Source organism: Melanerpes formicivorus, unplaced genomic scaffold, assembly GCF_026170545.1.
Source record: "Melanerpes formicivorus ecotype bairdi unplaced genomic scaffold, bMelFor1.0.p_v2 SCAF_18, whole genome shotgun sequence".
NCBI classification, from domain to species: Eukaryota; Metazoa; Chordata; class Aves; order Piciformes; family Picidae; genus Melanerpes; species Melanerpes formicivorus.
Window position 1 is genome coordinate 3,237,493 of NW_027142370.1, and position 66,366 is coordinate 3,303,858.

General features: G+C 61.4%; 4 protein-coding genes across 7 annotated transcripts in view; 3 read left to right on the top strand and 1 right to left on the bottom strand.

Annotated features, from left to right (window-relative positions):
- The first annotated feature begins 7,449 nt into the window (after positions 1-7,449).
- On the top strand, positions 7,450-26,466 carry VAX2 (ventral anterior homeobox 2). The gene is given in 4 exon segments (XM_068149394.1): positions 7,450-7,895; positions 12,924-13,111; positions 25,878-26,030; positions 26,032-26,466. Coding segments are annotated over 4 exon segments (972 nt in total). The 5' UTR covers positions 7,450-7,609; the 3' UTR covers positions 26,377-26,466.
- A 3,326-nt stretch (positions 26,467-29,792) lies between these two features.
- On the top strand, positions 29,793-50,010 carry ATP6V1B1 (ATPase H+ transporting V1 subunit B1). The gene is made up of 14 exons (XM_068149393.1): positions 29,793-29,965; positions 38,703-38,758; positions 40,334-40,432; positions 41,852-41,945; positions 45,385-45,462; positions 45,734-45,873; positions 46,315-46,416; positions 46,557-46,654; positions 47,394-47,517; positions 48,083-48,233; positions 48,652-48,734; positions 48,893-48,997; positions 49,524-49,653; positions 49,745-50,010. The coding sequence occupies exons 1-14, from the start codon at positions 29,866-29,868 to the stop codon at positions 49,909-49,911; spliced, it is 1,527 nt and encodes a 508-aa protein (XP_068005494.1). The 5' UTR covers positions 29,793-29,865; the 3' UTR covers positions 49,912-50,010.
- Positions 50,011-50,742: 732 nt separating this feature from the next.
- Positions 50,743-57,535, top strand: LOC137446739 (shootin-1-like). Of its 4 annotated transcripts, none has more exons than XM_068149695.1 (16): positions 50,743-50,856; positions 51,523-51,608; positions 51,925-51,997; positions 52,226-52,320; positions 52,448-52,574; positions 53,855-53,952; positions 54,161-54,242; positions 54,455-54,549; positions 54,876-55,022; positions 55,424-55,577; positions 55,667-55,793; positions 55,873-55,922; positions 56,330-56,439; positions 56,694-56,747; positions 56,910-57,102; positions 57,318-57,535. In XM_068149695.1, exons 1-16 carry the CDS (start codon positions 50,820-50,822, stop codon positions 57,473-57,475), a joined length of 1,686 nt encoding a protein of 561 aa, XP_068005796.1. In that variant the 5' UTR covers positions 50,743-50,819; the 3' UTR covers positions 57,476-57,535. The 4 variants fall into 4 exon arrangements, with proteins under 4 accessions (XP_068005796.1, XP_068005797.1, XP_068005798.1 ...); XM_068149696.1 differs by having other exon boundaries at positions 51,928-51,997; XM_068149697.1 differs by having other exon boundaries at positions 51,931-51,997.
- Positions 57,536-62,748: 5,213 nt separating this feature from the next.
- Positions 62,749-66,366, bottom strand: part of TEX261 (testis expressed 261) — a 5,541-nt gene continuing 1,923 nt past the window's right edge. Inside the window, exons 4-6 of the mRNA XM_068149400.1 lie at positions 65,828-65,895; positions 64,625-64,727; positions 62,749-63,662 (exon numbers count right to left, since the gene is read on the bottom strand). Coding sequence (XP_068005501.1) covers positions 63,547-63,662; positions 64,625-64,727; positions 65,828-65,895 — 287 coding nt within the window. The 3' untranslated portion in view covers positions 62,749-63,546. The remainder of the gene's footprint in view (positions 63,663-64,624; positions 64,728-65,827; positions 65,896-66,366) is intronic.

The following is a 66,366-nucleotide window of genomic DNA, read 5'->3' on the forward strand; positions in this document are numbered from 1 at the left end:
GGGTTTAGGAGGCGGGACTGGGGTACACCCACCGCTTTAAGTCCCTCCCCAGGCATGCAGCAAGGGCTGGGAGCCAGCGGTTGCCTCCGGGCTCTCTGAGCTCCTTCTCCTCCTTTCCTTCTGGAGCTACGCACACACCCCCCCCCACAACACACACGCACGTTAAGCCAAATCCTCCTGTCACATGGTTTGAAGGCAGAGCAGGGGAATAAGGGCAGGTCAGAAGGTGAACTGGAGGCCGGGGATTTGCCACGGGGCGGAGGACCTGGCAGAAACGCGCCAGGCATTTCTCCTTGGATAAATTAGCGCCCGCTTGGCTCTGCTCCCCGCAGTAATCCTGGGGAGGGCTGAAATGCACCCAGCCAGGGTGAGCTGGGAGCAGAGCTGGGGCTGGGCTCGCTGCCCTCCCTCTGGGCTGCCACAGTGGCTGGCAAGCGTCAGCCTGGCTGGCCCTGGCACCTCGGCGATACCAGTGGCTCCTGCCAGGGTTTCTTCCCAGCCTGCCAGGCTCAGGGGCACTGTTTGGCTGGGAAGGAGCCCACCTGCTCCGTGTGGGCAGTGAGGGGGATGTCCCTGTGTGGGTGTGACTGTCATAGAACCATGGAGTTGTCAGGGTTAGAAGGGACCTCAAGGCTCAGCCAGTCCCAACCCCCTGCCATGGGCAGGGGCACCTCACACCACAGCAGGTTGCTCACAGCCACCTCCAGCCTGGTTGCAAACACCTCCAGGGCTGAGGCTTCCACCACCTCCCTGGGCAGCCTGTGCCAGGCTCTTGCCACCCTCATGGGGAAGAGCTTCTTCCTCACATCCAGTCTGAATCTACCCCTTTCTATGGTTTTTTCCACTCCCCCTACTCCTATCACCCCCTGATACTGTCACCCCTCCTGGATCCCAGTCCAGCTGGGTGGGCTCTGAATGTCCGTTCCAGTGGTGGGGGACGAGGGGAAGCCACTCCTGTGCACAAGAGATGTGGACCAGCACCTTGGTGCCCACGCTGTGATGGTGGTGGTCACCATCTCCCAAGATTCATCCCGAAACCCAGAGCAGTAGCAGCCAAACATCAGCTCCAGGGGTGCCCCCTGGGGCAGGGCCACCTCTCCTCCACCCCAGTGCTGGTGCTGCTCACTTCCTCCCTCCCCAAGGTTTAGCTCCCTGCGTAACATCTGCTAAGTCCATCCTGTGTCTCCCTTGCATCATCATCCTCCTCTCTTAGCTGGAGGTCACTGCTTGTGGTAGTTCCAGGCTTTGCAGATCTTGAGTAGGAAGCTGATGATAAATCCCTCTTGGGGGCAAAAAGGCAAACAAAGATCATTCTGAGAGAGGGAAGGAACTTAAACTGGTTGTGCCAAACCAATTCCTCTTCTCTCCTCACCCCTGAGCTCTGGAGAGAGTCTAATTTGCTCCTGCTTGACTTTAGTTTCATTGTTTTGGTATTCACTTCTCTCTGCTTCTTTCTTCCTCCCTTTTGCACAGGGGGGTAGGCAGAAAAGGAGCAGCTGGTAGCTTCCCCTGGTCTTTGGCTGGGGTGGGGGGATCCTTGTGCTGTTCATCAGTCGCAAACAGCTGTGCACATTGTCAGTCCTGTGTGTTTCTGTACATGTTCATTGCCTCCCCACTGCAGTTCTGCCTGTCAATAAAGCTTTCTCTTTGCTTCCAACTGGTTTGGCAAAGTTAATGTTGGGTGGGAGGGGGGGAATTTCAACCTACCACACTGCTACAGAGCTTGGTGGTCGTGGTGGGACACCTGTGTGATGCTCTTGCTTGGGTTTGAGTCAGCAGTGATAGATGGAGGAGGCTGGGTGGCCAGATTTCCCCCCCACTTCCTCTGTCCCCGTGTCACTGCACTGTTCCTGGCATGTGGCTACACCTCCTGGCTGTGGCTGTGCAGGGGGAGCTGGGTCCAGGGGGGTGGAGGGGCTGGGAGGGTGTCACTGTCCCCAGCCCTGTTGAGCCTCACAACCCCCCTACCCTGTCCTCTTAGCCCACCACAGACCATGAGAGCCAGGAGGAAGGGCTGGTCTCTGCCTTCCTGTGTCTGGGAGGGTCTTCTGGCTTCATGGAAGCCCTCCAGGAGCCCACTCCCCTTTTCTGTCTGGGGTCTCATCACCCAATAAACTCCGTGCAGTTTGGTATTATCCAGCCCATAGAGCATCCACACCCTTAGTACTGCTAGTGACACTATCAGGACCCTACTGCTCCTCCCAAGAAGTTTACTGGGGTCCCTTGCCCCCCAGTCTGCTGTGTCTGACAGGATCATCAGCTCAGCTGGGGCCACTGCAGGAACCCACACCGCCTTAATCTGACACTAACCAACTGGGACTGCCCGGGTGTCCCAGTGATGGGTGTCTGGTGGTTGAACCATGGTTTGGAGCTGATTCCCCCCACTCCTGGGAAGCAGCTGGCCCTGGGGGACAAACATAGTGGCAGTGAGACCCCAGGCAAGTGTCCGGGGGTGGGGGGGTGTGGGACGGGACTCTGGGTGTCCAGGGGGTGAGAATTTTCCATCAGAGCAGGAGCTGGGGGAAGTGGAAAGGTTAAGGGCATCAAAATGTGGTAGCAAGTCCCCAGGGCTGTGATCACACCCTCCTCCAGCAGCACCCACACCTTGTCAGACTCCTGTCACCCCAGGCAGATGATACCCAGGGCTGGGAGCAGCTGGAGGGCAGCAGGTGAGGGGGGAGCTGACACGGGAACCAGAAGGAGGAGATCCCAGGAGCAGGGATAGCAGGAAGCAGGATGCCAATGAAGGCTATTCCAGGACCGAGGATCCTGGAGGAGCAGATTCCTGCAGAGAGATCCAAGGAGCAGGGATGTCAGAAAAGATGCCAGGGGTAGGATTCCAGGATTAGGGATGTCAGTGAAGGCTGCTCCAGGAGGGGGATCTGACAAGCAGGGATGCCAAAGGGGGAGATCGCAGAAGCAGAGATGCCAGGCGGGATCCCAGAATCAAGGATGCCAGAGAAGAGGATCCTGGGAGCAGGGTCCCAGGACTGGGGATGCCAAAGAAAGAGATTCCCGGATCGGGATCCCACGTGTAGGGATGCTAGTGGAGGAGATCCAAGGAACAGGAATTCCGGAATCAGGGATGCCAGAGGAGAGGATCCCAGGAGCAGGGTCCCAGGGTGGGGGAAGGCTCGGGGGTCCCTGGTCTCCGCCGCTCCCCGTGCCGCCGTGGCCCCGCTGCTGCGGACTCGTTTGGGGTGGGCACCCCCAGGGCAGGAGGTGCTGCTGGCTGAGTCGGGGTGCTGCGGTGAAGGACTCCTCGTTCCAGGATGGCTCGGTCACTGGTGGGATGCCGGACCAGCCGTGCTGGGAGGGGCTGCGGTACCGGCCTGACCGAATTTCGTTTGATTTCCTTTGATTTCGTTTGATTTGCTTGGATCCGAGTGGGGCTGGACTAGGGGAAACGCACCCACCCGTGGGGGAGCCCGGCGGGGCTGGGGAGACCCGCGTCCTGGGGAGTAGTGTCCTCCACCCAGGGAGGGGTGTCCCAAGCCGAGGGAAGGGTGTCCCCGGGGCCACGCTGCCGTGCCCGGTACAACCGGCTCCTCTAACGAAATCGGCGTTACTGGGGCCCTGGGCGGCGGGGGACATGCCTGCGATGGGCACCCCAGAGGGGGTCCTGAACGAGGTGGGGACCCTAGGGGGTCTTCTTCGCCATCTTCTGTCCTCGAAGCAGGCGGCGCAGCCCGTGCACGGTGGCATCCTGTCCGTGCACACTTCCCCCGTGTCCGCTCACGGTGACACTAGGCATTTGGACACAGTAGATCGGGTGCTGCCACCTTGACTGCTTTAAAAAGACCCCCAAACCACCCCTAAAGCCCCTCCAAACCAGCACCCACACCAGCCCCAACTCACTGCCCAGACTAGCCCCCGAGGCAGCCCCCACACCACCCCTGAAGCACCTCCGAAGCAGCGCTCAAAGCATCCCAAAACGGCTGCCAAAACATCTCCAAACCACCCCTAAAACAGTCCCAAGCCCCTCCAAACCATCCCCAACCGGCCTCGCTCTCCCCCCAGGGGAAGGGAGTGGTGCCCGGTTATGCAGTGCCCGGTTACATGGTGCCCATACGTGGCTGCCCCATGTCCGTGCCCCCACGCCTTCCGCCCCCGCCTCCCCTTCAGCCCCTGTGAGGCCATGCACACTCACACCGGGTCCCTGCGTCCCCCCACCACGTCCCTTCGCAGCCCCTCTGTATTTTGGCACAGTCTCCCCGGGTCCCCGCACAATCCCCCCGTGATTTTGCACCCCCAGCCCCGTGTCCCTTCACAGCCCCTTCGTCTTCCTGCACAATCCCCCGTGTCCTTGTGCAATCGCCCCGTGGTTTTGCACATCTCCTCCGTCTCCCTTCACAGCTCCTCCCTGTGCCTTCACAGTCCCCCCGTGTTTTTGCAGTCTCCCCGGGGGTTTTTCCCTATAGTTGCCCTCGTGCGCCTTCACAGCCCCCCGTGATTTTATGCAGGTCCCCCCGTGTCCCTTCACAATACCCCTGTGTCCCTGCACGTCTCCCCCCGTGTTTTTACACAGGGCTCCCGCACGGTTCCCCCGTGTCCCCGTGCAGGCTCCCTGTGTTTTTGCACAGTCCCCCCGTGTTTCCCCCTCCCGCGGACATCCCACTGCTCTTCCCAGTCCAGGCCCGCAGGCCACCGGTGAGAGCCCGGAGAAACGGGGCCACACCTTGCCGAGCCGAACCGAACCGAACAGGGCCGAGCGGAACTTGGCCGAGCTGAACCGAGCCAAACCGTTCCGGCTCTCTGTAACCTTCGCGTCCCCGGGCCCGGGGAGCTCCGCTCGAACCCCTTCTCCAGGCTGTAAACCGGGAAAATGTGGGGATACCGGGGGGACGGGGAAGGGCGTTAAGCCCTATAGGGGGGTAGGGGGAAGCGGGGGAGACAGCATGGAACGCTCCGGGGGGGTGGTCAGAGGGGTCGGGGACTACAAACGGGACTAGAAACGGGACTGGACGCGGGGTCCCCGGGCCGGGCTTCCCCGGACCAGGCTGGGCTCCAAGGCCCGAGCGAGAGGGGAAAATATTGAAAATAATAACAGTAATAAAATATTAATAGTATTGAAAATAGTAATAGTAATAATAATAATAATAATAGAGGCTCTCAGAACCGTTTATGCTGCAAAAGACCTTTAAAAACATCCGAGTCCGACCGCGCGAATAATAATAACCATTAATAATGGCAACTAATAACTCTAATAACGCTAACCGCCGCAACCACAACGGTAAACACCGAGCAAAACCGACCCCCACGGCAATATTGATGATAAAAGAAGAGTAAGCGGCGTTTACAAATCATTATTTAAACAGTTGTTATTTATTAGGACAAGGCGGAGGCTGCCCCGGCCCCGCTGCGCTTCTTGGAACGGCGCTTCCCGGTATTTCCCCCCCTCTGCTTCCCCAAACCCTCCGGAGCGAATTATATTATCATTATTATTAATACCAATCACAGCGGTAACGGGAAAAATGCCGGGCAGGGAGTAGGAGCCAGAGCAGGGCGGATCGTGTCCGCCGGTTCCTGGTTTCGGCGCAGCTCCGGGAACCGGGAGCAGGGAACCAGGCTGCCGGTTACCGTCTCCAGCTCCTACCGCAGACCAGGGAACCGGGAGCAGGAAATTGGGAGCGAGGAGCCCGTTACCGTCGCCAGCCTACCCTAGACCGGGGGTATCGGGAGCAGGAAGCCGGTTACTTCCATCCCAGACCCAGTTCCATCCCTCTCCGGGCCTCGCAGGACCGAGGGTGCGGGCCGCGGCACCCGCCCTCCGCGTCCCGGTTCCCCGCTCTTCCCTGCGCTGGCTTTTTCGTTTGCCTTATTTTCTTATTTCTATTTGTTGCCTTTTGTTTTATTATTTTCCCCTTTTATTGTATTTTTTCTCTTTTTATTTTATTTTTTTTTTTTCGCTTTGATTTGATGTTTCGCTCTGATTTCCCCCGCGCTGCTCCGCTCATACCGAGACTGACGCAGACATGGGAACTCCGGGCCCACCCCAGTCCAAAGACGAATGTAGAGGCCTTTGAGCTTCTCGACCCCAAACCGGTCACCTCCTGTCTCAACCGGGGCTCTGCCCCCGGAGGAACCCGGCCAGGCCGAGACCCTTCTGGGACGGCCCAGCTCCGCCGGAGCCCGCTGCAGCCCCGGGCAGCTCCGGGCTGTAGAAGCGGCGGAGCCCGGGAAAGGGGTGTCGAGGGGTTTGGACTTCTAATGCGTCTGTCTGTCCTTTGCCCGGTTGCAGAGAGCGGCAGAAGGGAGATCCCCGAGGTGGGGATTGTTGCCCGGTTCCTCGGGCTAGGCCGGGGGAGCCGCTCGCCTCGGTCCCGGGGGATCCGTGGCTACCAGTTGCGGATGTACCGGAGCGGGTGTGTGTATGCGGGTGTGTGTGTTCGGGACTCCTCCACTGTCTCATCCCGGGGATTCGGTGGGATAACTCTGGGAGCGCTGCGGACTACTGAGCACCGCGGGGAAGAAGGACTGAACCCCCCCCACACCCCGGAGCTCCGGGGATGAGTTGCACAAAACCGGGTCAGGTTATTTCTTTATTCGTTTCCATCTCCGCAGAGGCGTGGGGTCTCCGCCGGTGACCTTCCACCGGAGAAGCAGAGAAGAAGAGGGGCCGCCGCCTCCGGCCCTGCCCGTAAGTCCCGGAGCTGGGGGACAGCGGCCAACCGAGGGGCTCTTTGTTTACCAATCGGTATCACGGACCTGGAGAGCAGGAAATTGCGTCTGTGCCGGGCCGTTAATTTAAAATCGCCGCTTTCCCACCTCCCACCAGAACCTCTCCCCGCCTCGGCGTGGGGCTCGGCCGCCCGATCCCGGCTCCCGCGGCGGGTTCTGTGGGATGTGCGGAGAAGGGCCGAACCGGAGGAATAACGACCCCGACTTCATCTCTGGGCCCACCCTCGGCTGCTTCCTCCGCAGCAATCTTCTCCTCTCCTTTGCTTCTCCTCCGCTATTCCCTCCCAACCTAAAAATCATCCCTCCCCACCTCCCGGGACTGATTTCCCCGCGCGCAGAGCAGCGAGCCCCGGGCACCGGCGGCTCCTCCGCCCGCCTCCCTGCCAGCACCGGCACGGGGTCTCCATGGAACCGCTGCGGCTGAAGTTTGCCCAGAGCGAGGTGCCGAGGAGATGGGTGGGGGGCATGGAGCGGAAGGGGGCAGAGGGACCTCAGCTGCCTGTCAAAGTTTTTAACTCCTTTTTCCACCCCCTTGGGACGCTTCGACGGGTCCCGCCGCACCCCTCTGTCCCCCCAGATCCTCTCCCCGAGCACCACCCCCAGTCGGTGTAGCGGGGAGGGGATGAGGAGGTGGCGAGGGCGGGGGGAACGGTTTAAATGCCACCCCTCGGGATGAGAGAGGGGCCGGGTGCTCTGCGGAGAGGCGGGAGAAGCGACGGGCCCCCGGAGGGTCTCCGGCCATGGGGGTGAGGTGGGGCCCGGTGCCCCCGGCTGTGCCAGGGCGCTGAGCCCCGGGGGGGCCGGGGAGGGGCGGGGAAGGGGTCTGGGGAAGGTGGTGGTGTGTGTGGGGGCTCCCCGACCCGCCCCCCCGCCCCCCCTGCCTAGTCTTGCTTCCTCTCTCCCTCTCTCCCTGTCTCTCTCCCTGCTGATGTTTGATCCCGGCGCGGCGCCCGCAGGGATGAGCGATGGAGGGGCCGAGCCTGGCAGGAGCCCCGTGCTGCTGGCCGAGCCCCTGCCCACCGGGCGAGCCCGGGAGAAGGCAGCGAGCCGGGAGGAACTGGAGAGCGTTCGGCGAGGCGGAGGAAGCAGTGGGTTCAAGGACATCCCGGGAACATCGGCTGTCAGCCCCGGTTCCTCCAAGGAGTGCGCCCCGGACAGCGAGAGCCCGGCGGGAACCGGCGAAGCGGACTATTGCCGCCGCATCCTGGTGCGAGGTACGGGCACGGTCCCCGGGCCACGGTTCCTCCGCAGGGGCATTCTCCCCACCCCGCCGGTTAGCTCCCAGCTCCGCGCCCCTCGCCCCCGGGGCCGGGGAGGGGGGCAGCGGAACAGGGCACCTTTCACACCGGCACTGCTTCTAGCGCATCCCCATCAGCTCCGGCCTTCCTCCGCTTCCCTCGGCTCCGCTCGGTACGCCGGGGACCGGGCCCGTTTCCTCAGCCCGCTCCGCCGTGGTGCTCCTGGAGCGGGGCCGTGCTTGCCCACTCCGATTTGCGGCCGAGGAGCTGGGCTCAGAGGGGCCGAGCGGAGGTCCTGGGGAGCAACCCCGGGGCTATAGATCCCCCGCACCGGCTGAGGAACGGGGAGGCGGCGGGAGACGGGGGAAAAGCATCGGCTTTGCTTTTAAACCGTTGTCGCAGGAGAAAAGCGTCATGGAGCGGCAGCGAGTTGGGGGCTATTTTTTTCTCCCCCTCTTTATAAATATCACTCGCTTGACCGGGATCGGGGAGAGGGGGGTGCACGGTGACACACCGGGAACCGGCGCATCCCTCCGGTTCAGCCCCACCGTCGGCCCGGGGCTGGCCCGTAGCGAACCCCGAAAGTTTGGGGTGCCTGGATGGGGATGAGGCGGGGACCGAGGGCTGCCCGGCTCCCGGGGCGGCAGCGCAGCTCCATCCCGGGGATGCGCTGGAGATGCTCGGCTTCCGCCGCCCAGCTCTCCGCCGCTCTCGGAGCCCGGCGAAGCTCCGCGGCCGCTCGGTCAGCAGGGCCGAGGCCGCCCGCGTCCTGCTCATTCGCCGTCACCAGAGCCTGGCACGGCTCAGCACGGCACGGTTCTGGCATCCCCAGCCCGCCCGGAGATTGCAAACAACCCCGCCATTTAGCCAAGCTTCTTTCCCGGCTGTCGCGATAGGCGCCTGTCGCCGACAGCGCGGCTGCCGCAGCTAGAATTCTCCCGGCACACCTCGGCGGACGAGCAGGCAGCGCTCGGCAGAGAGTCCCGGGGTCCCGTTCGGGGTGTCCCCGGGTCCTCGGTGGCAGTCGCAGTCCCCGCTGGGGTCAGGCCGGGGTCAGGCCTCTCCTCCGCCTAGCCTCGGTTCTACCGGGGCTGCCCCGACGGGCCCGGGGCTGGGAACGGGTGCGTGTGTGTGGGGGTCAGTCCTTCACCCCGGGTTAGGATCCCCCTATTTCTCCCGACCCGGGGGACCGGGAGCGGCCGGTCTCACCATCTTGCCGCAACCACCTCGGTGCGGACAAAATGGTGGCGGGGAGAAAACACCGCAAATAACCGGGAACGGAGCCGAAAGGGACCGGGGGGACGTGGCGGGGAGACCTCCGTGTGCCGGGCCACCGGCCTGCCTGATTCGCGGTCCAGCCCCGGCCCGGTGCCCGCTCCTGGGAAGGGCTCAGTGCCAGGCCGGGGAGCACCTCCTGGCTGTTTTTCTCCTTTTTTTTCCCTGCTTTTTTGAGTGTTTTTAACACTTTCTCTTATTTTTGTTAATGTACTTTGGAGTATTTGTGATTGCCCCCAGGCGCAGGGGTTGTCTCCCCCGCCGAGCTGCCTGCCCTGGGAGCAGGGGCTGCATCTTTCCCTTCCAGCTCTGGCTGCCGCGGTGCTGCCTTCTGCTCCAGCCCGTCCCCGCTGCTCGCCCGTGGGGTGGCTTTAGTGGTGACCGGAGCCTTACTTGTTGGTGGGAGCCAGCTGGGAAGTAGTGGTGTGCCCTGGATCCCCATCCCAGTGCTCCCCTGGGCTTAGTGTCCCTGGGAGACTCTCCAGGGACCTGCGGTGTGGGATAGAGCCTTCAGGCACTGGGGCCGGGTGACTTTGCCCGTGGAGGTGGCTCTGGCTACCTGCCTGTTCCTGTCTCCTCGAGGTGGCTGGGCTGGGTGAGTGCAGTTGGGTGTGGGCATGGCTGGGTGTGGGGTGCAAGTCGGTGTTTAGTGGGGATTAATGGGACAAGGACTCGCTGCAGGAGCCAGGTCACACTGGGGCCAGTCCTACTGGCGGTGTGGGGGCTGGAAGGGATGGGGGAAAGATTCTGGGGTGCTGCCCCATTGCCTCCCAGGAGCTGCACAGGTGGATATGGGGAGTTCTGGGGGTGACCCTGGTGCTGTTTGGGGTGCACTGAGAGAGGCTGTGGGCTGCTGTGTCCCTCAGTGTAAAGAGGGATATGGGTGCATGTGTTCAGGACTGGCAGGGTGGTTGTTCACCCCAGAAGTGTCCTGTCAGACATGTGGGTGCAAAACCCCCTCTAGGAACGGGTGTGCATGGTGTGTGCCTGATTCTGCTGCAGGTGTTGGTGTGCAGGATCTGTCCCCCTAGGCCTGCCATGCTGTGCCACAGGGTGTGAGGGCTGTAGAATAGCTGTTTGGCAGCTCGGTGCCCCAAATCTGCTGCCTGCTTGCATCCCTCCTGCTCCCCAGCCACGTCCATCCATTCTCCCTCATCATATTTAGCTACTGAGGCAGCGGGGAGATTGATCCCCTTGACACCAGACCTCTTTCAGGGGCGGATTTCAGTCTCAGAACTTGTCCTGGACATGATGCCTGGTCCCCAAGAACAGAACGTGTCCTCACAGCTCCACCAGAGAGGCCATGGGCTGCTGGAACCCCCCCAGGCAGCCTTGGCAAGACCTGGTGTTTGTTTGGCTTCTGGGATCCAATGGATGATGGGGGAAGGCTCTCAGGAGCAGGTTCCTCAGGCAGGATGGTGTTGTGCCCTTCCCAGCATAGAGGCTATGGCTGTGAGCTCCCCCAAACCAGCACAGATGGGCAGCTGGGAGGGTCTGCAGTATGCAGTAGGGTTGGGGCAAGAGGCTGGGGGTGAGGGTCTTTTTTTCTGTGCCCTCTTCCCTCCAGGGCTGTGCCCAGCCTGCTTCTCCCACTCCACGTCCCAGTTGCCAGGAGGGGGGAAGACAATAAATATAGCTGGTGGTGATGCTGGCAGCAGCGTCCGGGGCGGCGAGGGCGGAGGGGCAGAGCCCCGCAGCTGCGGCCGGGAAGCAGGAAGGTCTCTGCCGGCCGCTCCGTGCCGGCAGCTTCGGCTGTTGTTGTGTCGAGGGAGCGTGGCGCGGACGAGGGAGTGAGGACGTGGCCCGGGCACCATCCCTGCAAATGTTCTTCTCCTCACAAAATGGTTGCCAGGCTGGCATCCCGATCCCACCAGCAATGTCCCCAATCTACCTACAACCCCTTTACCAACAGCCCTGTGCCTGCCCGTGGAGTTTGGGGCCGCGGATCGGAGCCTACGCTCCCGATTTCACTGGATTCTCCCCCACTCTGGCCCTCTCCAAGCCCTCTGTGCCCTCGGTGCCCTGCTTCAGCCTGGAATAAGCTGGCCGTGCCAGGCTGGGACCTCTGCCGTGTACCACAACGTGGCGACGGGAAAATGGCTGTGGGATTGGGGTCCCTCTCACAAGCCCGTGCTTGCTCCTTGCTCCTGCCGTCCCCATGCCAGCGCTGCCATTCTCATGGGAGCTCCACCATCCTCATGCCAGCGTTGTTGTCCCCTTGCAGGCTCCCCCATCCCTGTGCCACCTCCATCATCCCCTCCCAGGCTGCTCCTTGCTGTTTCTCCCCTTTCATTTCCCCACCAGTTTTATAATCCTTTTACGCCTGAGCCAGCCACAAAGCAACTTCCCTCTCTCCAAGGCTGCTGGGGACCTCAGGTCCCTCCGGGCTGCTTGCCCAGGGTGGCTTCTGTGGCTACAGGAAAACCCACTGGGCAGAAACTGCGAGGTCTGCAGCCAGGGCTCACCCGAACCGGGCTCTCTGCTGGTTTTACTGCTGCTTAAGGGTAGGTGGAACTAGGGCCGTGGAGCACGAGGGGTTTGGGGTCTGGCAGGAACCCGGCGAGCCACTTCCAGCTCCGTTTTTAGCACATGGAGCCCGTCGTCGCTACACGGCGCAGCCCAGGGAGCTGGGACATCCCAGCACCTCGGTGCTCCGGGGGGATTTCCTGTGAGGGTTTGTCCTTTGTCAGCAGCTCCTTTAGTGCGGAAGGGGCTGAGACGGGAGCCAAACCCTCCGGCTTTTGTTTGCTGAAGTCCAGCCGTGGCCGGGGACAATTCCAGGCTCCGATAAACCGGCCGCCAGGAGCGGCTCGGGGCGGGCGGCCCCTCCGAAGCTTGTCCTTTCGTAGGAACTATTCCCACAGTGGGAATAATTTTGGAAAGGAGGCGATTGTGACAGAGAGGAATTTTTTTCTTCCCCCAAGGAAGGACCGGGGGGAAAAAAAGAGAAAATAAATCTATTTTCATTGAAAGATTTTCAACTTCTTGAATCATTTTCTGCTCCCGGCTCCCAGAAATGATCATTTCTGGGATTAGCTGCTCTGGTTTCCTGAAGGATTATTTTTTTCCCCCCTCCTTTTTATTTATCTCCTTAAAAAACAAAAATGACGAAGATTTTATTTTGTTTTGTTTTGTTTTATTTTATTTTTCACAGTTCCCTGCAGGTTTGTGAAGGGTTTAGAAAAGATCTTTATCAAGAGTTAATAAACACACCTGCAGGTTTTCCTGAAGGTTTGCTGCCATTCCCTGGAGATTTATCGGCTTGCAGCGTTTGGGGCTGGAGGGGACACCCAAACTGTGGGGTGTCACCTCTTGTAGCCATACCTTGGGGGGATTCTTAGTCGTTCCTGGAGGCACAGTGTTTTTAACTCAGCATTTCCTCCCTCGGTGATGTCTATTTTGGACCAGTTCTCCCTAGTCTCTTTCCCCCCCCAGCCCGGCTTCTCTTCCCCCCCCAGCCCGGCTTCTCTTCCCCCCCCAGCCCGGCTTCTCTTCCCCCCCCAGCCCGGCTTCTCTTCCCCCCCCCCCAGCCCGGCTTCTTTCCCCCCTCCCCCAGCCCGGCTTCTTTCCCCCCTCCCCCAGCCCGGCTTCTTTCCCCCCCCCCCCCCAGCCCGGCTTCTTTCCCTCCCCCCCAGCCCGGCTTCTTTCCCCCCCCAGCCCGGCTTCTCTTCCCCCCCCAGCCCGGCTTCTCTCATTTACTGATGGTCCTCCTCCCCATGTCCCCTCCAGATGCCAAAGGGACCATCCGGGAGATTGTGCTCCCCAAGGGTCTGGACCTGGACCGACCCAAACGGACGCGGACGTCCTTCACGGCGGAGCAGCTCTACCGCCTGGAGCTGGAGTTCCAGCGCTGCCAGTACGTGGTGGGCAGGGAGAGGACGGAGCTAGCGAGGCAACTCAACCTCTCTGAGACCCAGGTAAGGCTCCTGATGGCTTCTCTGTCGTGAAGACATCCCTGTGGCGCTGCGGCGTGGCCGTATGCCCGAGCTCGTTGTCCCGAACCTCTGCGGAGAGGTCCTGGCCGGCGTTTCAGTCAAGAGTCAGGGCTGAGCCAAACCCATGGTCCCAGTCTTGGGTGGGAAGGTCCTGGTTTGTGTTTTGGTTGGGAAGTGGGGCTGAGCCAAGCCCGTGGTCCTAAACCTGGGTGGAGGAGATGGGTGCTGGCTGGGCTGGAGGGGTCACGGCTGCTGTTTTGGAGCGGAGCGTGGCTGGGGGAAGCGTGAGCGGTGCTGCAGGCAGTGATTCTCCTTCATCTCTTTCTCTTGAGCACAAGGAGTGGTCAGTTTAGGGTTAGAAGGGGCGAGGAGCAGCCCTTAGTGGGGTGTGTAGAGCCTCCCCCCAGCTGCTCTGCCACATCCACAAGCAGCATCCCCCAGATCCCCTAAAAGCAAGGAGCAGGACGGCATCAGCGAGGACCTCAGGTCAGCACCCACAGTGCAGGGTGGACAAGCAGGGTCTGGTGCCATTGTCGGTGCTGGATGGATCCTGCATCCCAGGCTTTGCCATTGGGAAGGGATTTTGCCATTTTTCCTGGGATGAGGCTTGGTTGGGTGTGGAGAGAGAGCTGGGCTGCGCCGCTCGGAGGTTGGCGTTGATGCTTCTGCTAAGCCAAGAGGGCATCTGCTGGGGCTGTGGTGGATTCAGCCTGGGAATGGATATAATGCTGATAAGAGTAATGATAACAACAACAAAAACAACATGAAATTAATGAGGATCACAGCACAAAGCAGCATGGCTGGAACCCACCAACCCTTCCCCCCCCCAGACATCCCAGTCTGCTCCCTCTCTGGACAGTTGAAGCTGTGTTTGGAGTGAGGTAGATGGTTTCACTCCTTCAGATAGAAAACCATTTCCATTTCCCCCCAGTGTTTCATGGACCAAACGTGGCCTGGCTGCCTGCAGTGTGCTGGGGGGTGTCTGGTTTGGGGTTGTTCCCTGATGTTCTGTCACTCACAGTGTGGTGGCCGCTGTGGGGCCCTACAAGGGGGAGCAGAGCCTTGGTGCACACAAAATGGTTGTCCTTGGCTCTTCTGGTGGCCCAGCAGAGGCTTTTGGTGAAGGAGCAGCTTTGTGGCTGCGTGGCATGTGCAAGGAGGTGGTGGTGACCGTGGAGCAAGGCACAGTGATGAGCCTCATCCTGGGCTCTCCGGTCGCAGCATCACCTCCACGGAGCTTAGAGGGACATGGGTGCAGCAGGAGCTGGGGCAGAGGATGTGCTGTGTTGTGCTGTGCTGTGCTGGTGGAAGAGCTCCAGCAGGAGCTGGGGCAGAAGGCTGTGCTGTGCTGTGCTGTGCTGGTGGAAGAACTCCATCAGGAGCTGGGGCAGAAGGCTGTGCTGTGCTGTGCTGTGCTGGTGGAAGAACTCCATCAGGAGCTGGGGCAGAAGGCTGTGCTGTGCTGGTGGAAGAACTCCATCAGGAGCTGGGGCAGAAGGCTGTGCTGTGCTGTGCTGGTGGAAGAACTCCATCAGGAGCTGGGGCAGAAGGCTGTGTTGTGCTGTGCTGGTGGAAGAACTCCATCAGGAGCTGGGGCAGAGGGCTGTGCTGTGCTGTGTTGGTGGAAGAGCTCCATCAGGAGCTGGGGCAGAGGGCTGTGCTGAACAGGGTGCTGGGAGGTCTCCCCTGGGACCACCATCCTCTATCACTTGCTTGGTGCCTTCATTGCTCAGTGAGAAAATTCACACCCTGTAGGCCATGACTGTCTCTTCTCCTCTTCTCTTCTCTTTCCCACATTCTCCTTTCCCCATCTCTGTCTTTTTGAATCCCTTTCTCTGCTTTTCACAGCATTTCCAACCCTGCAGCAAACTCCCAGCTGAACCTTCCTGGCTCCCTCCCTCCCCAGCCAACACCATGAGGAGGCAATGGCAATGCCAGGCTCGGTGCCCAGCTTCCTCCTCTCATTACCGGAGTGAAGCTCCCCTCTGGTGATGGTTTCAGGCTCTCTTCACACTCAGTTCCTCGCTGGGAGGTTTTCTGGGCTGTTGCAGGAGCTGGGTGACCGCAGGGTGTTACAAGACCACTTGGATCTGGAGGCTCCATGCTCTGTGCTGGACCACTCCAGATGTGGTCTGGAGAGTGCAGAGTCCCCACCAGCCACTCCTGTCCCAACAGGCTCCTCTGTGGTCCTCAGCTCAGACTGGGACAGATCCAGCTGGCACCAACTACAATGTTGGGGGGACTTTAAGTGATTTTACTTCCCAGCATCATCCCAGGACTTAGGGCAGGTCTTGGTTTAATCACTCTGCCAACCAGCAGCACCTTGTGACTCCTTCTTGGTTGGCATTCGTGCTGTGGTCATGGTTAGGGTGATAGAACAGATCCTTTCCACCCCCTCCTTGGATGATATCCTGCTCTCAGGATTAGGAAGCCTCCTCCATGAGCACCTCCAGACTCTGCTCTCTGCTGGGACCCCAGGACACGACGGGATGCCCTCTGCGGCCCACGATGGGAGTGGGGCAGGAAGGAAGGGGCTGCTGAGGAGGGTATCTGTGTGCCTGTGGATGTTCAGAGGAGGGAAGAATGACTCATCCTGGCTCTTGTGTGAGACAGGAGTGGTGCAAAGAGCGTGATGAGATAGGAAGAGACGCGCTGGCACCACAGCTGAAGAGCTGCAGCCGAGCGGCCCCGAAAGTGGGGCTGCAGCCTGGGCTGTGCCCCTGAGAAATCCCACAGGAGCAAAGCACCATCTCCTTTAGGCTCTCCTCTGACTCCCCTGGCACCTGATCCTGGCTTTTGACAGGGCTTTGGGGTCCCTTGAAGGAGGCAGGAGGACTCCCCTCTGCGTTGTGGGGCTGGGATCTGCTCGTCTCCGTCCCCCTGTGCCCAGGGATCACCCAGGCTAGAGAGGACATTTCCCAGGGGAGAGAAGGGACATGTCCCTTGCAGTGAAGGGACATGGGGGCAGTTTCACAGCCAGGTTTGAGGATGAGGAAGGTCCTTCCAGCAGCCCAAGGTGTGGACCCCCTCCCTCCAGGGAGCCTTACACCTGTTTTGCCTTGCTGGGAGCCGCTCAAGCTCCAGCCAAACACATTTGTGGTTTTGTCTAATTAATCCCTGGACATGATTAATATTCAACGAGCCTAATTAACCTGTGGAATGTTGTCATTGATGCCTAGCAGCTGGAGATGTGGCTGCTGCACCCTAGGTGAGCTCCCAGCAGTGGAGCAGTGGAGATGTCCTGAGCCAACCCTGGCACAGCCCATCCAGCATCCATCCCTGCCCTGCTAGCCCTGCCTTGGGCTTTCTCCAGGCAGCACATCCTCCCAGGGGAAAAGTGCCCCTTCTCAGTGTCATTATGGGATGGAAAATGCAAGGCTGTGAGGCAGAAGGACCACGGGGGGATGGCAGAGGGAGGATAATTCCCACAAATCCCCTGGCAGAAGGAGGGATGGGATGGGCTGGCCCAGGGGATTTGCCTGGTCCAGGAGGCTTTGCTTTCTGGGTCAGGAGTTCAATGCCAGGCTCAGGTTCAAGTGACCTGTGCCAGCTCTTCCTGCCCTCACTGAAGTGTGGGCAGAGCAGAGGCACTTGTGTCTTCTTTTGAGGGCCAGGCACCCAGGAGGTCAGGACAGGGCTGGTGGCATCAGGTGTTCTCCATGCAGCTCCAAGCCTTGCTGGGAGGAGGTTTGTCCCCTCCCAAAGGCAGCAGCTGTGGGTGGCAGGGATGCTCCCAGTCAAGGAGGCCATGCCCAGGAGCCCTTGGAGCTGTGCACCTCTGGGAAGGAGGTGGTGCTGAGGGATGTGGTTTAGTGCTGGGTTGACAGTTGGCCTTGATGGTCTTAAAGCTCTCTTCCAACCCGAGGGATTCTGTGAAGACCCAGGTGATCTTTGGGGCTCCTTATCTCCTGTGAAACATCTCCAGACCCTTTGTAGAGAGATGCTGAGGCCTTGAGTGGAGAGAGGCCTCAGCATTATGATTTTGTTTGCCTGCTTGGATGCTGGGAAGTCCATGAGACCCCCACGGTGTTCCCCTCACCATGATGGGCTCCATCCCAGCCAGTCTGGGACAAGCTCCTGGGCTCCTACAGCTCCATCACTGCTGGAGGGCTCAGCACCCCCTGAGCTGCACAGAGCTTTCAGCACTGTGGTCCCACCAGCATGGAGCAAAACGTGTGTGAGCAGGCAGCTGAGCTAGAGGAGGGCTGGGGAGGTCTATTTATAGCTCTGCAATTAAGATGGAGCCCTTAAAAAATTAATCACACCTCGAGTCATTAACAACTATCAGTCCCTGCAGCGAGGGAGCAACACAATGGCTGGCTGGTGCCAGCAGAAGTTGTCCCCTTGCAGGGGGAGCTGCAGGAGAGCTGTGGTCACCCAGAGCTCGCCAGTGGAGGCTGTGGGCTGGGGCTCCCCCGGGGCACAAGAGGCAGGAGGCAGCACAAAGCTGCTCTGCTTGCTGCAAAGCAGCCTGCTCCTCATCCTCTGAGCCTTGGCAGTCCTTGGGGTGGGGGAAGATGGACTTCTAGAGCTGGGTTGGGAAGCCCTGTGTTAGAAGATACAGAGCCATCACCAAGGGGCTTCTTTCCTGAGGAGGCCTCCCTCCCTCCCTCCCTCCCTCCCTCCCTCCCTCCCTCTCTCCCTCTCTCCCTCTCTCCCTCTCTCCCTCCCTCCCTCCCTCCCTCCCTCCCTCCCTCTCTCCCTCTCTCCCTCTCTCCCTCTCTCCCTCTCTCCCTCTCTCCCTCTCTCCCTCTCTCCCTCTCTCCCTCTCTCCCTCTCTCCCTCTCTCCCTCTCTCCCTCTCTCCCTCTCTCCCTCTCTCCCTCTCTCCCTCTCTCCCTCTCTCCCTCCACCATGCTCAGCTGAGCAGAGGGAAATAGCCTCCAACACCTTCTGGGGTTCCTGTTGCCTTTGTACCGTGGCTGTGAGGTGCTGGGGGTGCTCACTCTGGCTGTCCCCCCACGGGAGATATTTTCTCCCCTCTGCTTGGAGAAGCTGCAGATCCCAGCTGCATGCTCCTGTCCTTCCCTCTGGGCCACTGCTGATGGAGCTTCTTCTGGCTGGGCAGCTCTGCTGGAGCAGTTGCCTTCCAGTCTGAGTCTGAGCCACCTCCTCGAGGGGCTTGCAGTGCTCCAGGGATAGCCCAGAGTGCCTGGGGACAAGTGGGATGAGGAGGCAGGTAGCTGGGGACAGCATCATATCCTACAGCTGAACACTTGGGCCCTGAGTCCTGGATGGCAATGGGGGATGTCAGCCTGAGAGCTCCCTTCCCCTCCCTTCCCCTCCCTTCCCCTCCCTTCCCCTCCCTTCCCCTCCCTTCCCCTCCCTTCCCCTCCCTTCCCCTCCCTTCCCCTCCCTTCCCCTCCCTTCCCCTCCCTTCCCCTCCCTTCCCCTCCCTTCCCCTCCCTTCCCCTCCCTTCCCCTCCCTTCCCCTCCCTTCTCCTCCCCTCATGGGATGCACATGCTGGAAGTACCTGGCTCCCCCTGGAAGGGAAGGGGAATCCTGGGTCCCATGGCAGAAGGTGGCCACTGGCGATGCCAAGGGTCACCCTGGCAGAAGCTGGGCATCTCCAGGAGCTTCTGGGTGCCCTTCCCACATGCCAGCCTGCGTGGGAACACGCCTGTGGAGTAACCCTGCTCACGTGGATGAGCTAATCCTGTGCCCTCCCCGTGGCAGGGGCACGTGGTGGGGTTCACCCTGCGGCCGCGGGGCCCTGGGCTGCTGGCAGTAAGGCTGTGTTGTAACCTGGTCCTAGGAAGTGGCAGGACCAGGCTGGCACAGCCCAGCCCTGGCCTCTCAACTGCCCCCAGATTCTCCCTTTCTTTTTGTTTTGGTGCTTTTCTGCCTCCAAGCAGGTCAGGGAGCTGGGGTGGTGAGCACTGGCGTGCTGGTGAGGGCTCGGAGGCAAGGAGAAGCTCTTGGCTGCTTGCCTGGCAGAGCTGGGGGCACCCTCTGGAGATGAGGCTCTGCTGGAGGGCTGCAGCTCCTCTGATGAACTGGATCACCCAACAGGCCTGGCTCCCAGGCTCCTCCTGGCTTGGGAGGAAACAACACCTCCACGTGGAGACCACCTGCTGGATCCTGGTGTCGGTGGGGGGGAGGTGACCACAGGCACAGCCCTGAGATTCCACCCAGTCCCCCCCACCACCCAAGCCTGCTGCCAGGGGCTGAAGTGGGCACTTTGCCGTGGGGGACACTCAGTGTTGGGTGGGTATCTCCCAGCCAGCCCAGGCAGCACTTTCTGAACCCCAAATAAATCATCCACCAGCCTCCCCCATCACCTCCAAGAAGATGGGGGATGAGGGGTTGGCTCTCCCTGATTTCCCTGTGGGATGCCCCATTCTGGAGCCAGCAGGCTGGCTGGGGGAGGGCACTTCACCCCCACCAGCCCTGCCTGCAGGGCCCAGCCCTGCTCCTTCTTCTCATCTCCACTTGCAAAGGGTGTGGGAAGCAGAAACCATCCTGACTTTTGAAGCAAAAGCAGGCTGAGGGCATGCTTCTGGCTGGAGCTCTGGGTCATCAGTGCTAGGGCAAGGGGCTGCTGCGAGGATGGGCTCCAGGCCAGGGCACAGCAAAGGTCCCAGTGGGCTGGGGATGGACTCCTGGCTGAGGACACAGCCAGGTCCCAAGGGGTTGGGGATGGGCTCCTGGCTGAGGACACAGCCAGGTCCCAAGGGGTTGGGGATGGGCTCCTGGCTGAGGACACAGCCAGGTCCCAAGGGGCTGGGGATGGGCTCCTGGCTGAGGACACAGCCAGGTCCCAGGGGGCTGGGGATGGGCTCCTGGCTGAGGACACAGCAAGCTGGGGACAGTTGCCGCCTTGGTTGTCCCGAGCAGGCTGCCCAGCCGTTGCTGGAGCGTGTGGCGTGGCTGCAGCACGGCCCCAGGCACGGCTGCCGCAGGCTGTGGCAGAGGTTTGGGGTCGGTGGCCCAGCCAGGTGCTCCCAAGGTGCAGAGGGGCTGGGGGAGATGCCAAGGGATGAGTCCATGCCCGCCTGGGACCGTGTCCCTGCCGCCCCCGTGGCCGAGGAGCGGCAGCTGCGTCCCGCCGCCGCGGTGCCGCCAGCAGCCTCGGTGCCAGGCGGCGGTGGGCAGAGAACCCACGAGGCTTACACGGCACCCACGGCCCCAGCCCCTGCTCTGGAGCCTCCAGGGCTGGTTCACGAAGGGGGAGGAGGAGGCAGGGTGGCCGGGGTGCCGTGGGGAGCCGTCACGGTGCCCGGTGCGGCGGCGGCAGGCGGCTAATGGCGATGGGAAGCTAATCCTGGAGAGCAAAATGGCCTCGGCCGGCAGCTGGGAGCAGCCCCGGATGGCAGCCTGGCGGAGGGGAGCTCGGCTGGGGACGCCTGATGGCAGCCACGGGGCAGGGCTGCCAGGCCATCCCCACCAGTAAAAGCCAGTACCAGAGCCCCCAGCCCTGCCCGGGAGGGGGCTGGCGGCTGGGGAGAGGCTTGTGCGCGTCCCACGGGAGGGTGAGGATCGTCCCCCAGCACCTCGGCTGGCCCAGGGGAGGATGGGGACTACCTGCCAGGGTCTCATCCTGGCCAGAGGAGGTTGAGGACCACCCTATAGGACCTCATCCTACTGAGGGAAGGGTAGGGACTGCCCTTCAGGACCTCATATTCCCCCAGGGGAGGATGAAGGCCATCCTCCGGCACCTCATCCCACCCAAGGGAGTATGAGGACCACCCTCTAGGGCCTCAATCCGCTGAGGGAACGATAGGGACCACCCTCTAGGGCCTCAATCCGCTGAGGGAACGATAGGGACCACCCTTTAGGACCTCAATCTGCTGAGGGAAGGATAGGGACCACCCTTCAGGACCTCATCCCCTCCAGGGCAGGATGAGGACCATCCCATTCGGTGGCCAAGCACAGAGAGGTGGAGGGACTGGGGGGTGTGGGGGAACACCTGTGTGGGTGCAAGCAGGGTTTAGTGATGTGCCCACTGCTGGTGGGCTTTGGCCTTCCCCTGGCAAGCTGGGATGGCTCAGCAGCAAGGTTCCACCTCCTCTCTGCCAGGACACTTCGGTTAGGGGCTGGATAGCACAAACAATGAGCTGAGGAGAGGGGAGGGCACCGCCTGGTGGGTGCTCCGTGGGGACCAGAGCAGGGAGGGGAATGCTTTGGGCAGTGTCCTGGGATGGATGAGTGGAGCTGGGGCAGAGTGAGATGGTTACTGGGCTGGAACTGGGCTGAAAGCCTTGTGATGTCTGAGCTGCTGAGCTCCCACCCTGCTCCTGCCCATCCCGGGATCCTCAGGGGGTCTCCTTTGGGATTAGCCTCTTGGAACTAATTTCCTTTGTAGCTCGGAGGTGCTGGGTGGAGGGCAGGGACTGGAGCAGCAGCTGGGCTCCCACTCACCACTGGTCTCATTCAGCTGCAGCAGAAGGGGCTGGAGGGGGTTCAGGTGCTCCCTGAGTTCAGGGCATAGGACACCAGCGGCCAGGCACCAAGGGTTCTGCTTCCCTCTCCCCGGGGGTGGTTTGGGAGCTGGCTGCCTGCCTCCTCCCAGCACTGGGAGGGCAACAGGCCAGGTAAGAGCTTTTTTTTGGGGGGAAGAAATTTGTCTTTAGCTGCCCCCAGCCCCTTCTGCAGCAGGCCAAGGTTGGGGGGTGTGATGCCCTCCTGCCTTGCTCCCCATCAGCAGGACCGTGGTGGGTGTCGTGGAGCCTTGAGCCCTCTCCTGTGGTGCTGGGGGGTAGGAGAGGGGGAAACAGGGTGAGAGGCTCTGTGGTGCCCCTGGGAAGGTGATAGAGGATGGAGTGAGCCTGCTTGACCTGCCTGCTGCAGGAGTTAGAGGAGTCACTTGCTTTGGAGCTCCAATGGACCTCTCTGATCAGCCTGCAGGACCTTCCTGCTTGCTCAGGCTGGTGCAGGGCGTAGAATCAGAGGATGCTTTGTGTTAAGGGACCTGTAAAGGCCATCTTAGTCCAACCCCAGCTCTCCTATGAGAACACTCTTGCTCTGCTAGCCAGCTCAGTGTGCTGCTGAGCAGGCTCCTGTCCCAGGCATGGTGCTCCACAGGTGGTTATCTGCATGCCCCCCCTGCCCAGAGCGTCTCTGCCACTTGAATCTGCCTTGCTCCAGCCCTGTGTCAAACCCTGCCTCTGCCTGCTCTGATGAGAGGTCCCCTGCTCCTCCCTGCTCCTGCAAAACAGAACTTCCAGGTCCAGAAACATCAGGGACTTCATCCCAGGGTGCCTCCAACCACTCACTCCCCTTATGGAAACAGCAGCTCTGGTCCACAGCCATTGGTTGAACCTCCAGCACCAGGAGCCCTTGGGGGCTGGACTAGATGACCTTTAAAGGTCCCTTCCAACCCAAACCATTTGATGATTCTCCAGACACTCCTCCTGCTGTCTAACTCTGCAGGTTGTGCTTTTCCTTGTGCCCTCACTTTGAGCTGTTTCTTGCCTGTGATGTCTCCCAGGGCTTTCAGAGCCATCTCCTCCACACGAGCTGCCTGCTCCCTGCCCCTCTGAGAGTCACCTTCCTTGCCTGGTGAACGCATGACCTCTCCTGTCCTGCTCTTCAGACACATCCAAGTGCATGTTGTTGTCTGTTTGTCTGCATCCAGGCCTGGCCTGGCTGGCCTCTCACGTGGCATCCTGCCTCCCACAGCCCCAGGCAGGGGACTTGCAGCTTCCAGGAGCTGTGGGATCTTCCTGGGAGTTCCCTGGAGCCGGAGGAGGCCTCTCCTCACCTCCCTGTGTCCTCCCCAGCCAGCTGTCCTGCTGTCCCCACTTCTGGCAACTGACCTTTCTCTGCATTCCCAGAGAATGGATGTTATAGGATCATAGAACTGTCAGGGCTGGAAGGGACCTCAAGGCTCAGCCAGTCCCAACCCCCTGCCATGGGCAGGGACACCTCACACCACAGCAGGTTGCTCACAGCCACCTCCAGCCTGGCTGCAAACACCTCCAGGGATGAGGCTTCCACCACCTCCCTGGGCAACCTGTGCCAGGCTCTCACCACCCTCCTGGTGTTGTCTTCTCCCCTCTGTAGTCTGGCAGGAGAGCAGGAGGTGGCTGCTGTCCTCCCACAGCTCTTCACTTACTGAGTGAGGGCTGTGCTACGCTGGAGATGTGCCCTCCAGGGGTGTGCCAGGCTAGTCTTCCCTGCCCTGTCTCCAGGCCAGACTGGAAGGGTGCCATGGCCACACCATGGGCACACAGCAGTTCACCCAGCAGCTTGGGTGATCCTGCAGAGGAAGAGAGGAAGGCAACTGGAATGGGTTGTCCAGGGAGGTGGTTGGGGCCCTGTCCCTGGAGGTGTTTAAGCCCAGGCTGGATGAGGCTGTGGCCAGGCTGATCTAGTGTGGGGTGTCCCTGCCCATGGCAGGGGGGTTGGAACTGGATGATCCTCGTGGTCCCCTCCAACCCTGACTGATCCTATGATACTATGATAACCTGATCAAAGCAGACCTTGGCAAAGAACTGGAGGTGGAGGCTGCTGGGGAGCTGTGGATGGAGATGGAGCTAAAGGGGAGCAGAGGACTTGTGGTGTGGAGAAGATTGAAGGGGAAGTGGTGGAGGACAGTGGAGCACCAAAGCTGGAGGGAAATGACTCATGGGCTTGTCAAGCACTGCATCTGGCTGAGCTTGTTTGCATCTCCAGCGGTGGGGACTCAGGGCTTGATCATAATGGAGGGTGAAAAGGACATGGATCTACTAATTAGTGACAGGCTGGATATGAACTTCAGCCATGAAGGCAGATGTGATCCTGCTGCCTGATGTGCCAGCAGGGCAGATGGGGAAGAGCTTGCCTTAGTCTACAAGGCATGAGGAGACTTATTTCTGGCCCTTCATGGCCATCCTCAGGGACATCATGCTGAGGGCTTCTGTTTGGTGGGTTTTGGAGCTCTTGCTCTCCCAGAGGAGCATTTCTGTATGGACTCAAGGGAGGACCTTCATTAAGAGGTAGATGATGATGTTGTGGGACTGCAGGAGTCCTGCTGGAGCTTTGGGGTTCTGCTCTCCCCAGGCCTTGGCAGCTCAAAGAGGTGCCCCCCCAGCACTGCTAATCCTCTCCCAGGGATGTAGGACCGTGGGAGCAGCCAGCCCTGCCCACACCCATCCTGCTGGGCAGTGTGGAGGGACCAGTGGGGGCAGTGGGGAAGGGACATCATCCCTGGGGACCTGTTTGGGCTGAGATGTAGACCCAGGAGTCCTGGTGGCAAAGAAGGATCCAGGCTCCCTGTTTGTGCTGAGGTGTGCACGAGCAGAGGATGTCCTCAAGAGCTTCCCACAGACCTTGGGAGTCCATGGGGTGTCCATGGGGTGTCCATGGGACCTTGTGGGTAAGGGAGGTGTTGTGTGGACTGGCAGTGGCCACTGGTGCCAGGGGTTTGGGCTGGGAGCTCAAGCTCGTGGTCCTGCTGCCCTCCCATCACTCAGGAACATCTCCTTGAGCATCCCCAGCCTCTGGGCAGCTTCAGCCAGATGTCATCTGCACTGTGATGCCCTGGGAAAGGGGCCAGAGGGCTGAGACCTCCTCCACCCCCACGCTCCATTAGCTCTGCACTGTGGGGGCATTGTGCTGGGGGAGGTGAGGGCTGCCCCAGCCAGCAGCTGCCCTGCCCCAGCGACCTTCTGCTGACTCCAGCTTGAGCCCTGCTGGCCCTGGAGCACACGGGGACCAAGGATGTGCCCAGGGGCTGGGGTTTGCTCCTGGGAGAGTCCTGGCCAGCTCCTGGCTCATCCTCTCCCATCTGCCATGCTCTAATCCGAGTGTCTTCCCATCCATCTCCTCCCTCACCTCCATCTCTGTCCGTCTGTCTGTCCCTCATGCCTCTCTCTGTCTCTCTCTCTGCCTCTTCTACCCCTCTGCTCTGCCAGGGTGGGACAGAAGTGGGGGCTGCCCTCCTGGGCATGGGTTTAGGGGGTGTGGGGACAGCTATGGGATGAGGACCAAGGCCATGTCCCTCCCAGCACACTTTTGGGGCAGGGAGGTCCCAGGGGGCTGCAGCCTGGACTTGATCCTTACTTTGGCCAGAGGCAGGATGGGGTGGGAGTTGTTCCCAGATGGGTTTGGGCACAGAAATGTGTCTGTGCCCAAAGATCCAGGGCCACCAGAAGCCACTCTGCCCCTTAATGTATTCCCCAAAGCCAGAGACCTTCCACCCTGCCCCACCTCATGGCCTGGTGAGGGAAGGACTGGAGATGGGGACATAAATTGGGGGTTGATGACCATCACAGAGCAGAATCCAGCAGGTCCTGTAGCTCAGCAGCCCTGGGAGAGCCAGCACTGGGCAGAGGGAGCTCACACTGGGGATCCTGCATCTGGGCTCCTCCCCTGGGGTCTCCCCCGGAGCTCCTACCCCAGCCTCTCCTTCCCAGCCTCCCACCCCTGAGATCCTGTCCCAGGGCTCTCATCCCAGGGCTCCCATTCTCACCCTCCCAGCTCCAGGCTTCCATTCCCGGATTCCCACCCCCAGGCTCACAGCTTCAGTCTCCCATGCTCCCGTTCCCATCCCCGGGCTGCCATGGCCGTGTGTCCTGGCAGCCGCAGGGGTTGCCCGGGAAGGGCAGGCGGGGGGTGGCATCTCCCGCGGGGCCGGGCCCGGCTGGGGCGTTTGTTCTAACGCCTCTCTCTCTCTCTCTCTCTCTCTCGCCTCTCTCGCTCTCTCCTGGTTCTCGTCTCTCTTATCCCGGCCACCCCGCGCTCTCTTTCCGTCCGTGCCTTTCTGTCTCCCCTCCCTCCCTCCCTCCCCCTGCTCCCTCCCCGTTTCGCTCCCACCCCACCCCAGGTCAAGGTCTGGTTCCAGAACCGCCGCACCAAGCAGAAGAAGGACCAGAGCAGGGACTCTGAGAAACGCTCCACCGCCGCCAGCTCCGAGTCCTTCGCCACCTGCAACATCCTGCGGCTGCTGGAGCAAGGGCGGCTGCTGTCCGTGCCGGCCCCCCCCCAGCCTCCTCTCCCCCACCCCCAATCCCATCACCAGCCCTACCGGCAACGCCTCCGGCTTGGCCGCTCCGGGAGCCGCATCCCCTGGGCTGGGCGGGGGGAGCAGCCCCACGGGACCGGGAGCCTTCAGCCTGCAAGTTCCTTCTCTCGCCACTTCCTCCTCCTCCTCCTCTTCCTCCTCGCCCAGGCTGCCGGCCACCCCGCTGTGCTTCGGGGGGCCGCTTCTGGGCACCCTGCACGACCTGCCGGGCACTTACGGACTGGGCACCTCTGCTTTTGAGCCTTACACGCGGCTGGAAAGGAAAGACAGTTCTCTACCCAGCAAGAAGCCGAGCCCTTAAACCGAACAGGAGCGTCAAAAGGTTTCCCCCTCCCACCATGCCCCGTGCCCCCCAGGTCCCTCCACGCCCCGCAGCGTTCGGCCAGCGGGAGGGGGAAGATGGTTTGGCGCTGCCCAGGCGCAGCCGTGGATGCCACCCTGCGGCTTCTCAGCCCAAGGCTGATGTTGGACCTGGTCGTGTCCGTTGGGGGTCCCCTGGGGGTCCCGTGTCACCGGTGCTGGCGCCGCCGGGGCCGGGTCCCTGCCTCCAGGGGTCGCCTGTTCGGGGTCTGGAAGAGGATGCTGCACGGGGTGGGAGAGGAGCAGCTCCCAGGGGGTGGAAGTTGATGGGTTGCTGATGCCCTATGAGCTTTCAGTGTCTCTTCCAGGTGGGACCACGGAGGTCTGGGCCCTCTGGACTGTCCCCCCGGGGCTCGTGGTGCTGGGGTTACTGCTGAAGCCCCAGGGAGCAGGTGGGCACCCCGAAAGGGAGAGCACAGGACAGCACTGGGCTTTGTCCCTGCCTGGCCAGGTTGCCCTTGGCCCTCAGTTTCCCTGCCTGCAAAGGGCTTTGTGTCCTGGCTGAGGTTGTCCTGGAGCACCCTGGTGACTGTGGGGTCCAGATCCATGGGATGCTTGTCCCCCCCAGACTCCTGGCCCAGAGGAGCTCAGGAGGTTATCAGTGATGCTGGTGATATCTCCAGCCACTTGCACCAGTGGTCTATGGCTACCCTGACTCATGAGACCCCCCCACAGGCTCCTCCTCACCTGCTTGTGCAGAACCAAACCACCATCCTAGACCCTGCTTTGGTGTTGTCCCACCCTGGTAAAACCCTGAGGATGCTGGAGGAGCCTCTGAGCACCCCCATGGGGACTGTGATGAGCTGGGGCCAGGCTTCCCAGCACAGAAACCTCACTGGGAGGGATGCAGACACTTAGGCCCTTGGATGGTGGGCTGGGAGTCACACTGGTGGCAGAATGACAGTGGCATTGCATGGGGTGGCCCTTGGGGGCAGGGGCAGGATGACTTCCCTGGCATCTGCTGAGGGAGGTCTGTAGTGGGCAGAGTCTGGCTGCTCCGTGGTGTGAGCATCACCTTGACAGGGTGCTCTGTGGTGACAATGCCTTGGCAGGATGCTCTGTGGTGTCACTACCTTGGCAAGGTACCCTCTGGTGGCACTACCCTGGCAGGATGCTCTGGTGACATCACCTTGGCAGGATGCTCTGGTGTCACTACCTTGGCAGGATGCTCTGGTGGCATCACCTTGGCAAGGTACCCTGTGGTGGCACTACCTTGGCAGGATGCTCTGGTGGCATCATCTTGGCAAGGTACCATGTGGTGGCATCACCTTGGCAGGATGCTCTGGTGGCACTACCTTGGCAGGATGCTCTGGTGGCATCATCTTGGCAAGGTACCATGTGGTGGCATCACCCTGGCGGGATGCTCTGGTGGCATCACCCTGGCAGGATGCTCTGGTGGCATCCCCTTGGCAGGATGCTCTGGTGGCTCACCCTGCCAAGCCGCCCTCCCTGTCAGGACATCAGCTTGTCAGGAGTGAGTGTGATGCCCTGAGCCCCCTCCCAGCACTCAGGAGCTGCCTCTCACCCCCTCCAAACCAAGGTGCTTCTGCATCCTCCTGCTTCTGTTTCCTGACTGATAACAAGCATTCCCACCGAGCCCTGAGCCCCCAGCCCCCCTCCCCACCCCCCCATGCTCCACAGGGACTGGCTCCCGAAGGGACACAGCCTCCTGCCTGCCTCTCGCTGGGACTTTGCAGGGAAGTATTTAAAATAAAGCTTTTATGGAAAGGTTTGGCTGAGTTTTTCCTTCCCCTGCCTAGGACATAGGTTACTCGTGGATGACTTCCCTGCCCTGCAGCACTTGGTGGGAGCGAGCTCTGGGAGCTCCAGAGGGGTCACAGCTGGGGAAGCTGAGGCAGGATTTCCCCAGGGCTGTGCAAAGCAGCAGGGGACAGGGGTTTGGTGCGTGGTGATGTGTCTCCCCTCCCAGCCCACCTCAGCCCACAGCTTGCTGACACCACCTCTGTACCCCTCCCTAGAGGAGGGATTTGCTGGATCCTCCCAGTGCCACAGGGTGCCTGATGGGACAACAACGCCCTCCTTTCCCCTCCTCACTTCCGTTTCCATTGCCCTTCTGCATGCCTCTCTGCTGCCAGTGAGCTGAGGTGGGCAGAGGTGGGAGAATCCCACCCTGGGGCTCGTGTGGCTGAGTTTTGCCCAGGTAAGGTTGAAGCAGGTGCTCCCTGAGGTCCCTTTCACCCGGGGGTTGATGATTCTGTGGTGGTTCAGCTTTCTGCTGCCCCTCTTCCCCACGGGAGTGGCTGGGCTGTGGGGATTCCCTGAGGCTACCAGAGCCCAGTTCTTCCCAGCCTGCTTCCACTGGGAGGAAGCTGAGTCCAGTTTGATGAAGTGACCTCCTTGCCCCCTCACAAGATGCAAACCTGGAGCATCCCAGAGAAGGCAAAGCCCAGTTTTGTTTCTGAGGGCGCTCCCCGGTGTGTTCAGAGCATCCTTGCAGGGGTCTCTCATCCTTCTGCTGCTGCCCAGGTGCCTCTGGTGGCAATCAGGGCAGGGAAATGTCCCTTTCCACGAGTTTGACCTCAAATGCTGCTGCCACAAAGGTCCCAAATCCCACCCAAAGCCACTGCTTCTCCCGAAGCTCTTCTCCCAGAGCAAACATCCCCTGTGAAGGTGTCCCTGGGGGAAGGTTTGGAAGGTCCCACGGGGCAGCCAGCAGGCCCCTGCCCATCCCCCTCCCCTCCCCTCCTGACTTGGAAGGCAAGGCAGCAATGGATGTAAAGCTTCAACGAATGATGTGGTTCCTCATGGCTTCTAATGGGTAATAAAAGTTGTGTCCTGCCTCCTCCTCCACTGCCTTCTGGAGCCTGGCTGAGCCCCCCCTCACCCCCAGCCCTCCCTGTACCATCAACCTTTACTGAGCGGCTTTGCAGGGAGGTATTTTGAAGCCACTCATAGCTCTCTCCTGACCTCCAGACGTTGTCAGAGCCCTCCCCTCGCCCAAACATGAACACTCAGGGATACCTTCATCCCACTCTACCTCACTCCATCTCCATCCTTATCCCCGTGCCCATCCCCGTGCCTATCCCTATCCCTATCCCTATCCCTATCCCTATCCCTATCCCTATCCCTATCCCTATCCCTATCCCTATCCCTATCCCTATCCCTATCCCTATCCCTATCCCTATCCCTATCCCTATCCCTCCCCCTGCGCCCCCCGCGGCGGTGCTGGGCTGCGGCGGTGCTGGGCTGCGGCGGGGCCGGTGCGGGACCGGTTCCACCGCCCCTCCCGCTGTTTACAGCCAACACGGGGCCGCGGGCGGGGCTGCCCCGACGGGCCGGGACCGGCTGCGACCGGGCCGGGGAGGTACAAAGCCCGGGACACTGCCGGTCCCACCCCGCACCCTGCGCTGCTCCAGCCCCGGCTCCAGCCCCGGCTCCAGCCCGGTCCCCTCCCGATTCCGTCCCGGCCATGGCCGCCGCGAAGGTGCAGGCAGCGGGGGGGTCCCTGGCCGCCGCCCGGGAGCAAGCCCTGGCCGTGATTCGGGACTACAGCAGCAACCCCAGGCTGAGTGAGTGGGGGATGGCAGGGACAGGGGGGTGACAGGAGAGCTGGCAGGGATGGAGGGGTTGGCACTGAGACAATCAGGGATAGAGGGGTGGCACTGGAGCTGGCAGGGACAGGGGGGTGGCACTGAGGCTGCGAAGGGCAGTAAGGTGGCAGCGAGTCTGGCAGGAATGGAGAGGTGACAGCAGGGCTGCCAGAGGTGGGTGGTGCTGGGCCTGGCTGGGCTGAGTGGGTGACACTTGGACAGGCAAGTGTGGATGGGTGACTTTCAGGCAGAGGTGAGTGGCACTGAGGATGGCAGAGGTGGCACTCTGGCAGGCAGGGACAAGTGGGTGGCAATGGGGCAGGCAGGGGTGACAAGGATGGGTAAGTGACATTGAGGACTCTTGGGGACTTGGGTGCTCTGTCTCTCAGGGACAGCTGTGGGACCGGGGGTCTCTCACCCCCAGCCAGGGTGCTGCAGGGGGTGGGGACAGTGTGTGCTGTGTCCCAAGGGGACAGGCAGAGGGACCTGTCCCTGTCCCACTGCTCTGTCGGAACCTGTGTGGACAGCCACAGTCAAGGACGTTTGCTGTGACCTTTGTCACCTCCCTCACTCTGAGCCGGGTGGCTCCGGGCTGGCACAGCCCTGGCTGCACCCTCCCAGCGCTGGCTGTGTGTGCTGTCAACAGGGCTGGGAGCAGTCACCCAGGGCTGACCTCCCCAGAGCGCCCTGGGTGGGAGTCGGGAGGGGCACTGGGTGACAGGGAAGGGGTCAGAGGGAGCCAAGGGCTTGAGGGGAGTCCCAAGGACTGGTCCTGGCAGCAAAGAGTCCCTGTGGGGTCTCAGTTTGGGGTTCTGGCAGCGTGGGATCATGGCAGTGTGGGGTCTTGGCAACGTGGGGTCCCAGCAGTGTGAGGTTCCAGCGTGGGACCTTGGCAGCAGGGGGGTCCCAGTTTGGCAGCCTGGCAGCCTGGGGTCCTGGCAGAGTGAGGTGCCAGCTTGGAGTCCTGGCAGTGTGGAGTCCCAGTGTGGGGTTCCAGCGTGAGGTCCCAGTATAGGGTCCTAGTGTGGCATCCTGGCAGCCTAGCTTCCTGGCATGGGGCCCTAGAATGGGGTCCCAGCAGCGTGGGGGCCCAGTTTTGAGCCCCATTTAGGGGTGGATGGAAGGATGGGTGGATGGATGGATGGGTGGGTGTCTGGGTGGCTGGGTGGATGAAGCAGCAGGCTGCTGGCAGCCAGCCTGGGGACCCAACATTTGTAGTGCAGGCTGGAAGGGGGAGTTTGGTGGCACAGGTCTCAGCTTCTCCTCTGCTGTGCCCTGACCAGCCCCCTCAGCTGTGATACTTGTCTCCTGGTGGCACTGTGTGCTGGGCCTGGGCATGGTGCCAGCACTGGGCTGTCCCCAAGCAGGGCACAGTGCCTCTGGGAGCTGCAGCCAGCAGGGTTTGGGGTGTGGAGTTGTTGGCTGGGGACATGGGAAGCAGGAGAGGAGGGACCAGGGAGATCCCCCAGCACTGGACACCCCAACTCATCTCTCATTGGGGCTGCTGTGGTGTGGGATCCTGAACCCCACAGTCCATCCTTCCAGGGTGACATCCTCTATCCCAGGGTCCATTCTACCAGGATAGGACTCTCCCCCCCCCCCCCCCAAACTAGGATCCTCTGCCCCACAGTCTGTCCTGCTGGGGTGACATCCATGACAGCAAACCCCCCCAGCCCCACATCTCCGTTCTGCAGCCTTTCTCCTCTCCTCTTGGGGCCATCTCCTCTTGAAAGCCCAACTGGGGCTAGGGGGGGGTCCTCAGCCCTGGTCCTCACTTGCCCACCCCCCTGGGCCAGGTTTTGTCTGCTAGAAAATGCTCCAGCAGTCTCAGCAATTTATTTTCTCCTCCTTTCTCCTCCCCTTTCTTTCTCCCCCTCCCCCCCCCCCCCCTTTTTTTTTTGCTTTTTTCCCCCCTTTTTCCCCCTTCTTTTCCTTCCTTCCTTCCTTCCTTCCTTCCTTCCTTCCTTCCTTCCTTCCTTCCTTCCTTCCTTCCTTCCTTCCTTCCTTCCTTCCTTCCTTCCTTCCTTCCTTCCTTCCTTCCTTCCTTCCTTCCTTCCTTCCTTCCTTCCTTCCTTCCTTCCTTCCTTCCTTCCTTCCTTCCTTCCTTCCTTCCTTCCTTCCTTCCTTCCTTCCTTCCTTCCTTCCTTCCTTCCTTCCTTCCTTCCTTCCTTCCTCCCTCCCTCCCTCCCTCCCTCCCTCCCTCCCTCCCTTCCCTTCCTTCCCTTCCTTCCCTTCCTCCTTCTCCTTCCCTTCACATACCTTCCTTTCTTCCTTCCTTTCTTTCTCTTTACTTTTCTTTCTTTCTCTCTCTTTCTCTCTCTTTCTCTTTCTTTCTTTTTCTCTTTCTTTCTTTCTCTTCTTTCTTTCTTTCTTTCTTTCTTTCTTTCTTTCTTTCTTCTTTCTTTCTTTCTTTCTTTCTTTCTTTCTTTCTTTCTTTCTTTCTTTCTTCTTTCTTTCTTTCTTTCTTTCTTTCTTTCTTTCTTTCTTTCTTTCTTTCTTTCTTTCTTTCTTTCTTTCTTTCTTTCTTTCTTTCTTTCTCTTTCTTTCTTTCTTTCCTTTCTTTCTTTCTTTCTTTCTTTCTTTCTTTCTTTCTTTCTTTCTTTCTTTCTTTCTTTCTTTCTTTCTTTCTTTCTTTCTTTCTTTCTTTCTTTCTTCTTTCTTTCTTTCTTTCTTTCTTTCTTTCTCTCTTCTCTCTTTCTCTCTTTCTCTCTTTCTTCCTTCTCTCTTTCTTTCTCTCTCTTTCTCTCTTTCTCCCTCTTTCTCTCTTTCTCTCTTTCTCCCTCTTTCTTTCTTCTTCCTTTCTTTTCTTTCTTTCCTTTCTTTCTTTCTTTCCTTTCTTTCTTCCTTTCCTTCCTTCCTTCCTTTCTCTTTCTTTCTTTCTTTCTTTCTTTCTTTCTTTCTTTCTTTCTTTCTTTCTTTCTTTCTTTCTTCCTTTCTTCCTTTCTTCCTTTCTTCCTTTCTTCCTTTCTTCCTTTCTTCCTTTCTTCCTTTCTTCCTTTCTTCCTTTCTTCCTTTCTTCCTTTCTTCCTTTCTTCCTTTCTTCCTTTCTTTTCTTTCTTTCCTTTCTTTCCTTCTTTCCATTCTTTCTCTTTTTTTTCCTTCCTCTTTTCTCTTTCCTGGCCCGGGGCTGGCTTGGAGGGTTCACGCTCGGCTGGCCCTGCCATTCTTTGGCCTTTCCTCCCATGACGTGCAGGTGTGTATGGGAACCCTCGGCTGGCCGGGTCCTAATTAGTGGCATAGAGTGTGACCCCCCGCCGGGCTTTTCACCGTCCCTGCCGGGCTGGGACAGGCCGGTGGGTTTGACAGCGCGGCACAAAGTGACACATGGCACAATGGGCAGGTTGGCGGAGGGGGGAAGCGGTCACTTAGGGACCGTCGGGAAACTCCCAGCCTGGAGTTTTGGGGCTGCTGCCGCCGCCGCGGCCAGCTGGTGCGGGCTGAAGCCATCAGGCTCCCGATGGGGCTCGGGGAGGTGCGTCCTGCTATACCCAGAGGAGTATAAGGTCACCAGGAGGCAGGGCTGAGTGGGGTGCTGAGGTCTGGATTCCAAGCCAGGAGCGGGGTGAGACACCTCAGGCGTTGGCATGATTCAATGTTTTGGTTAAAACCTGGGCTGGAATGGTGAGTGGCACGCAGGGAGGCTTTGGGATGTATCCAGCCTGCTCTGGGGCATCCCACGGCTGATGCTCAGCACACCCAGACCCCTCTGCCCCACGGAGTGTCTGCTGTGGGGGGCCAGGTGTGAGGCAGTGTCCCTGCAGGACACCAGAGACCCATCCTGGTACCTGGTTCAGGACCAGCCCTGGACCTGCTGAGATGTCGTCTTCAGCCTTGTGCTTGCTCTGAGCTGGAAGGCAGAGAGTGTGGGGGTTTTAGGGTGATACATCCACCACATTCCCTATCTTTGCTCCAGCTCGGCTCCTCTCCAGCTCCATCCCACCCTTCATCCAATGCATGGTGCAGAAGGTGGGAGAAGGTGTGGGGGATCCCAATGGCTGCCTGCAGGTCCCGGGTCTGTAGCTGGGGGCAGGGGATGTGCACAGCCCCTCAGGTGTGAGAAGGGATGACCATCACTTGCCAGTCATGCCAGCTGAGAGGTCAAGGTGACCGAGGTGACCATCACCCAGGAGGTGATGGCAGCTGTTTGCAGGACACCCTTCCTCATTTCCATGGAGAAGTTAATCCCCTCGGTGGGTTTTGGGTGGTTTTTGCTGGGCTCCATGCCATGGCTGCAGGAGGAGGAGGAGGCTTTATCCTTTCCCTCACCACAGCAGACAGGCAGGTCCTGGGGGACCACCGACCGGCAAACCCCTTGGAGCACTTTGGAGCAGAGCCCTAAGGGCGTGCTGGATGGGCTGGGGGAGCCGGGGGGTGATGCCGGGGCAGGGGCAGGGGGCTGGGGAGGGCAGGCGGGGTGAGTGGGAGCAATTAGCGGCGGGTGTAGCTGGGTCGGGTCCCCTTTGTCACCGGGGGCCCTTTCCCCCGCCTCGGGCCGCCGCGATGGTCAGCAGTGCGTGAGCGGCAGGGCTAACGGAGATTGCATCTGACAGCAGCTGTGAATTTGGGGGCTGGGGGTGTGGAAAGGCCAGGTTGAAAGACTTTGCTTTGCGCTTGGCCCCTCTCCCCCTGTCCCCCCGCCTCGTCTTCCCCTCCCTATTCCCCGGCCGTATCGCCCCCCTCCCCCATCCCCCTGGTGCATACCCACCGCAGCCCACCCACCCCGCTGCACCTCCCCCCGCTTGTTCATTACAGCTCAGGGTCTTAATTATTGGAATTAGTGCCTTCCGGTAGCAGGGGCTCCCCCGCCTCTGCCCCCCTCCCCATCCTCCTCCTCCTCTTCTCTTCTCTTCTCCTCCCCCTTTTCTTCCCTTCTCCTCCTCCTCCTCTTCCCTCCTTCTCCTTCTCCTTCTCCTTCTCCTTCTCCTTCTCCTTCTCCTTCTCCTTCTCCTTCTCCTTCTCCTTCTCCTTCTCCTTCTCCTTCTCCTTCTCCTTCTCCTTCTCCTTCTCCTTCTCCTTCTCCTTCTCCTTCTCCTTCTCCTTCTCCTTCTCCTTCTCCTTCTCCTTCTCCTTCTCCTCCTTCTTTCTCCCTTTATCCTTTTTCCATTCTCCTTTATTCTTCTTTATCCTCCTCCTTCTCCCTTATCCTTCTTCTTCTTCTCCTTTCTCCTTCTCTTTCTTCCTTTCTCCTTCTGTCTCCTCTTCTGGCCTGCCTCTACCCCTTTGGTGAGCTGTCCCTTGATGTTACCGTCGTAATTGCCTCCTCTATCACGACAGAGCCCTTTGCACCACAGACACAGACATGAGTGAGGGGGCTGAGGTGATGACAGGGTGGCTTTGAGCAGGGCTTGGACTGGAAGATCTCCAGAGTTCTCTGCCCACCTCCACTGTGCTGTGACTCTGAGAGAAAGCCCAAAGCATCGACTCTGGAGCTGGAGGTGATGCTGCAGGGCTGGGTGGCCAAGCCCAGGCCTTTGGGCTACTTTCTGTCCTGGAGATGCAGTCATGTTGTCACCACCCCACAACTCACCTGCAGAATAAAGTTGGGGTGGGAGAGAAAGAGGACCTGGTGACAGCAGATGGCAGAGTGGTGTGGCTGGAGAAGAGCAGCGCTGAGACTCTGTGCTGCCAGGGACCTCCACAAGACTTCCCTGCCTCAGTTTTCCCATGAGGAAGTGAGAGGAGCAGAGCTGTCCTCCACAAGTGGTGGCTGGAGGGCTGATGATGGATGGATGGGTGGATGGATAAATGGATAAATGGAGGGATGGATGGATGGATGGATGGATGGATGGATGGATGGATGGATGGATGGATGGATGGATGGATGGGTGGAGGGATGGATGGGTGCAGGGATGGGTGGAGGGATGGATTGATGCATGGATGGATGGATGGATAAATGAATGGATAAATGGATGGGTGGAGGGATGGATGTCACCACCTGGTTGTGGGGTTTCAGAGCTGTGTGGATGTGGTGCTGAGGGCCACAGTTCAGTGGTGCCCTGGCAGTGCTGAGCTAAGGGCTGGGCTTGACATGAAAGGTCTCTTCCAGCCAAAATGATTCAGTAATTCCATGGATGCATGGTCAGAGCTTGTTTGATTCTCCAGTGCCACAGCCACAGGGCTCCCTGTGGTGCTGCCTCAGGGTCTGATGCTCACAGTGGGTGCAGAGGAAGAGAAGCCAGGAGTGTCCTGATGGGCTTGGGCCAGAAATCACCATGCTGGGGAGAGAGGGATGAGCCCCATGGCCCTGTCCCATGTGAATGGCTTCCCAAGAGCTGGAGCTGCAGAGGACCACATGGGGAGAGAAGAGGCCAACCAAACCTCTTGTTGCAGGGAAGCAAGCAAGGGGCTGGTGGCTGTTTGGGGAGGAGGTGGAAGGAGAATGAAAGGGCAGAATAATCCCTTTGGGAATAAAGGAGACAAAAGGGAGGGAGGTTGGTGGCAATGGGCCAGCTCCTGACTTGCCAACCCATTTGTATATGGAAAGGCCACAAGAAAGTCTCTCTGGAACCTCCTCCAGGCTGAACACCCTCAACTCTCTCAGCCTGGCCTCACAGCAGAGGGCTTCCAGCCCTCCCAGCCTTGCTGTGGCCTCCTCTGGCCCTGCTCCAACAGGTCCCTGTCTGTGCTGAGGACTCCAGAGCTGGCCCCAGCACTGCAGGTGGGGTCTCAGCAGAGCAGTGGGGCAGAATCCCTTCCCTGTCCCTGCTGGGGCTCAGCCCAGGATGTGGTTTGGTTCTGGGCTGTGAGTGCTCGGTGCCAGCTCCTGTCCAGCTTTGCACCCACCAGCAGCCCTGAGCCCTTCTCCACAGGGTTTCTCTGCAGGGGCAAACAGGCTCTGCCCCCAGCAGTGAAGTTTTCATCACTGGTCCAGTTGGGCTACCAAGCAGCCCTGTGGGGCCAGCTCCTGGGCTGGTGCTGGTGCCAGCGGGATGCTGAGGTGCGGGGAGCCGCATCCCGCTGCCGGGGACCACCCATCCCTCTCCAGCTGGCCCAGCCTCTCCAATCCGATTAGGATCATGAGGGAATTGGAGAGCTGGGTGTGAGGAGAGAGGGCAGGGGGATGAAAGGGGTCAGGCCCGGCCGTGGCAGCCCTGCCGGCCTTTGACACATCGGCAAGAGGAGCCGGGGCTGCTCCCGGCACCTGCGCTCGCCTGGGGACCTGCTCTGCACCCTTGCTGGGCTCCAGCACCTTCCTCCTCTTGCCTACAGCCCTCCAGGACCTTCCTCCTCTTGCCTACAGCCCTCCAGGTCCTTTCTCCTCTCACTGAGCTTCTACAGCCCCCCAGGACCTTCTTCCTCTTGCTGGGCTCCTACAGCCCTCCAGGACCTTCCTCCTCTTGCCTACAGCCCTCCAGGTCCTTCCTCCTCTCACTGAGCTCCTACAACCCTCCAGGACCTTCCTTGCTGTGCTCCTACAGCTCTCCAGGTCCTTCCTCCTCTTGCCTACAGCTCTCCAGGACCTTCCTCTTGCTGGGCTCCTACAGCTCTCCAGGTCCTTCCTTCTCTTGCCTACAGCCCTCCAGAACCTTCCTCCTCTCACTGGGCTCCTCCATGGGTTCAGTCCCCATCTGTCAGCCTGGTGCTTGACATCCAGGTGCCTCCCCGTGCTCTTCACAGTCACTTTGGTGAAAGCAGATCCCCAGCACCCTCATTTCCTCACCCAAATGCTGGGCCTGTGCCAGTTCCCAGCACCCTGAAGTCTCATCCTGAACCTCAAGGTCCTCCTGGCAGCTGGGCAGAATCGGGCTGGATGCTCAGACCTTGGCAGTAGTGGCCCCCAGCAGCTCATCTTCCTGCTCAGCAGCAGCTGGGAGGGGTTGTTGATCCTCAACACATCTTCATCCTCATTGCACAGTCCCCTTGGCAGCTGGGCAGGAGGAGACTGGGTGCTCAGACCTCACCTTGGTGCTGTTGGCCTCAGAAGCTCATCCTCCTGCCCAGCAGCATCTGCCCCAGGGGACTGCCCATGCCTGAGTCTCCCTTGGGGCTGCTGTGGTGCTGAAGGCAAGGGAAGGCAGCAGGGCAGTGGCAACTGGCAGGGCTGTACCCCACACCGGGGCTGCTGCCTCTGCTTATGCTTTCTGGGGGGGTCTGTGTGTACCCAGGACAGCTGGGGCACCAAGATGGTGTCACCCAAGGCTGAGAAGTTCCCTTGGTGCTGCCTGGCAGAGTTGAGTCAGGGAAGCTGGGAATTGGGTGGGGGGGGGACACATGGCTCACCCTGAGTCCCCAGACTGCTGGCTGTGGGGGCATTCACAGTTGTGGTGGCATCCTTGGCTGTGGTGACATCCTTGGTGTGGTGGAGTCCTTGGTGTGGTGGAGTCCTTGGCTGTAGTGTTGTTCTCTAGTTGTGGTGGCATCTTCTGGCTGTGGTGACATCCCTGGTTGTGGTGGAACCCCTGGCTGTGGTGGAGTCCTTGGCTGTAGTGTTGTTCTCTAGTGGTGGCATCCCTGGTGTGGTGACACCCCTGGCTGTGGTGGCATCCCTGGCTGTGGTGGCATCCCTGGTGTGGTGGCATCCCTGGCTGTGGTGGCATCCTGCCAGTCACTCAGTGTGTAGCTGGGATGAGGACAGGGATGATGGCAGGGGTGGCACTGGGGTGGGCTGGATCCTGCCCTGGCTCTTGTGGTTTGGAGGTGGTGATGGTGGGAGTGGGGTGGGAGTGGGGTGGGAGCCTCCCCAGCTGGGGGGCTGATGGCATGTCCTTGTCCCCAGCCTACAGGACCGTGTGTGGTGTCAACGGACCCCTTGTGGTGCTGGACAACGTCAAGGTGGGAGCCTGTTGGTGGGGGCCGAGGGGACACCTGGGTGGTGGCGCTGTGGCTTGTGTGGGGACGATTCTGCTGCCCCTGCCCTGCTCTGCCAGGAAGGGAAGGTGCCATGGGCGACTGTGTCTCTTGCCCCCTGTTCCCGAGTGCCCTCTCTCCTGTTCTCTGGGCTGTTCCCTGCCCCCTCTCCTCTGTTCCCTTGCCCCGGTCCCCGGGGCTGTCCTCTCCTCTCCGGGGTCCGTCGGTCAGCTCCGAGCTCCCTCCTCTGGACACGGCCAGCAGCAGAGCCTATGTCCCTTGTCCCCTTGCCCCTCCTGTTCCTTGCTCCAGCTCCTGATCCCTGTCCCTTGTACCCCAAACCAAGCTCTGGCTTCCATGTCCTGTCCCCTGTCCCCCTGCCAGAGTTCCAGCTCCTGTCCCCTGTGCCCCAACCCTACCTCCAGCTCTTGTCCTTTGCCCCCTGTGCCTCTGCCTGAGCTTTGTCTCCTGTCCCCTGCCCCCCTGCCAGCTCTCCAGCTCCTGTCCCCTCTGCCCCTGAGAGACCTCAGGTTCCCATCCCCTGTCCTCTGTCCCCTGTGTCCCAGCCCTGCCTCCAGTTTCTGTCCCCTGTCCTCCATCCCCACGTTCAGCTCCACCCAGGAGCCTGGTGTGGGTGAGCCTGCAGCGCTGCCCCCAGCTCTGGCTGGCACTCTGGGGGCACCCAGCCCGTCCCTCCTCCTGGAGGGGTCACTTGGGTGGGCTCTGGGCATCTCAGCATCCCAGTGTGACCTTCCCCGGGGCTTTGTTGGCCGGTGGCTGGTTTCTATGGTCCCATTCACACCCAGCCTGGCAGGATGGGAATTAATCAGCTCAATTAGGGAGCCTGACCACGGCTGGTGTCCCCCTCACGCCGGTGTCCTTTATGCAAAGGGCTTTACAGAGAATTAAAGTCCAAAGTTCACAGCACTGGTGGCTGAGAGTGAGGAGGAGGAGGAAGAGAGCACAGAGTGTGCTGAGCAGCCTGAGCTGCTCTGTCTTGGAGGGGACTGACAGAAGTGGGGGTGGGGGGTGGGGGTGGTGTCTCTGAGGTGTCCCCCAAGGGATGCTGCCAGCTCCAGGGTGTTCCTGCTGGGGCTGCAGATGCTCTGGGCTGCTGGTTCTGCCTGCCTGGCATGGTGAGTGCTGCCTGTTGGCATCAGCTGCTGAATGTCCCCCTGACCCCTATGGGGTTTGGTGGCTTCAGAATCCCAGGATCACAGCATGGAAAGGGTTGGAAGGGACCTCTGGGGACCGCCCAGTCCAACCCCCCCTGCTCCAGCAGGGTCACCCAGAGCAGGTTGCCCAGGATCACAATGGCCAGGTGGGTTTGGAAGCTCTCCAGAGCAGGAGACTCCACAACCTCTCTGAGCAGCCTGCTCCAGGGCTCCAGCACCCTCACGGCAAAAGAAGCTTCTCCTTGGGGACCAGGAACCCCTTGGGCACGGAAAGGAGAAACAGAGAGACGTGGTGGGCAGGGCTGGTGGGCAGGGGCTGCTGAGGGGTGGTCTGGGGTGGCAAGAGGAGCCCTCCACCCAGCTCCCTCTGTCCCTGTCCCTCCAGTTTGCCCAGTATGCTGAGATCGTGAACTTCACGCTGCCCAACGGCAGCAGCCGCAGCGGGCAGGTGCTGGAGGTGATGGGCTCCAAAGCCATCGTCCAGGTGAGCCCAGCCGGGCGGGATGCGGTGCGAGGTGCAGCCCATGGCCTGGGGGCTCTGCCTGGGACTGCTGCCGGGCTCCGTCCCGGGGCTCTGTCCCCCTCCAGCGGTGGTAGCTGCAGCTGGCAGGAGCCTCTCAGGCTCCGGTCGCGGCTCCTGCAGGCTGCGGGACCGATGTGCTGGGACGGGCAGGGCACAGGGACGCGGTGCAGCTCCTCGCTGGTCCCCAGCCCTTCGGCTGGAGCCTAGAGAGGTGTGCCAGGCACTGGGGGGTGCGTGTGTGCAGCTGGTGCCTGCTCGGGGTGGGAATGGCTGGGTCACAACGTCAAGGTGCCAACATCTGCACAGCTTCAGCAGGGTGCAAGGGCCAGGTGTGGGCATGACCTCATCCTGGGTCTCCATCCTGCTGGCTCCATCCTTCCCTTGCCCCAGCTGCCCACCCATGTCTCCTGCCCTGTCCCCACCACGGTGAACCCCTCTGGGTGATGCTGCAGCCTCCTCAAGCCTCCCCATCCTCCACCCCCACATTCTCCCCAGCAGCCAAAAGGACTCTCTTGCCATCACCCCACGACCCCCAGCCCTCTGTGGGGCAGGCAGCAGGTTCTGGGGGTGCCCACAGCGGGCAGGGAATGCCCCAGAACCCGGGCCAGCCTTGCAGTGATGTTTCAGGGCTGTTTGGGGCTGTCCTGCCTGATTAGCTGGGGTGTCCCCCCCAACCCGAGGAGCCCTCTAATCAGCTAGCCCAGGGCTTGGGGTGGCCACATGGCTGGGCTGGGGCTGGCAAGCAGCCAAAGCTTGCTCCTCTAATGCTGCCTGGACCTCTGCAGAGCCCTTTTAATCCTATTAGGGAGTCAGCCTTGGGAGGGGAAAAAGGGAAAGAATAAAAGGGGGGGGAAAAAAGGGAAAAGGGGGGAAGAAAGGAGGGGAAAGGGGGAAAATGAGGGGGCAAAAAGGAGGCTTTTGAAGAATTTGGTTGGGGGGGACACACGGGGGTGAGCTGTGGGCACCCAGGGGCTGTGGCCATCCCCTGCCCTTGTGCCTGCTGGCATCTCCTGGCATTCCCGAGGCCCCCACCCTTCCCCCAGGGGCCACCCGGCTCTCATTAACGCAGGGAGCTGGAGGTTAATTAACACAAATGGTGTCAAATATTATAGGGATCAAAATGCCTTCGGCTGTCCTGCCCCAGGATCCCTCTGCCCAGCTCCCTGCATGGGCCAGGGCCGGCTCCCCCCGCCCCCCGCTCCCTCCCCCCTCCCAAAGCCCCCCCAGAAGGGAGTTTTCTTAACCCCGGGGTCTCCCCCCTCCTCTTTTCTCACCTCTCCCCATCAGCACCACCTCCCACCCCTCCCTCAGCCCTTCTCCTCACCCCTTAATCCCAGCTAATTGCCACCCACCTGCCTCTTGCCCCCGGGGTCTCTGCAGGTGTTCGAAGGAACATCTGGCATCGATGCCAAGAAGACCTCCTGTGAGTTCACTGGGGACATCCTGCGCACCCCAGTGTCTGAGGACATGCTGGGTAAGGCCAGCCCAGCCCTGAGGCCTGGCACAGCTCGCTGCATGGGTGACGGCACGGCCCGGTGCCGTGCCGCTGGGGGCAGGGAAGGCGCTGGCAGTTTGGGGGTGCTGGGCTCTGGATCTTAGGGGCTGAGAAGATCCATGGGGGCCTGAGAGAGATGGCAATGGTCACCCTGCTACAGGGTTAAAATATGCCCCTGGCACCACTGTGCCCAGGGAATGGTCACAGTGGTCTTGTGTTGGTGGCTGGACTCAACCTTTGCCAACTGAAACAATTCAGTGACTCCAAGCAAAAGCTCGGGGTGGCCTGGGAGAAGGGCTCCTGGGTGGAGACAAGCAACTCCACCCCATGGCTGTGCCATTACCTTGAGCTTAGCAGAGCTGGGGACTGCTCAGCATCTGTGCTGAGCCTGGAGAGATGTGACCACAAACATGGGACACCTGGAGATGTGACCACAAACAGGGGGCACCCCATGGGGACACCTGGAGATGTGACCACAAACAGGGGGCACCCATGGGGGCACCTGGAGATGTGACCACAAGCAGGGGACACCCCATGGGGGCACCTGGAGATGTGACCACAAGCAGGGGACACCCATGGGGGCACCTGGAGATGTGACCACAAGCAGGGGGCACCCCATGGGGACACCCCCCCGGGCAGAGCCATGGCAGACCCCCGTGGCCCTGAGCAGCTTCCCTTGGTGATGCTCCAGCTCAACCCTGCAGCCTCACTCCACGTTAGAGGTTCCTGGGATCCAAAGCATCCCCGGGGTGCTGGCGGGGGAGGGTCCCAGGTGACTCGGGGTCTCGGTGGAGGGACGAGGGCTGACGCACAGCATCGCTCCCCGGCCGAGTGTCTCCTGCGATCTCCTTGCCCTGGGTGCCGGCAGCGCGGGGCGCGGGCAGAGCTCTGCCCGCAAAGGGCAGCGGTAAAGGGCAGCGGCGGCTGGCAGCGGGCAGGTGTCGAGGCAGCTTCGGCAGCGAGCGCTGACGGCCGGGCAGCGGCGGCGCCCTCCAGCCTCTGCCTCTGCCGCTCCACTCCGGGGGGCAGCCTGGGCTCCTCACCCCGAGAGCGACACTGAGCGGCTGCCGTGTGTCCAGAGGAGGGCAACACAAAGCTGGGGGAGGGTCTGGAGCACAACTTGTGAGGAGCAGCTGGGGTGGTTCAGCCTGGAGAAAAGGAGGCTGAGGGAAGACCTTCTGGCTCCCTACAGCTTCCTGAAAGGGGGCTGGAGCCAGGTGGGGGTTGGTCTCTTCTTGCATAGAAAAAGAAACAGGACAAGAAGAAACAGCCTCAGTTTGCCCCAGGGGAGGTTTAGGTTGGACATGAGGAACAATTTCTTCCCCTTGAGGGTTGTCAAGGCTCGGCCCAGGCTGCCCAGGGCAGTGGTGAAGTTCCCATCCTCATCCTCATCCTCATCCTCATCCCCATCCCCATCCTCATCCTCATCCTCATCCCCATCCCTATCCCATCTCATCTCATCCCCATCCCATCCCCATCCTCGTCCCTATCCCTATCCCTATCCCATCCCATCCCCATCCCATCCCTGTCCCTATCTCTATCCCATCCCCATCCCCATCCTCATCCCCATCCCCATCCCCATCCCCATCCCCATCCCCATCCCCATCCCCATCCTCCCAGCGCTGTGGGGATGTGGTGCTGAGGGCCGTGGTTCAGTGGTGACCTGGCAGTGCTGGGCTAAGGGCTGGACTCTTAGAGGGCTTTTCCCAGCCTGAGTCTGCCTTCGCCTCGGGCTGGGATTGCCCAGGTGCTGTGCTGCGTGGCCCTGCCCTCCCCTGTGCCATCCCTGCCCTCCCCTGTGCCGCCCCTGCCCTCCCCTGTGCCATCCCTGCCCTCCCCTGTGCCATCCCTGCCCTCCCCTGTGCCGGCCCTGCCCTCCCCTGTGCCATCCCTGCCCTCCCCTGTGCCGCCCCTGCCCTCCCCTGTGCCATCCCTGCCCTCCCCTGTGCTGCCCCTGCCCTCCCCTGTGCTGCCCCTACCCTCCCCTGTGCCATCCCTGCCCTCCCCTGTGCTGCCCCTGCCCTCCCCTGTGCTGCCCCTGCCCTCCCCTGTGCCATCCCTGCCCTCCCCTGTGCCATCCCTGCCCTCCCCTGTGCTGCCCCTACCCTCCCCTGTGCCATCCCTGCCCTCCCCTGTGCTGCCCCTGCCCTCCCCTGTGCTGCCCCTGCCCTCCCCTGTGCCATCCCTGCCCTCCCCTGTGCCATCCCTGCCCTCCCCTGTGCCGCCCCTGCCCTCCCCTGTGCTGTCCCTGCCCTCCCCTGTGCTGCCTCCACCCCCCCCTGTGCTGCCCCTGCCCTCCCCTGTGCTGCCCCTGCCCCCCCCTGTGCGGCCCCCGCCCCCCCCCTGTGCTGCCCCTGCCCTCCCCTGCGCCGCCCCTGCCCTCCCCTGTGCTGCCCCTGCCCTCCCCTGTGCTGCCCCTGCCCTCCCCTGTGCTGTCCCTGCCCTCCCCTGTGCTGCCTCCACCCCCCCCTGTGCTGCCCCTGCCCTCCCCTGTGCTGCCCCTGCCCCCCCCTGTGCGGCCCCCGCCCCCCCCCTGTGCTGCCCCTGCCCTCCCCTGCGCCGCCCCTGCCCTCCCCTGTGCTGCCCCTGCCCTCCCCTGTGCTGCCCCTGCCCTCCCCTGTTCTGCCCCTGCCCTCCCCTGTGCTGCCCCTGCCCTCCCCTGTTCTGCCCCTGCCCTCCCCTGTGCCGCCCCTGCCCTCCCCTGCGCCGCCCCTGCCCTCCCCTGCGCCGCTCCTGCCCTCCCCTGTGCTGCCCCTGCCCTCCCCTGCGCCGCCCCTGCCCTCCCCTGTTCTGCCCCTGCCCTCCCCTGTTCTGCCCCTGCCCTCCCCTGCGCCGCTCGCTCTCGGTGCCCGGCGGAGCAGCGAGCCGTGGGTGCCCGGCGAGCTCCAAGGCTGCTGACCTTTCATGGTCTGTGCTCCCGAGCCCCAGCCCTGCCGTCACCCTGATCTGCTCTGACAAGGCCAATGTGTCCCCAGCCCCAGCAGGGACCGGGAGGGGGTCCCACAGGGGTGACAGCGGCAGGGGGGAGCGCTGGGGGCGGGGGCACAGCAGCCTCACCGCTATCGATCCCACGGCTCGGAGGTGATCGATGGGAGGCTGAGCAGGACTGGTGATGCTCTGAGAGCCTTGGCCTGTCCCCCCCGGGGCGGCTAGGGGAGGGTTCCTGATGTCACCTCACCTGCACAGGAGCCAGGGAATCCACAGGGGAGGTGGAGGAGGGTGGCACGGGGAGGCCTTTGAAGACCTGGTTCCGTGTGCTGGCATCTTCCTGCCCCAGGGTTGTGGTGTCCCCCAGCCCATGGGTGCCAGACCTGCTGCCCATGGCATGCCCTGGCATGTCCTGTGGCAGCCACGGGTGCCTGGCTTGCCCTACCCAGTGGCTGCCCTCAGCAGAGGACCAGCAGCTCTTCCCTTGCAGGTCGAGTCTTCAACGGCTCTGCCAAACCCATCGACAGTGGCCCCCGGGTGATGGCTGAGGACTTCCTGGACATTAATGGTGATGTCTCTGGGCACAGCATGGCTTTGCCAGCTCCTTTTGCCAGCCATGGGGGATGTTGGAGGGTGCCAGGGACAACCTGGGGCTATCTGTCCCCATTGGGGTGCCCTGGGAGGAGGTGTGGGTGAAGGGCTGCTGCTGGGTGTCTGCACCTGAGAAGGTTGCTGGGCCAAGACCTCCCTTAGATCCAGAAGCCCATGCCCAACTTGGGGGGTGATTCCTCTGCTGCGGGGTGCCCCATGGCTGCCTTGTTTCCCTTGTCATGCCCCAGGCCAGCCCATCAACCCCCACAGCCGCATCTACCCCGAGGAGATGATCCAGACTGGGATCTCCCCCATCGATGTGATGAACAGCATTGCCCGGGGCCAGAAGATCCCAATCTTCTCTGCTGCCGGCCTGCCCCACAATGAGGTGGGTCCCTGGGGGCTTCTGAGCCCCTGGCATAGCCCTGGCAGCAGCAGGAGGAGGATGGAGAAGGGATTTGGGAGGCTTGGAGCCCATCTCCTGCATCTCTCCTCCTCTCCCTCCTGTGCTCTGTCTCCTTGGCTCACCTTGATCGGTCAGAGCCACATGTTGGGGTGGCTGTTGTGTTCCCCAGCACCTCACAGCCACCCCAGGAGACCATTGGCCTTCTTGGGCATGAGGGCACGTTGCTGGCTCGTGGGGGACTTGCCCACCAGCACTCAGAGCTGCTTGCCAGCAGGCCAGCTCCTCACCTGCACTGGTGCAGGCTCCCCTCTGTCCTACCTCCACCGCCTTTGCCTCTCTGCCCATCCTTGTCCCAGGGGGGTTGTGGTCCCTCTCGGAGGGCTCTTGGCCCCACGGTGCCCACCTGTCCCTGTGCCACTGCAGATTGCTGCACAGATCTGCAGGCAGGCTGGGCTGGTCAAGAAGTCCAAGGATGTGGTGGACTACCACGAGGACAACTTCGCCATCGTCTTCGCCGCCATGGGGGTGAGGCAGCGCCGGGCGGCAAACCTCTGACGAGAAGCCCAGCCTGGGCTCCCAGGACGTGCAGGCAGCCTCCTGCGCTGCCTGAGCTGTGCTGGGCAAGAGGAGCTGCTGCTGAGCGTGGCTCCTCCTGCCCCGGGCAGGTGAACATGGAGACAGCTCGCTTCTTCAAGTCAGACTTCGAGCAGAACGGCTCCATGGAGAACGTCTGCCTCTTCCTCAACCTGGCCAACGACCCCACGTGAGGCTCCCTGCTCTGCCCCCTCCCACGCTCTCCTCCTGCTGCTCTTCCTCCTCTCTCCTCCTCCTTTCTCCTGCTTCTCTTCCTCCTCTCTCCTCCTCCTTTCCCCTCCTTCTCTTTCTCCTTCTCCTTTCTTCTCTGTTCTTCTCCTTGTTTCTTCACCTTCTTTCTTCTCTTTTCTTCTCCTTCCTTCCTTCCTTCCTTCCTTCCTTCCTTCCTTCCTTCCTTCCTTCCTTCCTTCCTTCCTTCCTTCCTTCCTTCCTTCCTTCCTTCCTTCCTTCCTTCCTTCCTTCCTTCCTTCCTTCCTTCCTTCCTTCCTTCCTTCCTTCCTTCCTTCCTTCCTTCCTTCCTTCCTCCCTTCCTCCCTTCCTCCCTTCCTCCCTCCCTCCCTCCCTCCCTCCCTCCCTCCTCCTTTCTCTGCCTTCTTTCTTTTCCTTTCTCCTTCTTTCTTCTCCTTCTCCTTTCTTCTCCTTTCTTCCCCTTCTCCTTTTTTTCTCCATTCTTCTCCATCTCCTTTCTCCTTTCTTCACTGAGGACCTGATCCATCTCATGTGGACCAAGGTGCAGCGACTGATGCTGGGTCCCCATCCCTGCCTGCAGCAGCAGAGAGCCAAGGCCCTGGGTGGGCAGTGGGTGCCTCTCTCCATCACCAGCCCAGGGAGGCTGCGATCTGGGGTGTGCAGGGAGGCTGTGTGATGGACCTGGGATCCGGGGGGTGCTGACCTTGTCCCCCTGGCAGGATTGAGAGGATCATAACCCCCCGCCTGGCCCTGACCACGGCTGAGTTCCTGGCCTACCAGTGCGAGAAGCACGTGCTGGTGATCCTGACCGACATGAGCTCCTACGCCGAGGCCCTGCGGGAGGTCAGCTGTGCCCACAGGGCTCTGCCCTGAGCCCCTCCATCCTCCCAGGGTGCCATGGGACGAGGTTGGGGTGCCCAGAACGCTCAGAGTGCCTGGGATGCCTGGGGTGCTTGTGGTGCCCAGGGTGCCCAGGATGCCTGGGGTGCTTGTGGTGCCCAGGGTGCCCAGGATGCCTGGGGTGCTTGTGGTGCCCAGGGTGCCCAGGATGCCTGGGGTGCTTGGGGTGCTTGGGGTGTTCAGAGCTCTTGGAAAGCTCACAGTACCCAGGGTGCCCAGGACACCTGGCATGCTCTCAGGATGCCAAGGTGCTTGGGGCTCCCAAGGCACTTGGGGTGCTTTAGGTGCTCAGTGTGCTTGGGATGCCTGGGGTGCCCTGGGTACTTGGGATGCTTATGGTACCCAAAGTGCCCAGGGTGCCTGGGGTGCCCTGGGTTCTCGAGGTACCTTGGGTGCCTGCTGCCCCCAGGGTGCTTGGGGTGTTTGGGATGCCTGGGGTGCTCGGGGGTGCTTGGGGTGCCTGACCCCCCCTGCAGCACTGGTGCCACCCCGGCCCCTGGTGCCGCAGGTCTCGGCAGCCAGGGAGGAGGTGCCCGGCCGCCGCGGCTTCCCCGGCTACATGTACACAGACCTGGCCACCATCTACGAGCGAGCAGGGCGTGTGGAGGGCAGGAACGGCTCCATCACCCAGATCCCCATCCTCACCATGCCCAACGACGGTCAGCAGCGCTGGGGGCGGGGGCGGGGGAGGGCCCCTGCAGGCTGTGTGGTGCCAGCGCCGTGCGGGGGGCTGGGAAACGCCAAACGGGTTTGGTTTGCCCCCTTTGGAGAGCTTGTCAGGGGAGGGCGGTTTCCTGGGGTGCTTTTAGGGCTGTTTTCCTCCCCAAGGCATTCCTCTGGCCGCCCCCCAGCTCAAAGTGAAGGGCTTCAGCCACAGGATGTGTTGGAGTGGGGGTGTTCAGATTTGGGTGCCCCTGGGGTGCAGTTCCCTGCCTGGTGACCTTCAGCTGGTGCAGTGTCCCCGGGGCTGTGCTGCTCTGGCCACGCTGTGCCAGGGGGCATGGCTATGCCCTGTGCCCAGCCAAGCAGCCAGGCTTGCTTTTGGGGTTCAGAGCAGCCTGCCCTTCCCCACCCCAGACATCACCCACCCCATCCCTGACCTGACTGGCTTCATCACCGAGGGGCAGATCTACGTCGACCGGCAGCTGCACAACAGGCAGGTTGGTTCCTGTGCCCCTTCCTGCCCTCGTGGGATGCAGCTGGCACTGCCAGCCCCACCAGCACCCTGTGGGGCTGGGATCTGGCCTGGAGCACCGGGCTGAGGGGTGCTGAGGGCAGGGGGGTTGCTCAGAGCGAGGGGGTGGCTCTCTCCCTGCAGATCTATCCCCCCATCAACGTGCTGCCCTCCCTCTCCCGCCTGATGAAGTCGGCCATCGGGGAGGGCATGACCAGGAAGGACCATGGGGATGTCTCCAACCAGCTGGTAAGGGCTGGGAGGGAGGAGGATGTAGAACAAGAGGCAATGGCCTCAAGCTGTCACTGGGCAGGTTTAGACTGGACAGGAGGAAACATCCACCAAGAGTGGTCAGAGCTTGGAATGTGCTGCCCAGGGAGGTGGTGGAGTCCCCGAGCCTGGAGGGGTTTGAAGGTGCTTGGGGCTATGGTTTAGGGGTGACCCTTGCAGAGCAGGATCAGTGGCTGGGCTTGGTGACCCTGAGGGTCTTCCCCAGCCTGAATGTTTCTGTGACTCGGTGGTGGTGGTGATCTGGGGGAGGAGGGGGGTGTCATTTCTCCCTTCAAAGCTCTTCTGCTCCTGTGTGGGGCTGAGCCAGTGGATCAGGAGCTCGTTTTGGTCAGAAAAAAAAGCCTCTAAGATCATCAGGTCCAAGAATTAACCCAGGGCTGCTAGGGCACCCCCAGCAGCACAGCACCACGGCTTTGAATGGCCTCCAGGGCTGGAGGGGGCTCAGCTGGGTGCTGCCCTCCCCCTGCCCACCTTGCCCCCGCAGTACGCCTGCTATGCCATCGGGAAGGACGTGCAGGCCATGAAGGCAGTGGTGGGGGAGGAGGCGCTCTCGGCGGATGACCTGCTCTACCTGGAGTTCCTGCACAAGTTCGAGAAGCAATTCATCACCCAGGGTGAGCCGGGGGCGCCCTGGCGCTGGGCAGGGGGGTTTCAGGGCTGGCCTGCCCCCCAGCATCGCTCCTCTCTCCTGCCCCCTCCTGCCAGGCCCCTACGAGAACAGAACCATCTTCGAGTCGCTGGACATCGGCTGGCAGCTGCTGCGCATCTTCCCCAAGCAGATGCTGAAGCGCATCCCCGAGGGCATCCTGGCCGAGTTCTACCCGCGGGAGGCCAAGGGGCAGGGCCAGGAGCCAGCCAGCACAGCCCTCTGACAGCTCAGACCATCGCACGGCGCCGCGGGCCCTGCCCTGGGCTTAGCTGCTGGGAGAGAGCCGCGGGGAGCCTCAATAAAACCGCCGTGGTCACCCAAAGCCCTCTGTGCTCCTGTGGCCATTCCCTTCCCTCACCTGCTCCCTGCAGGGCTGGTCCCATCCCCCTGCCCCGGCCCAGGCTGCCTGACGCGGGCAAGAGCTCCTCCTTGAGCAGGGAGATGCCCAGCCCCCTGCTGACCTGGCTGCTCCTCCAGCCACAGCCTTTCCTTCGCTGTAAGATCCCCTGGGAGGTCTAAAGGCCATGGCAGGGGCGGGGGGCTGGTGGTGTTGCTAGGTGGGGAAGGACCTGAGCATCTCCCTGGGTCTAAGCCCCTCACTCCAAGGACAGTGAGGTGCTGGAGTGTGTCCAGGGAAGGGTAGAGAAGCTGGGGCAGGGTGTGGGGCACAGATCTTGTGAGGAGCAGCTGAGGGAGCTGGGGCTGCTCAGCCTGGAGAAGAGGAGGCTGAGGGGAGACCTCCTGGCTCTCTACAGCTCCCTGAAGGGAGGCTGCAGCCAGCTGGGGCTTGGTCTCTTCTCCCAGGGAACAAGAAACAGGACAAGAGGAAACAGCCCCAAGATGCCCCAGGGGAGGTTTAGGCTGGACATGAGGAGCAATTCCTTCCCTAAAAGGCTTCCTGCAGCCCAAAGGTTTCTGTGGAGCTGTGATTCTGAAGCCTCTCACAGGGTGAATTTCAGTTCCCTCTCAAGCCCCATGGCAGGGCCAGCCCCAGGGTGCTCAGCCCCCACCGTGGTGGGGCCCTTGCACTTTCACTTCCCTGTGGTGGGTGGGGAGGATGAGGCAAGCACCAGGGAGGGGGACAGACTCCTCAGCAAGCTGAGGGTGCTGGGTGCCACCAGCCCCATCGCCATGGCCTGGGCTGGGGACGGTGGTGGGCAGCTCACAGGTAAGGCCCTGGGCTTGGAGGGCTCATATGTGCTTGAGTGTCCTCTGTGACCATCACTGTGACCCCTGGGTGCTGGGGGGGGGGGGGAAGCTGGTTTGCTGAGGGGGGAACTAGCCCAGAACTGGGCTTTGAGGGGGGTCCTGGCATGGGGGGGGGTCCTATCATGGAGGTCTCAGGATGGAGGTGCAGGGTCTCCCTAGAAGCAGGTTACATTTGTGTGGGGATTGAGGTCCCAAAGTGTATTCCCTGTTGGATCAAGTGGGAAAGGTCAAGGCAGGTGTTGGATTCCCCTCTGGGAGCTGCCCCGGGGGGAGCTGGCTCAGCAGCTGCCCCTCCAAGCCCTCCTTGCCCTGGAAGGACCCCGTGGACAAAGCAGCTTCCTGGTCCTGAGCACTGGTGCCACCAATGACTGTCCCCAGGGCCACACTCCCCGGGACATGTCTGTGTGCACTCACTGGGGTCTGACACCCCCAGCCCAGTCACCCCAGCGGCGTGGCAGGGAAGCCCAGAGGTGCTGGGGGCTCTCCAGACCCCCAGGGGCCCCCACAGCGGCGGGCACCAGCTGAGCTCCCCGGGGGGAGCATCGGGAGGCTGGGAGAAGCTAAGGGCTTGGAGCATCTCCCGGGCTCCTGCCTGCACTGGTGACCTCCTGTGGTGCTTCTGGAGCCTTGGCAGCCATCCTGGAGTCAGGAAGCAGTGAGGAGGAAGAAGAGGAGGAGGAGGATGGTGATGAAGAGGCAGTGCTGGTGCAGGTACCACTCACCAGCTCATCTTCTGGGCCCTTTCTCCCTGCTGCCCATGTCCCTGGGGGGTGCTCCCACAGCCTCCCCCCACCCATGGCCATCTCTGTGCCATGCTGCTGCTCCCCAGGGGGTCGTGGGCACAGCAGCATTGTGCCAAGGCAGCGCTGTGCCAAGGCAATGCCAGGCCATCACGGTGCCATGCTCAGGCAGGGCTGTGCCCATGCAATATCAGTGCAGTGCCTTGCCCGTGCCATGCCAAAGCAGTGCTGTGCCAGTGCTGTGCCAGGCCAGCGCTGTGCCCATGCAGTGCCACATCTGTGCCCAGCAGCAGCAGCAGCAGCCAGCCCTTGCCCAGGAGGTGGGCAACGCAGAGGAGAGACTGGCTGAGCTTGAGCAAGGTGAGCCCTGGCCCTCCCCAAGGTCACCTCCTGGGGACCCCCTGGCTGGAGCTGGTGGTGGTGGCATCAGGGGGGTGGTTGGCTGGGTGCAGAGTTGAGTGCCAGGAGGTCCTGGGTGGCCTGGCAGGGCTTGCAGGGGGTGACTGCAGGCAGGGTGCCCACCGAGACCCCCCCCATCCAGCAGCAAGGGCTGGGTGGGCACTTGAGCCTGTCCCTGGGCACTGCCAGCATCGCAGGCACTGCTGGCTGAGCTCTCAGCCCTGGAGACTGAGTGTGAGGTGGAGAGGACCTGCCGGCAGCGAGCCGAGGCCTATGCAGCACAGGTAGGGGGGGGAACCCCCCGTCTGCAGCCCCTGGCAGCTGGTGCAGGGGTGCCAGTGCACCCCCCCGGCGCAGCCGGGCCAGGCGCTGCCGTGGCAGCTGGGCAGAGAAGTCTCCATCCCTCCCCAGGTGAAGCAGGAGAACCGGCAGCTGAAGCGGCTCAGCCTGGCCCCCACCGACCCCCTGCTCCTAGCCACGGAGGTGACCCCCGAGGAGGACCTGGACCCTGCCCAGCACTACGGACAGCAGCTCCGGGGTGAGCTCCGGGGGCAGGTCCCAGACCGGCCCCATGCAGAAACGCTGGAGCCAAAGGCAGAGCTCAGCCCCTGCCCCAGCCCAGCTCCCCGAATCCAGCCTGGCACTGCAGCTCTGGGCCGGGACGTGGGGCAGGGGGGGCACAGCGAGGTGGGCTGAGGGCTGGCTGAAGGACAGAGCTCAGAGGGCTGTGCTCGGTGGTGCAGTCTGGTCGGAGGTCGAAGCAGTAGAGGCTGAGCAGCAGGGCGAGGAATGCTCTCTGCTTCCACTCTGCCCTGCTGGGGCCACGGCTGGAGGACTGGGTCCAGGTCTGGGCTCCCCGGTTCAGGAGGGACAGGGAACTGCTGGAGAGAGTCCAGGGGAGGCTGCAGAGATGCTGAGGGGCCTGGAGCAGCTCTGTGAGGATCAGAGGCTGAGAGCCCTGGGGCTGAGAGCCTGGAGCAGAGCAGCCCCAGAGGGGAGCTGATCAGTGCTCAGCTACAGGGTGGGGGTCAGGAGAATAGCAGCAGCCTCTTTCCAGTGGTGCCCAGGGACAGGACAAGGGACAATGAGCACAAACTGCAACCCAGGAGGTTCCACCTGAACAGGAAGAGAAACCTCTTTGGTGTGAGGCTGCTGGAGCCCTGTCTCAGCCTGCCCAGAGAGGCTGTGGAGTCTCCCTCTGTGGAGATCTCCCAGCCCCCCCTGGCCATTGTGCTCCTGGGCAAGCTGCTGTGGGTGCCCTGCTGGAGCAGGGCTTGGACCAAATGACCTCCAGAGGTCCCTTCCAGCCCCCCCTGCCCCTCCCCGCTGGGATTTGGGGACTCTCTGAGCAGAACTCAGTATCTGAGGCAAACAGAAAGGTGAAATGAAAGCTCTGCTGCCTGCACTTCCTCCTTTCCCATCCTGCTTTCCCATGCCAGCAGTTTGGGCTGAGGAGCTGGGAGGGCTGCACCCCTGGAAGGGGGATGGACCCCTCAGGGGATGCCCCACTCCAGCCAGGCCTAGGTGCTGCTGTGACTCTGCCCAAGGGAGATGCTCAGCAGCAGCCTGGGGCCAGGAGGTTGCTGAGCATGGCCCCTGGGGTGTGCTGGGCTGCTGTTCCACCCCATGGCCACGCTGGTGTCCCCTGGGGCCCCCCTCTCAGAACCAGCCTTCAGCAGGGTCGCTGGTGGCACGGCCAGGACAGGCCTGAGCTGGGGAGAGGGCTGCTGCAGCCCCACCAGCCTGCTCCTCAGGGAGGGTTGTGCTCCCCTTTCCCACTCCTCCATTCCCACCTCCCACTCCCCTCTTGGCTCCCAGATCTGCAGGAGAAGATCTCCTGGCTGCTGGCCCAGCGGAAGGACCTCACAGCCCAGGTGCAGGAGCTGCAGAGGCACAACCAGGACCTGCAGGACCAGGTACCCCCTGGAGCCTCCACTTCATCACCCTCCTTGTTCCCCTCCTTCACTGGCTCTTGCTCATCCTTGCTGCTCTTCCATGAGCTCAGGACAGGCTTTGGGGGACAGCCCCTCCTTCTTCAGCCCCTCACCATCCCCTTGATGTCCAGAGGGGATGGGGTGGGCACGGTAGGAGCCCTGGGCTGAGCTGGGGCTTGTCCTGCTGCAGCTGGAGAAGGGGCAGGAGGAGCGGCAGCAGCTGCTGGCAGCCCTGGGCACCAGCCAGAGGGCACTCAAGTCCTTCAAGAGAGGTGAGTTGGGGGCTAGGTCTCCGTGGCCATGTCCCCTCCATGCCACACTGCACGCTGGCAGCTCCCCAGTGCCCCCCAGTCTGGTGAGCCAAAGGCTGTGGTGCAGCACTGGGAGCTGCAGCTGGGACGTGGCTGTCCTCACCGTGGGAGGTGGCTGTGCAGGCACCCCTGAGCTGCTGCCAGCCCTGCTGAGCCCCTTCTGTCTCTGGCAGTGTCCCAGATTGTCACCCAGGACTACTGTGAGGCCATGCAGCAGCTGGAGCTGGAGCAGGACCTGCGCCTGCAGGCCGAAGCCTTCGCCCATGAGGTGTGGATGGGGGCTGGGCTGGATGGGTGCCCAGCAGGGTGGCAGGTGCCCAATCCCTGGCACTGTTCCAGCTGTGGGGCTCTGAGCAACCTGCCCTGTTCACTGCAGATGGGTTGGACTGGATGACCTTCACAGGTCCCTTCCAACCCAAGGCATGCCTTGATCCTACCATTCTCATCCCACCTCTGCCTCTTCCTTGATCCCAAGAGCATGAGGGTGCTCCTGGGCCCCTGCTGTGGCCCTCTGGGCTGTGGCTGGGTGGGTTCCTTCCCAGGGGCAAGCACAGGGGCTCAGTCCCTGCCTGAGCACCCCATCCCCGTGGGCAGATGCTGGTCCAGAAGCAGGAGGCCAACAGGCAGAGCACAATCCTGCTGCAGAGCGCGGGGCCCAGCGCCCAGCTGCTGGCAGCTCTGCAGGAGGTGGGACGCCTGAGCCAGGCACTGCAGAAGGCCAGGCAGGAGCAGCAGCAGCAGGTGAGGAACTATCCAAACAGATGAGAGGTGTGGTGGTGGGGACCAGGGCTGGGTCACATCGGGGCCCTGGCATTGGTGGGGTCCTCTCCTGGGTTGGGAATAGGGTGTGAGCCTTTCACCACCCTCTCCATGTCCATCCCATGCCCTGTGCCAGGCATGGAGAGGTTCTTCCTCCATGGATTTCCACTATCATGCTCTGGAGGGGGTCCCACAACTGGGCTACCCCGTGGTGGGAGTCCCCACACTGGCCCAGCACCCCCCAACCCACCAGGCTGCCATCATCCAGCCAAGAACCGCCCTCAAATTAGCTCGAAGGAGCAGGCAAACCCCTGGCAGGGATGGCATGGGGGTGCCCAGCTCCTGGGCTGCAGCCAGCTCTGCCAGCCCTCCCATTCCCACAGGTGAAGGAGCTGGAGGAGCAGCTGAGGATGCGCCCGGAGCAGGGGGAGCTGGATTCGGCCCGAGCTGCCCTGGCTGCAGCAGAGGATGAGAAGCTGCAGCTGAAGCAGCAGCTGCAGGAGGCTGGAAAGAGGCTGCTGGGGCTGCAGGAGGAAGGTGGGTGCCCTGGCACCTCTCCAGCCTGGGCAGAGCCCGGGGTGGGCTCGAGGTGCCAAGGCCACCAGCTCCAGCACTGCCTGTTGCAGTGGGGCTGCTGCGGGAGAAGCTGAGCCAGAAGGCACCAGGGCAGAGCCAGGCCCCTGAGCCAGCCGTGCCCACACCACCACCTCCACCGCCACCACTGCCACCACCCACACCTGCTGCCCCTGTGGAGTAAGTGGCAGTAGCCAGGGGTGCCCCAGGGGTGCAGCTTGGCCAGGCTCTCACCCTCTCGCTCCCCTCTCCCTTGCAGCCCTCTTGCCGCCATCAGGCAGAGGAAGGGGCTGGCAAAGCGGCAGCACAGTGAGTCCCCCTCCACCCTTCCCCCTCCCCTCCCTCCCCCCGGGGGGTTCTGGTGCCACAAGAGGTCCCCTGGCAGTGCCATGGGCATGGCAGAGTCCTCAGGGCAGAAGTTTGCTACACTGCACTGGTTCTAGCATCTTCTGCCCATCCCAGTGGTGGGCTAAGATCTCATGGTAGGGTGAGGGGCACCCTGCCGGCCCCCCACCCCCACAGAGGGGGGTGCTCAGGGTCCCAGCACCCCTGTCCTTGTCCAGCATGTGTGGGGCATGAGCTCCTGGCAGGGTGGCACCTGGCCGTGGGTCGTGGGAGGGACCCTGGGCGTTGAGGGGGGCTGCAGGAAGGTGGCAGGTCCCTGCTTGAGCCCTGTGATGAGTGTGTGGGGTCTCAGCACGCTGCTCCCTGCACAGCCAAGGCAGAAGCTGAGGCTGCCAAGGCCCAAGCTGTGCAGGAGATGATGGAGCGGATAAAGAATGGAGTGGTCCTGAGGCCCACCAAGGAGCAGCTGCCCCTGGACCAGGTAGGCAGCAGCCTGAGCCCAGCCAGGGAGGTGGCTGGGGACCCATCCCTGGGGAGGTGCAAAGGGAGGCTCTGCAGGGCTCTGGGCAACCTGATCTGGTTGAGGATGTCCCTGCTGGCTGCGGGGGGGTTGGACTGGATGAGCTCTGCAGGTCCCTTCCAGCCCAGTCTGTGATTCCGTGAACGCTCCTGGGAAGCCCCAGGACCTGGGAGACCAGCAGGGTGCAGCCACATCTCATCCCTCCTGTCCCACAGGCTCTGGAGGCTGGCAAGCGAAGGAGCACAGTGCTGGAGCTGCAGAACATCCTGGTGAGCATCCTGGTGCCCGGGCGGGGGGCAGCGGGGGGCGCGGAGCTGCTCTCCCCAGCTGCTGCCATCCTGCTTGGAGCTCCGCCGGGGCTGTCCCGGCTGGCCCCGGAGCGGGGCGCTGCAGCTGGGTGCGACCCATGGGCCTCTGGTGGTGCTGTCCAGGGTGCCATGAGGAGGGCGAGCAGGAGGGCGAGCGGGCGGCGGAGCAGCCTGAAGGGCAGGGACCGGCAGCTGGAGTCCATCCTGCAGCGGCGCCGCCGGGCGGTCGATGCAGCGCTGCCCACCCTGCCGCCCACCCCCAGGCCCCCCCAGCAGGACCAGGAGGGCGCTGGGGCTGCGAGGAGCCCGGATCCTGGTATGGAGCGGGGGCTTGGGGCGGGGGTTGGGGCCGGGTGGCCTCTCCGGAGTGACAGTGTGCCCCACGGGTGTCCCTCCGCGGTCCCAGCATGAGCCTGACTGATGCTCTGAGGTCCCAGCGACAGGGACAAGTCGCCGGGTGCTGGCACGGGCCCCCACAGGCTCTGCTCTTGCTCTCCCCCCACACCTGTCTGTCTGTCTGCCTCTCCCCAGGGGACACCAGCACAGCTCCAGGCAGTGGGGACGTGGTCCCGTTCAGAGCCCGGCTGTCAGGTGGGCTCCCCAGGAGCCGGCCCCTTACCCGCTTGTCCAGGGGCCAAGAGGAGCTGGGGTGCCCCCGGTGCCCCCCTTCACCCACAGGGCCACAGTGAGGGGGGACATGGAGCTGTCACCCTCCTTTCCCAGCAGTGCTGTGATTAAAGTGAGGTGGCACCAGGTCCCTGTGGTCCTTGGAGAGACAAGTGCCAGCCGGGGGGGTGGCAGTGGGGCCGGGATGGGACCGGACCCACCGCAGCCTGGTCCTGGTGAGAGACCCAGGGGGACACTCATCCTCCTGCCACCTGGCGGGTTGCCTGGCAGCTGGGCAGGGACACAAGGAACATGGAGATGTTGGGGTGTGTGTCCCCCACTGTCACAGCCTGAAGTCTCCACGTCTGGGGAGGTAAAAGTCACCCAGAGCCCCAGGCAAAGGGACGTGGGCTTGTGCTAGGGAGGAACGAGCTGCACTGCCCCATGTTCACCTCATGCCACCCCAGCCCCACCTGTGGGGATGCCCAGCCATGGCATGGGCACCTGCTGCATGCCAGTGGGGCTGGCTGGGGTGGGTGAGACACTTCTAGGTGCCAGTGGAGCCCATGGGAAAGCTCTGAGCTTCATCTGGTAGCAGGACTGAGACCACAAGCCCCTGCCTGGGGCTCCACCACTGCCCTGGGCAGCATGGGCCAGGATTTGACAACCCTCAAGGGGAAGAAATTGTTCCTCATGTCCAACTTAAACCTCCCCTGTGTGCAACTTGAGGCCATTCCCTCTTGTCCTGACACATGGGAGAAGAGAACAAGCCCCAGCTGGCTCCAACCTCCTTGCAGGGAGTTGTTGAGAGTGAAAAGGTCTCTCCTCAGCCTCCTTTCCTCCAGGCTGAACCACCCCAGCTCCCTCAGCTGCTCCTCCCCAGCTCTGTGCTCCAGACCCTTCAGCAGCTTTGTTGCCCTTCTCTGGGCACACTCCAGCTCCTCAATGTCCTTCTTGGAGTGAGGGACCCAAACCTGAGCCCAGGCTTCAAGGTGCAGCCTCACCAGTGCTGAGCACAGGGGCACAATCCCTGCCCTGCTCCTGCTGGCCACACAACGGCTGATCCAGGCCAGGATTCTGGTGGCCTTCTTGGCCACCTGGGCACACTGCTGGCTCATCTTCAGCCACTGCCAATCAACTCCCCCAGGTCCTTTTCCACCAGGCACTTTCCAGCCACTCCACCCCCAGGCTGGAGCATTCCTGGGGTTGTTGTGACCGAGGTGCAGGACCTGGCACTTGGCACTTGAACCTCATCCCACTGATCCCACAGGATGCAGGCAGGGCCCAGGGTGTCCCCAAGGGCAGGGCACTGTGTTACCCCACTCCATCCCTGCTCTATTCTCTCTCCTCTCCAAAGCACAGGCAACTGGAACTGAAATATTTAAGGCAAGGAGCTCCTTGTACTCATTACCCAGAGCCTCTCATCCTGGCCTCTCGATTCTCCAGACACCTGAGGGCTGCCATGTGGAAAGCAGACAAGGAAAGGCTGCTGGTGAGCTGGGCCAGCTCACCAAGGCTGAAGGCTGAACGTCAGCTCGTTCAGCACAGCCTCTTGCTGGCAAAGGGAGGCAAACCCCACAGGGAATGCAGGGCTGGGGTCAGCTTGACCAGTTCAGGAAGCCCAGAGAGGCTGGAGCCACCCTGCCCCAGCTGCCCCACTTTTCCTTTGTCAAAAACACCTTAAAACCCAGCTCTGGGGGCACTTCCCAGCAGAAAGGACCCTAAACAGGCTTCTGGGGCAACTCCCACCAGAATTCCCATCAGAAGGGCCCCAAACCCAGCTTCTGGGGCAACTCCCACCAGAATTCCCATCAGAAGGGCCCCAAACCCAGCTTCTGGGGCAATTCCCACCAGAATTCCCATCAGAAGGGCCCCAATCCCAGCTTCTGGGGCCATTCCCATCAGAAAGGAACCTAAATAACCTTCTGGGGCCATTCCCATCAGAATTCCCATCTTGAGTGACCCCCAAGCAGCTTTCTTTGGCTGCGGTCCCACCTGGCCCTGGCCTTTGGCTGCCGCTGGGGAGGGGAGGATGGGGGCTGGCGGCCCTGCGCCGAGCTGGGCTCCTGCCGGCAGCCTGCCCTTTCCCTCCGCCCGCTCCGTATCGAGTGCATTCCCCTCGGCTGAGCGCTGCCCATGCGGATCGATGCCGGGCTCGGCTCCCGCGGGACGGCAGAGCCGCGGCCGCCGCCGAGCTGCCAGGCAAGGCGGGCGGCGAGCGCCTGGGGAGCAGCTGTGCGCTCATCCGCCACGACTCCCAGCCGCTCCCGGGGAGAGTCCAGCGCTGCTTTTCCCCTTCTTTTCTGAGCCGGAGCTGCCTGCAAACCCTCTGCAGGTGGACTCCGGAGCGACCTTGCCTCAGGCCTGTGGAGACTGAAGCGATTCCACACCCTTATCCCCCAGATTTCTCACCTTATCCCCCACATCCTATGCCTTATTCCCCGGATTCTGTCTCTCATTTCCCAGATTTCATTTCATGAGCCAGATTTTCTGCCTCCTTCCCCAGGTTTCACACCTTATTCCCCAGATATTAAGCCCTATTCCCCACATTCCATGCCTTATCCCCCAGCTTTTCCATGTTTCCCCTTAGATTCTGTGCTTTATTTCCCAGATTCCCTTTCATGAGCCAGATTCTCTGCCTTCTTCCCCAGGTTTCACACCTTATTCCACAGATATTAAGCCCTACCTCATTCCTTAGCTTTCCTGGTTCCCCCTCCTCTGCATTTTCTACCTTATCCCCCAGATCCTGCACCTTGCCTCCCACATTTCACACCTTATCCCCCACCTTTTCCATCTTATCCCTGGTTTTGCACCTTGTTCCACAAACCCAGCACTTCAGCCCCTGCGTTTCCTACTTTATTCCCTAGATTTTCCTCCCTTGTTCCCTAGACTTCATATTTTATCCTCCAGATCACCTTATTCCCCACTTTTGACACTTTGTTCCCTGTAGCCTGTGCCTTATTCCCCAGATCCTGCACCTTATTCCCCAGGTTTTAGATCTTATTCCCCATTTTAACCTTTTATCCCCTACCTCCTGTACCTTATTCCCCATTTTCCACCCTCCATTCCCTACCTCCTGTACTTTATTCCCTATTCTTACACTTTATTCCCTACCTCCTGCACCTTATTCCCCATTTTCCACCCTCCATTCCCCATCTCCTGTACCTTATTCCCCCTTTTTACTCTCTATTCCCTACCCCCTGTACCTTATTTCCCATTTTTACCTTTTATTCCCTGCCTCCTGTATCTTATTCCCATTTTTTACTCTCCATCCCCTATCTCCTGTACTTTATTCACCCTTCATTCCCTACCTCCTGTACCTTATTCACCATTTCCACCCTTCATTCCCTACCTCCTGCACCTTATTCCCCATTTTCACCCTCCATTCCCTACCTCCTGTACCTTATTCCCCTTTTTTACTCTCTATTCCCTACCTCCCGCACCCCATTCCCCAGATTTCCCACCCTGCTCCCCACCTTTTCCACCTTACCCCCCAGATTCCCAGCCCACCCCCCAGCTTTCCCAGGATCCTGATGTGTCAGGGCAGGGACCGGGAGGTGTTTGACCCAACGCAGGCTCCTCCGGGAGTTTGTTTCGAGGAGCCAACCCCAAACCTCTGCCCCTTGCAGGAGCGGAGCAGGCTCCCTGCGGCCCCGCCCCGGCGTCTCCTCTTCCTCCTCCTCCTCCTCTCCTCCCCTCCCGGCGCAGCCGTAGCCTCGGGGGAGCCTTTCTCCGCTGCTCTCCCGTTAATCATCGATGTGGTTTCGCTGCTCTAATCCGGCTCCCGAGGTGCCCGAGCCTGGGCTCAGCCGCAAGCGACGTGTGCCGTTAGCATCCGTAACCCCCCGCCACCACCGGCGGCGAGACGGGACGTGTCCGCTGGCGAAACACCGCGGCCGGCCCGGCCTCGCTGCTTCAGTGCGAGGGCAGAGGCAGGACTCAGCAGAGGGGACGTGGGAGTGCCTGATCCTCAGCACTTCCCGCTGGCTGGGGTCCCAGGGCTCTGCTTTTCCCGCTGAAGAGCCCTCACCTCCTGCCCTGCTCTCCTTGCCCTGCCGGTGGCAGCTTCTGAGGACTTTCCTATCACTGCATTTAACAACTGAGTTTAAAACCTGAGTCCAAGACTTGATTTGGGGCTGGTGAGAGGCCCCTGCCACCCTCCATTGTGTCCTGCACGTCACAAAGCCTCAACCTGGGGCAGGGGCTTACAGCCTCTGAGGAGTTTTCCATCCCTGTAGTTAATAACTGGATTTAAACCCTGGGTTTAAGACTCAGTTTGAGGCTGGTGAGAGGCCCCTGCCACCCTCAGCCAGGTCCTGCTGTCATACAGCCTCAACCCGGGGTGGGGTTTCTCCTACCCTGGCCCATCTGGCTGTGCCTGAGGCAATGGGAAGTGTTAACTGCAGTTTGGAGCCGAGCTGTGAACACATCCTGCCACTTCCCACCCTCCCAGTGCCACCCTCAAGCCACCTCCTTCCTCCAGGCCTGCAAAGCCTTTTGTTTTCTCTTTTTTCCCAACCTAAATTTGATCTCAAGTTTGAACAAGTCCAGCAGGGGAGGAAGCAGCAGCGTCCAGCTTGCCCTGCTGGAAGCTTTGAGCCAGGGCAGGGGCCAGCAGGATCCAGCTCTGAGGCCATGAAGACAAACTACAGCCCCTGGGGAGCTGGGGAGCAGCTTTTCCAGGAGCTCCCCAGTGCTGGAGGTGGTTCTGTCCCACCCCTGTCCTTGTGTCCCATGGCTCTGCTTCACTTGCAGTGCTTTCACCTTCACCTCTCAGCCCCCCCCCAGCAGCTCTCCTGCTAACCTCTCACCATGATCAGCCTCTCCCAAGGCTGTCAGGTCTCCTCAACAGCTCTCTCCTCCTCCACTCTCCCTCTGAAACCAGAACAGAATCAGTGTGCAGAGGGAGACTTCCTCTTGTGACAGGGATTTAACCTGGGGGCTGGAGGGGCAAGGCTGGGCCCAGCCTCCCTGCTGAGCCAACTGTCACCTAAAGCCTTTATTAACCCAGCAGCTCTCAAACAGGACCCAAACTTCCACCCACCACATGGCTGTGAGCCCTCAACGAACCCAGGGCTAAGGTGGGGCCATGAACCTCACCTCCACCTTCACCACTGGCCACCCAAGGAGCCATCCTCCACAGAAATGCCTCCAAAGAGCCTTCCCAGAAGGTGACAATTCCCTGTCCCCCTCTCTGGAGCCACCTAGCCTCTGGAGGCTTCCACTCCATGGCTCTTAGAGGCACAAGCCTCAGCCCATGACAGCGTGGAAGCATGCTGCCAGAGCCAGGCCACCCTGAGCTACAGCCCCCACAGCCCTGGCTCCTGGCAGAGGCTGGAGGTGACCAACCACAGGGTAAGAAGGAGCTGAAAAGGGGTTCTTTATCATCACAAGGAACAGGAGCAATGGCTTCACCTCCTTCTCAGAGCACAACCACCTCCTCTTGGCCTCCTTTTCGGCAAGGGGAGAGGCCAGGGAGCTCTGGCAGCACTGGGAACACCAAGCACTCAGCATCTTGCCCACGAAGAATCACTCCCCAGGAAGCAGCTCCCCAGAGTCCCCCTCAGGCAGCTGCAGCCTGGCCACTGCAGGAGGCTGCTGGGAGAAGCAGAGAGGTGGCAAGTGGCTCTGCCCAACACTCGGCCCAGCAGTGATGTGTTCTCCTTCCAGGCCACCTGCCAGCAGCCAGAGAGTGCAGGGATCCCATGGCTGACAGCACCACCTGGCAGGATGCCGGTGGGGGCAGGCAGGAGCTGGAGTTTGGTTACTTTATTCTCTGTGGTTCTGTCCTGAAGGGCTCTGAGCAGGCCCCAGGGCAGCGCCGCCAGCCTCCCGCTGCCACCCCGGGGCGAGGGCTCCCCCCAGAGCCCAGCCACACCGCCTACCAACCCCTGGCCTCCAAGCCCAGGAGCTGACAAGGCTGCCCAGGTCCTCCAGCAGGGTGGGACATCCTTCTCTGCACACAACCCCCGGGGGGGAGCTGCAGTGGAAAGCTGTGAGCCCTCCCTGCGGGGCTGTCCGGCGCTACCGCTGCCTCCAGCCAGCGCCCGCCTCAGAGGCTCCTAGGAAAGTCCCTTGGGGAGACATTGAGGAAGGTCCCTCCTGGCTCCCTGCACAGTTTGGGTCTGTCTTGCTCCTTGCCCACAGCTGGGGCTCAGTAGATCTTCTGTCTGCTGGGCAGGATGGCTTCCTTGATGAAGGAGAAGATGAGGAGGATCCCGGAGCGTTTGCCTCTCTTGCCCTTGGTGAAGTAGTTGGAGACGACGTCGTCTGCAGGGGGCAAGGGGAGGGCAGTCAAACACACACCTGGGGATGGCCCAGCTGCTCTGAGGGGGTTGGACTTGATGACCCCAAAGAGCTCTTCTAACCAAAACGATTTCATGGGTCTGTGACACAGGAGCTGCCTTCAAAGCCCCCAGGCTGCTGGTTTGCTCATACTGGGCTCCCTTGCCTGAGCTGCAGGGCATGTGGCAAGGCCCCTGGGCTGCAGAGACTCCACACATCCCAGCATGGAATCCTGGAGATCACCCAGGCCACTCCCCCTGCTCAAGCAGGGCACCCACAGCAGCTTGCCCAGGAGCACAATGGCCAGGGGGGGTTGGAATCTCTCCAGAGGAGACTCCACAGCCTCTCTGGGCAGCCTGAGACAGGGCTCCAGCAGCCTGACAGCAAAGAGGTTTCTCCTCCTGTTCAGATGGAACCTCCTGGGTTCCTGTTTGTGCCCTTTGCCCCTTGTCCAGTCACTGGGCATCACTGAGCAGAGTCTGGCCCCAGCCTCCTGCCCCCCACCCTTTAGCTCAGCACCCTCTGGGGCTATTCTGCAGGCTCTCAGCCCCAGGGCTCAGCCTTTGCTCCTCACAGAGCTGCTCCAGGCCCCTCAGCAGCTTTGCAGCCTCCCCTGGACTCTCTCCAGTAGTTCCCTGTGTCTTCTTGCACTGGGCCACCCAGAACTGGGCCAGTACTCCAGATGTGGCCTCCTTAAGGCAGAGCAGATGGGGAGGAGACCCTGCCTCGACCTGCTGCTCACACTCAGCACAGCCCAGGATGCCACTGGCATCATGTCAGCGATGGAGCATGCAAATCCAGAGCAGCCCCTCCCTGCTCTGCAGAAGTCCCCCTTTTCCTGGGCTTTGGAAGCTTTCAGCCCCCCAGCTGCTCCCCTTCTCCAGTCTGTGGGGGGGGTCTAGGGGGTGCTGGGCACTGCCCCCCTGCCAGGCCCCCTGCAGGCTCACCTCCAGGCTGCACGGTGGAGGGCAGGACGTTCTCCCCCGCTGACAGCGAGACAAAGAAAGCAAAAGGAATCAGCCACAGGCAGAAGGTGAAGTAGGCAAGAACCTGAGGGCAGAGGAAGGGGCAGTCAGGGACAGGTCATGCTCAGAGACCCTTCCCCACACTGGCACCCAGGGAGGCTGCTTCAGCCCTCTGTGCCAGCCCAACGCGGAGAGCGCCGCACCTCAGCCTCTCCCCGGGCTCTCAGGTGCTCAGTGTCACCCTGCAAAGCTGCTAGGGGGACAAAATTCACCCCCATGGGGGGAGAGAGCCAGTGGGAAAGGCTCTTGGCTCCTGCCCTGGGCACCTGCACCACAGAGTGCAGTGGGCTGGAAGGGACCCTCGAAGGTGACCTTGTCCGACCCCTCTGCAGCGAGCAGGGACAGCTCCGAGCAGATCAGGCTGCCCAGGGCCACAGGAATTAGAGCAGCACAGTTAAAGCAGCAGGACATCAGCTCTGCTGTTATGAGCAACTGAATCTTCTTCACACCTTCCAGGGACCAAAAGAATGAGTCAAGACCTGGGCTGGCCCCTGCTGCCCTGGGGGTGGGACACAGGCAGGGGTGGCTGAGGTTTGTGCAGAGCCAAGGCGAGAGGTGCTGAGCCAAGGTGAGAGGTGCTGAGCTGCCACAGCAGCAGCAGGGTTCAACTTCACTCAGGAGCTGAGTTTGGGGCATTTGGGTGGAGTTTTGGGGCTTGTTTGCCAAATGTGAGCTAAGCTGCAGCTACCATCTGGGCCCAAATGGGCCCCTGGGTGACTGTGGGGCACAGCCTTGGCAGGCAGCAGGGCAGTGCCACAGCAGGAGCAGGCCTGAAGAGGCTGAGGGGTGATGGTTCTGAGAGGGAAGTGACTGGTGGCTGGCTTGCACAAAGCACTGCTGCTGTGTAATTTACCTCTCCTCAGCATTCCAGAAGGAAAAATAACTTCTCTGTGCTTCCTGTCCCCTTTTTCCCCCTCCCCTCCTGCTGCCTGAGAAAGCCTCAAGCTCCCACTGCAGCTTCCCTGGCAGCTCTGAGGGCAGGAGCAGGTTCCCCCAGGGAACCTCTGTGATGCTCACTGCTGAACCAGAAATATGGCATTCCCCCCCCCCTCCTCCCCCAGCTCCAGCAGCTCCATGCTGGTTGGAGGAAGAGGGCTGGACTGCTGCTCCCTGCAGCCTGCTTACCTCAGAGAACAGATAATACTCCTCTGCAAAGTACTGGAAGGCCAAGTAGTGATTGAAGATAACCAGCACTGCCAAAGGGAGAGAGCAGAGTCAGGCTGCAGCCCAGCAGGAGCACCAGGGGCAGGTCCTGCAGCACAGAGTGGCTCAGGATGGAAGGCACCTTCCAGGGACCCTGCTCCACAGGCAGGGATGCCTCTCAACTGCATTTGGCTGCTCAAGGCCTCATCCAGCCTGGCCTGGAGCAGCCCCAGGCAGGAGGCAGCCACAGCCCCTCTGGGGCTGCTCTTCTGCAGGCTCTCAGCCCCAGGGCTCTCAGCCTTTGCTCCTCACAGAGCTGCTCCAGTGCCCTGTCTCTCTTGACCTGAGGATCCCACAGCTGCACACAGTACTCCAGATGTGGTCTCCCTAGGGCAGAGCAGAGGGGCAGAGCCTCCCTGGACTTGCTGGCCACTCTCCTTCATGCACCTCAGGAGACCTTCTTGCTGGCTCCTGGGGAACCTGCTGTCCATCAGCACTCCCAGGTCCATCTCCACAGAGCT

Bases quoted from the DNA above. Each gene is read 5' to 3' on its own strand.
- ATP6V1B1 (XM_068149393.1), top strand. From the start codon at position 29,866: ATGGCCGCCGCGAAGGTGCAGGCAGCGGGGGGGTCCCTGGCCGCCGCC. The intron at 40,433-41,851 runs GTGAGCCCAGCC...GGGTCTCTGCAG, and splicing joins GCTCCAAAGCCATCGTCCAG to GTGTTCGAAGGAACATCTGG. The intron at 41,946-45,384 runs GTAAGGCCAGCC...CTTCCCTTGCAG, and splicing joins AGTGTCTGAGGACATGCTGG to GTCGAGTCTTCAACGGCTCT.
- LOC137446739 (XM_068149695.1), top strand. From the start codon at position 50,820: ATGGCCTGGGCTGGGGACGGTGGTGGGCAGCTCACAG. The intron at 54,243-54,454 runs GTGAGTTGGGGG...TGTCTCTGGCAG, and splicing joins ACTCAAGTCCTTCAAGAGAG to TGTCCCAGATTGTCACCCAG. The intron at 57,103-57,317 runs GTATGGAGCGGG...GCCTCTCCCCAG, and splicing joins TGCGAGGAGCCCGGATCCTG to GGGACACCAGCACAGCTCCA.